The 66,860-nt window shown below is 44.8% G+C and overlaps 3 protein-coding genes across 4 annotated transcripts; 1 reads left to right on the forward strand and 2 right to left on the reverse strand.

Moving 5' to 3' along the window:
• Positions 1-1,727: 1,727 nt before the first annotated feature.
• LOC112217830 (leucine-rich repeat and fibronectin type-III domain-containing protein 5-like) lies at positions 1,728-32,281 on the reverse strand. Of its 2 annotated transcripts, none has more exons than XM_024378407.2 (6): positions 31,560-32,281; positions 8,455-9,371; positions 7,973-8,147; positions 7,468-7,807; positions 4,370-4,670; positions 1,728-4,249 (listed from the first exon to the last, which is right to left on the reverse strand). In XM_024378407.2, the coding sequence occupies exons 2-6, from the start codon at positions 9,343-9,345 to the stop codon at positions 3,635-3,637; spliced, it is 2,322 nt and encodes a 773-aa protein (XP_024234175.1). In that variant the 5' UTR covers positions 9,346-9,371; positions 31,560-32,281; the 3' UTR covers positions 1,728-3,634. The 2 variants fall into 2 exon arrangements, with proteins under 2 accessions (XP_024234175.1, XP_042156839.1); XM_042300905.1 differs by lacking the exon at positions 31,560-32,281 and adding an exon at positions 19,824-19,935.
• A 1,411-nt stretch (positions 32,282-33,692) lies between these two features.
• LOC112218110 (sterile alpha motif domain-containing protein 15) lies at positions 33,693-35,662 on the reverse strand. Its single transcript, XM_024378707.2, has 3 exons — positions 35,209-35,662; positions 34,908-35,006; positions 33,693-34,052 (listed from the first exon to the last, which is right to left on the reverse strand). Exons 1-3 carry the CDS (start codon positions 35,278-35,280, stop codon positions 33,882-33,884), a joined length of 342 nt encoding a protein of 113 aa, XP_024234475.1. The 5' UTR covers positions 35,281-35,662; the 3' UTR covers positions 33,693-33,881.
• Positions 35,663-35,946: 284 nt separating this feature from the next.
• Positions 35,947-54,144, forward strand: LOC112217831 (methylmalonate-semialdehyde dehydrogenase [acylating], mitochondrial). The gene is made up of 12 exons (XM_024378409.2): positions 35,947-36,182; positions 45,153-45,194; positions 45,355-45,429; positions 48,509-48,670; positions 48,797-48,875; positions 49,323-49,625; positions 49,990-50,111; positions 50,383-50,572; positions 50,778-50,959; positions 52,553-52,732; positions 53,057-53,155; positions 53,316-54,144. Exons 1-12 carry the CDS (start codon positions 36,144-36,146, stop codon positions 53,415-53,417), a joined length of 1,575 nt encoding a protein of 524 aa, XP_024234177.1. The 5' UTR covers positions 35,947-36,143; the 3' UTR covers positions 53,418-54,144.
• The last annotated feature ends 12,716 nt before the right edge of the window (positions 54,145-66,860 follow it).

The raw sequence follows: 66,860 nt of genomic DNA on the forward strand, positions 1-66,860 counted from the left end.
TCCTTGGGATGTTTAAAGCTTGGGAAATCTTTTTGTATCCAAATCCGGCTTTAAACTTCTTCACAACAGTATCTCGGACCTGCCTGGTGTGTTCCTTGTTCTTCATGATGCTCTCTGCGCTTTTAACGGACCTGCATTTATACGGAGACTTGATTACACACAGGTGGATTGTATTTATCATCATTAGTCATTTAGGTCAACATTGGATCATTCAGAGATCCTCACTGAACTTCTGGAGAGAGTTTGCTGCACTGAAAGTAAAGGGGCTGAATAATTTTGCACGCCCAATTTTTCAGTTTTTGATTTGTTAAAAACGTTTGAAATATCCAATAAATGTCGTTCCACTTCATGATTGTGTCCCACTTGTTGTTGATTCTTCACAAAAAAATACAGTTTTATATCTTTATGTTTGAAATGCCTTTATGCCTTTATGCCTGAAATGTGGCAAAAGGTCGCAAAGTTCAAGGGGGCCGAATACTTTCGCAAGGCACTGTACATGTATTATTAACACACACCTCTGGCACCCACTAGAGACTGAGTCGAGGTCCGGGCCTGGCTCCTCCGCTACACATTTTAATCATCCATAATGAGAGAGAAATAATAAATACAGGTGCCTTTAGCTCCAGCCTGGCCTGTTTGGCTGACATACAGTACCAGTCAAACGTTTGGACAAACCTACTCATTCCCGGGTTTTTCTTTATTTTGACTATTTTCTACATTGTAGAATAATAGTGAAGACATCAAAACTATGACATAACACATATGGAATCATGTAGTAACCAAAAAAAGTGTTCAATCAAAATATATTTTATATTTGAGATTCTTCTTAGTTGCCACCCTTTGCCTTGATGACGGCTTTGCACATTCTTGGTATTCTCTCAACCAGCTTCACAAGGTAGTCACCTGGAACGCATTTCAATTAACAGGTGTGCCTTGTTAAAAGTTAATTTGTGGAATTTCTTTCCTTCTTAATGCATTTGAGCCAAACTGTTGTGTGGTGACAAGGTAGGGGTGGTATACAGAAGATAGTCCTATTTGGTAAAAGACCAAGTCCATATGATGGCAAGGACAGCTCAAATAAACAAAGAGAAATGACAGTCCATCATTACAATAAGACATGAAGGTCTATAAGTCCAGAAAATTTCAAGAACTTTGAACACTTCTTCAAGTGCAGTCGCAAAAACCATCATGTACTGTGATGAAACTGGCTCTCATGAGGACCGCCACAGAAAGGGAAGACCCAGAGTTACCTCTGCTGCAGAGGATAAGTTCATTAGAGTTACCATCAGAAATTGCAGGCCAAATAAATGCTTCACAGAGTTCAAGTAACAGACACATCTCAACATCAACTGTTCAGAGATTGCAATATGTAGCAATATGCCATCCCATCTGCAGCAATATGCCATCCCATCTGCAGCAATATGCTATCCCATCTGCAGCAATATGCCATCCCATCTGCAGCAATACGCCATCCCATCTGCAGCAATATGCCATCCCATCTGCAGCAATATGCCATCCCATCTGCAGCAATATGCCATCCCATCTGCAGCAATACGCCATCCCATCTGCAGCAATATGCCACCCCATCTGCAGCAATACGCCATCCCATCTGGTTTGCGCTTAGTGGCACTATCATTTGTTTTTTTCGACAGGACAATGACCTAACACAACTCTAGGCCGTGTAAGGGCTTTTTGACCAAGAAGGAGAGTGATGGAGTGCTGCATCAGATGACCTGGCCTCCACAATCACCTGACCTCAACCCAATTGAGATGGTTTGGGATGAGTTGGAGAGTTAAAAATGCTTTAAGATTATACCGAACCTTAATCTCATTTGTTTTTCAGTCGTGACTCGAGATTAAAGGTTGTTTGTAATGGAAACAACCTGTTTGTTTACATTTTCATTGTCAACAAACATTGAAGTGAAACAAGCTTCTATTTTGGGGTCTAATGGGCTACAGTTAAACTAAGCTGATGGGGCATTTATAAATTATATTCTTCAAGAATCGATGGGTACATTTCATTAACACAGAAGTCCAAATATTGATGAAGTAACTGCAGAGCGTCCCTTTAAGAAAGCAACAATAGAGCTTGACAGCTTGTAGTCAGTCATTCCTATGAGCAAAATTAATGGAGAAAGAATAGGGTTTTGGAATAAATGCCGAAAATAAGATCTGAGGTTAACACAGGCTTATGAGATCTTATACGTTTTGTTCTATAAGATAATATGTCAGTTAACATGACCTTTTTGAATTATGAAGACTTTTTGTGCGTTATTTTTAATTTACCAAAATTCACAAAAAGTGATGTTAGTTGATGAAGATTATGGCATAGAACAAAACGCATAAGATCTCCTAAGCCTGTGTGTACCACAGACCTTATTTTCAGCGTTTATCCAAAAACTCTATACATTTTCCCATAGGCTTTGTTCAACGGACCATGGCAGAGTTAGTGTCTACAAATAGTCAACATTGCTCTCTATAGGTACCTGGTAAATTATGTCACAAGCATATATCATAAGATATCATAAGGTTAAAACTACATTAGATTCCTTTTTCTCATTGGTTTATTTATACTGGTAAACATCAAACAGAAACAACAGTTAAATCAAGAGCCGACTTCTCATATACTGTTTTTTGGCTTTCGTTTCCTCTTCACCGACAAGTCAATTTACAACGATTCTTAGCCTGACATGACAAACAATGTTTTAATAATTGTAAAAAAACATGAAAATGGACCACACATCCTTTATCGTTCTTGTCATCCTGTCTTTCTTTGAACTATCATATCACCTGTGACAATAATCCTATGAACATAAGTCTTTATGTGTAATTATGTGATAAAATGTATTGATTCAAACAAGAGGGCAGTATTAAGCTCAATCGATGCCGGGTAACGTGAATGCTGCATTGTGCTGCGTGTCTGGTGCAGCATGATGAAAATATCCAGCTCTGTCACCAGACTAAATGGCACCATATTCCCTATATAGTGCACTACTTTTGACCAGAGTGCACTATAGGGTGCTATGTCACACACAGCCTGGGTACATTCTGTTCTACACTTCTGTCTGGGGTGTTCTGCACATTCGCAATCCCTCCAAATGCCACCGAGTTAATGAAGACATGTCTTCAACCGTCTAGAAAACTGATGACAAGAAATATGTCCATTCATTGTCTACACAGTGATTGTAATCACTTTACGTAACAGGCAATGTTATAACAGGTATAATCATCCATCCCTTTCTCTCCCTCTCTCTCTATAATGCTAGACTTCCAACTGCATTCAATACCATGTGAACACTTACGGGTGTATCGCATAACATGTTACACAACTTAACAATTTTGTACATGAAGTTGCTTTATACATTTTTTGGTGCCTTCAGTTTTATCCAAAGTCAATATAAAGATGACTTTGAGAAGATATTTGCTTTAAGGTCGATAATCAAATGTTAAACATTTGCCCTTTAAAACCCTGTTTGGCCTCCTTGTCTTCAGAAATACAAGAGGAATCTGTGGGTCTTGCAGACTAAAGACCGCAGTAACAGTCTGAACAAGGTATAAAGTCACTGTCTGCTCCACCACAGGCCACAAATCCAATCCAAGAAAACAAAAACCCTATAAACCTGTAAAATCCTGATCATAGAGTGCTTTCGAGAAGCCACTCGGACCCATACAGCTTGTCTCTGCTTCTATGTATGTTTGCCATTGTACTTTCCAACTGGGGCAGTTCTCCACTCATGGACAGACTGCGTTTGGAGCGCAAACCCCTACCAGGCTTTGGCTGCTGCTGCTGTACCAGGCTGAAGTAGCAGCACTCCTTGTACGAGTCCATGTTCAGAGAGTGCCGCCGGTTCACCCTCACGCCCCCTGCTAGCACTGTCATGTAATGGTGGGAGGACCCTCCAGGGGGGCTTGGCCCTCTAGTGACCTTTGTCCATTTTGTGGAAACGGCGGAAACAACCATTTTAGCTTCCGCTGAGTTATTCCGGTTTGTGTTCTCTAACTCCACATTTGTCTGGCAGTCGGGAATGGATGGCTTGGTGGATTTGGTGGTGGTCAGGACTGGGGGTCGCTGCTGCTTGAACAGCTCAGGGGGAGGAAGGCCCACCCTCAGATACTCCTTATCCACCTTCTCTGGTTTCTCCAGACAGAGAATCTGCTTGGACAGAGACTTGGACATGGACTTGGGGACGCCGCAGCCCTGGAGCTGACCATCACTGCTCAGAGACCGGATTTCACCCATTTCCAAAGCCTTATGAAAGAGAGAGATTTTATTGATCCCCCAGGGAGAAATGACCTCATATCAGCTGTACAATAACAACAGTACAGAGACAGTAGTAACAAAGAAAAGAGCAATACTCAGTACTCCTACCTTATCCTCATCGCCTTGGTTACAGACTCGGTACCTCACTATGAGGAAGACGATGAAGGCTAAGACGGACGCCACGATGATCCCTCCGATGATGACCACGATGGTCCCTCCCAGGAACTGGGACTGCATGAAGTGGCAGCGGAGGTACTGGGGATCGGTGGTGAAGCGGACGCACCCCACCACCCGCGTGGCGGTCAGGGAGGTCACCAGGTCGTCGTAGATGGCCAGCACACACAGGTCGTACTGTGTACCGGCAGCCAGGTTGTTCACCAGGATACTCTTACTGCTCGGAGGGATCATTCTGAAAACAGAGAGAGACAGAGTGTGGCATGAAAGAGTTGAGAGCATACTAGGGCAATTGCAGACCAATTATAAATCAGATTGCAAGAAGTGTTCAGAGATGAGAGAATGTTATGTCTCGGATTGTAACAGAATCACAATGAAAAGTTGAATTGCTAATGTGTTGTGAAAGGGGTGGAAGATAAAAAGAATACTTCATTGTCCTAGTTGTGGAAATGGAGATTCATCTTTTATTTTTACCCAAGCCCCTGAGACACAAAAACACCCCGTGAGAAGTCGGAAGCATGAAAGATGAACAATTGTATGCACACCCATTTCTCAGAAGAGACAGTCACAATAGGTCCAATGGCTCAGTTGTTGGGCCATGGCGCTCTATGCTTGAAAGACCAGAACTGTGTGTTATTCATTCACAAATGGACCTCATAAACACAACGTATGTAAAGTATGTGTAGACCAGGCCTGTTCAATGTCCGTCCTGGAGGGCCAAAACACTTCTGTTTTTCATCATCTCCTTCTAATAAGGAACTGGTTCAGACCTAGAAAACCAGGTGAGCTCAATTAACGACCAGGTAGAAACAAAAACCAGAATGTTTCAGCCCTCCAGGACTGGAATTTACCAGCCCTGACGTAGACTGTAAGTCACTTTGGATAAAAGTGTGTGTTAAATGGTCATATTGTGTCATGAATATAAGCTTCAAATATGGAGTGAAAGGGTTGCCAGATGAAAGAGCCTTGTGTAGACTGGTTTCTCAGAAGAGGCCTGAAAGATCTTCTAAGGCTTTGTGTAACATGCTGCTGTCTCTTTCATCTCGGCTTTGCCCTACAGCTCAGTGCTGACATTTTGTTTTCAGGCTGTTGATGAGGTATTACCATTGGTGTACATGTTGTGTATACTTTATACACATTGTTACCTAGGTGGCTTTGTAAGTCACTGAATAAGAATGTCAGTAAATTAATTACTTTTCACAATTAGAGAAATAGCTAATCATTAATGAGAATGTGCACATTTGACATTCATTTTAAACAACATAATAGTCACTCAACACCAATCAGGAACTACTACAAAAGACCATTGTGCCTGGTTCTTGTTAGTTCTCATTCGGGCCTGGTTCTGAGAGTTGAAATGAGGCATCAATATCAATCATCAAGGACTCCAAAAACAGTCCCTATATACAGCAGCAGTGCGTGGGTAAAATCACTGGGGAAGCCAAGCCAGGAAAATAGCTATATTACAACCTACTATATGTGTTGTGATAATTGTGTTGTTTTCTCTATAACCTGTTAGTTCATATCCCTTGCCACCGTGATATATAGGTCTAAGGCCGAGACAATAAGAAGACACAGTGGCAGAATAAATTCAACCACATCTTTGTTTCATCACAAAACCGGAGAGCAAACAAACAGTTACATGACCTACAGCATGGTCAAGCAAGTTAATGTTTCCGACATTTTTGGACTACTAAACAACTATTGATTTAGAACCACAGAGAGTTTGCAATGAAACAGGAGCTGCCTCCACTATTCCAGCACCATTTCAACTTCAAGATTTCAACATCATCAAATCACCTATAGACCTTAGACCTATAATTTTGCAGAATCCACATTACCTAAATAGGACAATGTATGAATTTACAGTGCATTCGGAAAGTATTCAGACCCCTTGACTTTTTCCACATTTTGTTACGTTACAGCCTTCTTCTAAAAGGGATTAAATGACAAAACAATCCTCATTAATCTATACACAATACCCCATAATGACAAAGCGAAAAATGTAATTGATTTGACATGATTTGGAAAGGCGCACACCTACCTGTCTATATAAGGTCCCACAGTTGACAGTGCATGGCAAAGCAAAAACCAAGCTATGAGGTTGAAGGAATTGTCTGAAGAGCTCCGAGACAGGATTGTGTCAAGGCACAGATCTGGGGAAGGGTACCAAAAAATGTCTGCAGCATTGAAGGTCCCCAAGAACACAGTGGCCTCCATCATTCTTAAATAGAAGTAGTTAGGAACCACAAAGACTTTTCCTAGAGCTGGCCGCCTGGTAAACTGAGCAATCTGTAGAGCAGGGCCTTGGTCAGGGAGGTGACCAAGAACCCGATGGTCACTCTGACAGAGCTCCAAAGTTCCTCTGTGGAGATGGGAGAACCTTCCAGAAGGACAACCATCTCTGCAGCACTCCACAAATCAGGCCTTTATGGTGGAGTGGCCAGATGGAAGCCACTTCTCAGTAAAAGGCACATGACAGCCCGCTTGGAGTTTGCCAAAAGGCACCTGAAGGACTCTCAGACCATGAGAAACAAGATTCTCTGGTCTGATGAAACCAAGATTGAACTCCTTGGCCTGAATGCCAAGCGTCACATCTGGAGGAAACCTGGCACCATCCCTACGACACTATGAGATGCAACAATTCAAGTTTTTTCTGTTAATGTCATTTGGCTCATGATTGGTGTGAAGCCAAATCCAAACTGGCTGCGCTAGGACCATTCACAGTTGAGTTCACTTAGTTTAGCTGATTGGCTACTATTTTATTTTTAAAATTATCAAGGGAAGTCAAATGTTCGCTGGCTTCATTTGTATTCAATGCTATTGGTGGCAACAATGTCATATTCTTTTAGACCAGACAGCATCAGATAGACGGCCTACACATACTGAGACAGAGGGACGCTGTTTCGCTCGCTCCGATGGTTTCTCCTGTGAGATACATTCAGCCTCTTGCGAATTGAAGGAAAATGATGAAACACAGAGGGACAGAAGATAAATGAACTTTTTTTCTGCCTATAGAAGCCAAGGCTCACCTGTAAACCAGAGAGTCATCGTAGGTTCCATTGTATTGGATCTGGAACATTCGGATGCCCGGTATACTTCTTTGGAAGCTGAACCTGACCAGGGCCGAGGTAGACGTGGCCTCAGCGATCACCACCTTCTTCTCCTGGCTCGTCTTTGTGTTTCCCAGTGGAACCACTCCTCCGCCTTCCCCACCACCACCCGTCCTCGTTACCGTGGCGATATCAGAAGAACCTGGGTCCTGTTCCTTCTCCACAGTACTGTTGGTGATGTGTGGGAGTTTGGCGATCACCAGGTCAACAGTTTGTTGGGACTCCCCGGCCGGGTTGGAGGCAACACAGATGAAGGAGCCTGATGGAGCGATAGAGAACATTTATTTGCTTTTCTGTTTCCTTTCAAATGAAGGGGGAAGCTAAATGTAACAAGAGAACAGAGTTCAAAAATCATTTTTATTTGGATTAAATGGTCTAAAAAACTAGAAACACTCAACATAATAGACATTTCAATGACACGCACCTGAGTCCTTCACAGTGCTGATAAGAATGTCCAGGGTCCCATCACTGTGCACCGCAGCCCGGGAGGAGTTGGACATGAGCCGGCCGTCTGGGGCGATCCAGTGGATGATGGGGTCTGGGTCGCCCCTGGCCTTACAGCGCAGAGCTACACTCTGACCCTCCAATGCTCGCAGCTCCTAGATGGTGTTAGAGTAAACGATATTACTTACTGTGATAATTATTGAGTGATCGCGACAAAAGCAGTTATCATGATTTGCAATAGCACGATAATCAATGTTAGGCAATCATTGCAATAAAAGTGGTTATCTTGGAAAGGGAGGACATGATCAATATTTTATTATTGACCATGTTATAAAACAAAAGGTGTGTTCAGTGACACGCTTGATAATGCATCTTTTGTCAGTTATCATGATACTGTTATCACTGGGTTATCGCGATACTATTTACCAATGATGTGTTGTGACTGTATCATCTCAGCCTTACCTGGGAGTGTCTGGTGATAAGAGGGGGCTCACAGAGGAACTCTTCTTCAGACACGGTCCAGAAGTATCGCCCAGCCAGGTGCTGCGGAGCCGCACATGTCTCCAGATCATCCTCCCTCCTCAGCCTCCTCAGCCACAGCAGCTCACAGTTACACCTCAGTGGGTTCCCCCCAAAACTCAACGCAAATGATGTCGGACCCAAGCTCCCTGATGTGGCCAAGACGCCGGCACGTTGGAACACTGGGTCTGGCGGAAGCTTCTGGAGCTTGTTGGATGTGACGTCAAGGCGTTTGAGCTTCTGCAGGCCAGAGAAGGTTCCCTCAGGAATGTAGCTAAGCATGTTGTGGTCCAAGCCCAGGGTGTGGAGGCTGGTCATTCTCTGGATGGCCACCCAGGGGGCGCTTTCTAAGTTGTTGTAGGACAGATCTAACTCCTCTAGAGCTGTGAGATCATTGAAGGCCCCGATGTGGATGTGAATCAGCTGATTGTTGTTGAGAATGAGATGTTGGAGCTTGGACATCCCACTGAAGGTGTCGTTGGTGAGCCTCGTCAGACGGTTGCTGTCCAGATGCAAGGCTCTGAGGTTCTCCAGATCTTTAAAGGCGTGAGGCGAGATGGAGCCAATGGTGTTCCGAGACAACGTCATGTCTTGCAGTTTGGTCATGTTGGCGAAGTCCCGTCGTTTGATGCTCGTAACGAAGTTGTCGCCCAGACGCATCTCCACGGTGTGACGGTCGATGTCGGGAGGGACGAAGAGGAGGCCCTTCTTGTCGCAGAGGGTTGCTAGGTTGGGGTTAAGCATCTGGCAGACACAGCGTTTTGGGCACACCTGAACCTTGTGGGCTTTTACAGCCATGCCAAGTACCATCAGGTAAACTAACAGGGTCTTCATCAGGCTTTGCAGTTAGGCTAACACACCTGGACAGATAAGAAAGAGAAAGCATTTTAATATCCTACATGTTGAATGGAGATAACCCCAAGACACTGATCTAAGGTAATTTCCCCCCAAATAGGAGACAAGAGAGAAAGTATTTTAATAACATGCAATTGGATGAAGTTGCACCAGACTGATCCAAGGTCCTTTTTATCCCCTGACAGGATGGGAGCATACGCCGAAGTAGAGACCGGAGAGAAAATATTGTTTTTGTTTATTTGGATACAGCTACTCTTCCTCTCTTCCTGGATCCTGGGGTCCAATCAAATCAAAAAACAAAGCCATCATATACACCCACACAAAAACAATGAAGTAGAAACGAGAGAGAATTTTATATGTTTATTTGGATTTCCATTAGCTGTTACTTTTTCCAGAGCTACTCCAAAGATATTTATAACTAACCCAAGACAGACCAGAGCCTGTGTTTTCCAATGGGAGCAAATTAATCAGAGGGCAGAACAAGCAAGGAGATGGGCAGAGCCAAACATGAGCTAGTGAGATCCTATTGTCACGTTCCAGCATTTATTTGCATATTTTCATTAGGGAACGCCTACTCTGTGAAGTGCACGTGTGCAGTAACTCAATTCGCTCTTGCACTCCTGAACAACGCAATTTTTAGAAGCTTTGGCAAAGGGTAAAGTCTACAAAGCAGGGTCTGCTTTGTTCGTTATAGATTCTAGTTTTGGAAACTGTATGGAGATTGAATGTTTCATTGATGAGAAAATTAGCAGAATGTCAGCCAAAATCCATCTTGCGCCATCTTCTCACAATGCCTGCCACTGGGCTTCCTCTCATCACCATATTTGGCAGTGAGTGGAAACGCCAACCGGATGCTTCACATATATACATCTGGTAAAATATCTGGCTTATTGGTCTATCTGTGGCTACTCTTCCTGGGGTTCAGACAAAACAGAACAATCATACAACAGGTGTCACACCCTGATCTGTTTCAACTGTCTTTGTGATTGTCTCCACCACCCTCCAGGTGTCGCCCATCTTCCCCATTGTCCCGTGTGTATTTATACCGGTGTTCTGTTTGTCTGTTGCCAGTTCAACTTGTTTGTCAAGTCAACCAACGTTTTTGTATCAGCTCCTGCTTTTCCCCAGTCTCTCTTTTCTCGTCCTCCTGGTTTTGACCATTGCCTATCCTGAGCCTGCCCACCTGACCACTCTGCCTGCCCCTGACTCTGAGCCTGCCTACCATCCTGTACCTTTACCCAGTCTCTGGATTAACGACCTCTGCCTGACCTGAGCCTGCCTACCTTCCTGTACCTTTACCCAGTCTCTGGATTAACGACCTTTGCCTGACCTGAGCCTGCCTGCCATCCTGTACCTTTGCCCCTGTTGCTGTAATAAATATTGTTACTTCGACACGGTCTGCATCTGGGTCTTACCTTATCCTGATAGTACAAACTGGCCATGACTAACCCAGCAGACCTGGACCAGCTGCACGACGCCATCTCCTCCCAAGGAGCCACCGTCGGGAGGCACGAGAAACTGCTTCATGGCCTTATGGAGGGGGTCGTTTGTTGGCTCAACGCCATGACCGGGCATTGAACAGTTTGCTGGAGCAATTCCACGGGCTGTCTGGGAGGCAGCCTACCACGGTGGTAACCCCACAGCCCCTCAGTAACCCAGCTGCTAGCAACAACATCTCATCAGCCACTCCACCTTCTTGGGAATCCCGTTTACCCCCCCCGGAACGCTTCAATGGAGAGTCGAGCACCTGTCTGCGTTTCTAGCTCAGTGTGCCCATATTTTTGAGCTTCAGCCCTCCTCCTTCCCCTCGGATCATTCCAATCATCACACTGATGTCTGGGAGGGGTCTCACGTGGGCTACTGCTGTATGGGAACAGCAGCCGGCCATATGCGTTAGTCTGGAGCGTTTTGTGGGAGAGGTGAAGAAGGTTTTTTACGCCCCGTTCTCTGGGAGAGAAGCTGCCTGGGAGCTAATCCAGCTTCGGCAAGACTCTTGCAGTGTGGCTGACTATGCAGTGGATTTCCACACGTTGGCAGCGGAGACTGGTTAGAACTAGGAAGCACTGTTCGATATGTTACAGCACGGCATCTTGGAGGAGGTCAAGGACGAGCTTGCTGCTCGAGAGTTACCTACGGTTCTCGATTCCCTTATTGCTTTGATCATATGAATCGATGGGCGATTATGGGAACGACGGAGGGAGAGGAAATTCGACTTTGCTCTCATGTCCAGAGATTCCACCTTGCCTCCAAGTCATCATGGAAGTTCCCGATGATCCCGTTGCCGAGAGAACCCGAGGCCTCCCGACTTTCCCTGAGAGTCGAAGGAGATGGCTGAATCACCGCTTCCCGAGCCTATGCAACTACGTAGAGCTGGGCTATTGCCAGCGGAACGGCAATACAGGATCAACACAAAGAGTTCTGGCTGGAAGGTGCGGAATTGGCTGGAAGGGGCGAAACACCCATTCATCTTATGGACCGACAACAAAAATCTGGAGTATCTCCTCACCGTCAAACGCCTCAACTCCAGGCAAGCTAGATGGGCCCTGCTGTTCACATGGTTCAACTTCTCCCTCTCATATTGGCCGGGATCCAAGAATGTCAAGCCGGATGCACTGTCTCGCTGTTATAGCTCCACGGCTATTACCCTGGAGCCTGAGACCATCCTTCCCACCTCGTGCCTGGCAACAACACTCAGCTGGGGTATAGGGAAACAGGTCCGGGAGGCACAGCATTCCCAGCCGAACCCCGGCTTCGCGGTCCTGGAGTGGGCTCATTCCTCTAGACTGGCCTGCCACCCGGGGTCCCGCCAGACCCTGGCATTTGTGCGACAATGCTTTTGATGGCCCATCATAGTCCCTAATGTCTCCGCATTCGTCGCCGCTTGCACAGTGTGTGCTCAGAACCAGACTCCTCAGCAAGTTCCGGCTGGCATTCTGCAATCTCTGCCTGTTCCTCACCGTTCCTGGTCCCACATATCCCTGGATTTCGTCATGGGTCTCCCCCCGTTTGAGGGCAACACTGTCATCCTGACTATGGTCGGCCAGTTTTCCAAGACCACCCACTTCATTCCTCTCCCCAGACTACCCTTGGCCAAGGAGACGGCCCAGCTCATGGTGCAGCACCTCTTCCGGATCTATAGACTGGCCGTGGACATGTCACTGACCGGGGTTCTCAGTTCTTGTCCCAGTTCTGGAACACCTTCTCAGCAGCAGGGATCAAGCTTACATGCCCAGCCAAGCCCTAGGTGAGCGCTGTCAATGGTTAGCCACCAAACTAAAGTCTCTCACGAATCTCCGGTAGAAACCCCAAAAACACTGGACTTGCTTGACTGTGCTGGGCCGCGGCCAGTTGACCACCGATTCTACCTTTTGGGAGTTCATCCATACACAGTCCTGAGATGATGTACCCCAGGATGGAGATCTGAGGAATGGAAAATTCAGACTTTTAGGCCTTCACGAACAACTGGTGAGATAGGAGTCTTTGAAGAACCTGGGGAACATGTTGGATATGTTCCACCATGGACCTAGAGAAGATGAGGATGTCATTCAGGTACACAAACATGAACTGATGAAGGAAGTTGCGCAGCACGTCATTAACCAGGGCCTGGAAAATGGCTGGAGCATTTGTAAGTCCAAACAGCATGACAAGGTATTCATAATGTCCATTTGGGGTGTTGAACACTGTCTTCCGCTCGTCTCCCTGTCTGATGCGCACCAGATTGCATGCCTTCCGTAAATCCAATTTTGAGAAAACTGTAGCACCCTGGAGTCTCTCAAAGGCTGACAACATAAGAGGAAGAGGGTAACGGTTCTTCATGGTAATGTTATTTAAACCCTAGTAAACAATACATGGACGTAATCCCCCATCCCCCTTTCCAACAAAGAAAAAACCTGCTCCTGCAGGTGAAGTGGACGGCCGAATAACACCAGCCGCCAGCGCCTCCTTAAAACCTCTCTAGGGTTCGTGCCGTCCCACCTGGCCAACATCCAGTGAGATTGCAGAGCGCCAAATTCAAATACAGAAATGCTCATTATAAAAATTCAGAAAACAAAACATATTTTACATAGGTTTAAAGATTAACTTCTTGTTAAACCAACCACAGTGTCATATTTATAAAATGCTTTTCGGCAAAAGCATACCTAGCCCAGAACATACCTAGCCCAGAACATAGCCCAGTTGTCAAATTATTACAAACAGTAACCAGCCAAGCAGAAGCATTACAAAACTCAGAAATAGAGATCAAATTCATCCCTTACCTTTGATGATCTTCATATGGTGGCAATCAGAGGACATTCATTTACTCAATAAATGTTCCTTTTGTTCGATGAAGTCTCTTTATATCCAAAAACCTCCATTTTGTTAGCGTGTTTTCTTCAGTAATCCACAGGCTCAAACGCAGTCAAAACAATCAGACAAAAAAATCCAAATTGTATCCCTAAAGTTCATAGAAACATGTCAAATGATGTTTATATTCAATCCTCAGGTTGTTTTTTAGCCTAAATGATATATAACATTTCAACCGGACAATAATGTCGTCAATATATAAGGTAAACAAGAAATGCACTCACTCGGGATTGCGCATGAAAAAGCTCTGTGACACCCTCATTTATAAGAATACAAGCCTGAAATGATTGTTGACATATAGTGGAAGGCATAGGAACTGCAAATGGAGTCCTAAGTCAATGGATACTGTAATGGCATTGAATAGAAAACTACAAAACCAACAAACAAAAAAACTTCCTGAATGGATTTTTCTCAGGTTTTCGCCTGCTAAATCAGTTCTGTTATACTCACAGACACTATTTTAACAGTTTTGGAAACTGTAGAGTGTTTTCTATCCAAATCTACCAGTTATATGCAAATCATTACGAATGCTGCCCCCTACCCTAGAGAAGTTAACATAATTGTTCATGACTGCGGTCTCTGGACCTGAGAGAGAACACAGCCCTCGGAGGAGTGGTGCCGGGCAGGAGGTTGATTGCACAATCGTAGAACCTGTGAGGAGGCAGTTCACTGGCCCTTCATTTTCAGAAGACCTGACCCATATCGCAGTAATCCCGAGGTACGCGGTTGGCCGGAAGCAAGGTGCGTAATGTGTCGGGAGCTGGAGACTGTATCTGACTCGCCAGTATTCTCCTGTCTACTGACGAGTCATCCCGTTTCCCGTCAGCTCGGGACAGAAGGCACAGAAATGTCCAGACTGTCCACAGTAAAGACAACGTTGCTCGTTAATCCTGTGCCTTCTCTCCAGAGCAGAAAGTCTTGTGCGTCCCAATTGCATTGGCTCCTCTGAAGGATATGAAGGAGAACCAGAGCCGAATTGAGAACTCTAACAGGGTACAGGACAAACAAACTCAGCATAAGGCAGTGGAACAAACAAAAAATCGACTCCCTTAGCGGAACCTGAAATACTGGAAACAACTCGGAACCCCTCCTTCCTCTCATGACGACGTTCCCGAAGCCGGTTGTCAATCCGGCTGGCCAGAACGATAACCTCCCCCAGAGTGTCAGGGTTGTCCAGGGAAGCCAGTTCATCCTTGAGAACCTCACTGAGTCCGTTCAGAAAGGCTGAGTGAAGGGCCTCTGTATTCCAACCGCTCTCAGTGGCGAGTGTCCGAAAGTCAATGGCGTAATCAGCTATGCTCCTGCTGCCCTGCCAAAGCACAATGAGTCTTTGAGCAGCGTTCCTGCCACTGATGGTGTGATCAAAAACCCTCTTCATCTCCTGGGTAAAGCTTTGCCAATTAAATCAAATGTCTGATTGCTGCTCCCATATGGCTGTGGCCTGGGCCAGAGCCCGTCCTGAGAGCAAGGAGATGACGTATGCCACTCTGGAACGCTCTGTGGGAAATGTTGATGCCTGCAGCTTGAAGGCCAGCGAGCATTGGAGCAGGAACCCACGACACCTCCCAGGATGCCCCTCATATCGCTCCGGTGCCGGGAGATGAGTCTCCCAAGGGGATGCTGAGCTGGTAGGGAGTGGAGGGTTAGGAACAGCCACAGATGCAGCAGCCGTCTGCTCCCATCTGTCCTGTCTGCAGAGAGGACAAAAGAGTTCTTAAATCATCCGACAATGTCTGCAGCTGAGCCTCATGGCGACCAATCACAATTCCATGGTGGGTGAGGGCCGACCGTAAATTGTGGAGTTCTGAATGTTCCTCGGACGACTGAGAAATCTCTGCTGGGTCCATTGTAGGCTTAGGTCTACTGTAGCAATAATGCTAGTACAAACTCGAACCCAGGTGCTGAGAAACACAGCAAGCAGAGATAAGAGTAAATCCAGAACTTTTACTCATAGTCTTAACAGAAACAAGGCAACCGCACAAGAGCACACAAATAAAACATGAGACCTAAGCAAAGATACAGACCAACTGAGGAACCTCAATAACAAGGCAACCAGGTGAACAGAGAAAGTAATTAAACACAGGTGAATCCAATAAGTTATAATCAGGGTAACCTGGAAACTAGAAAACAGGGTAAGGATGCCCTCCAGGGATAACCTAAGGAAACAACAATCAAATAACAGGGAAACTGTGACACTTGGTCGTTCCAAACTTCTTCCATTTAAGAATGATGGAGGCCACTGTGTTCTTTGGGATCTTCAATGCTGCAGAAATGGTTTGGTACCCTTCCCCGGATCTGTGCCTCGACACAATCCAGTCTCGGAGCTCTATTGACAATTTCTTCGACCTCATGGCCTGGTTTGTGTTTTGACATGCACTGTCAACTGTGGGACCTTATATAGACAGGTGTGCTCCTTTCCAAATCATGTCAAATCAATTGAATTTACCACAGGTGGACTCCAATCAAGCTGTAGAAACATTTCCAGAATGATCAATGGAAACAGGATGGACCTGAGCTCAATTTCGAGTCTTGTAGCCAGTGGGGATTTTATTATATAAATCTAAAAATTAAAAATAAATATGGAATGCATGCCAGCAAAGCCACAACACAACACTAAACAATACATTAATTGCACTATGGCCTACATAAACCTATCCCAACAGCAGAGTCCCAACAGCAGTCCCAACACCTTACCACTGCTACATCTGACTATCAGCGGAGCCTTGTCGGGCAGCGAAACAGTTCATTCAGCCTCATTTACTGCCTCTTAAAAAACATAACTGATATGGCTGACTTGCTTTAACAAATGTGATGTCTGCTGACAATTGAGATGTACAAACTATAGCATAAGGGGATGACAAGCGGATAAGAGACAATCCGTAATTTTGATTAAGACATTAATGAGCGAGCTAGGACGGATGTAGTCAATGTAACTATTTGTTCAGCACTTTTGAAATGTACAGCGACAGAATTCAGAACATGAGCCGTTCTTACAGTGTTCTCCCTGTACACCAAGTCAGAACCATAGGATAAATAAAGGGGAATATAAGCAGACAATGAAACCTCTTACAATATTCAATGATTAAATTTCTCAAAAACAGGTTATAGGCTAGATGTGCACCACCAAGTCAGAACAGTAGGCGAAATTAAGAGGTGAAAATAGACCAAATTATTAGGATGAGGCACATGGGCTACTAACAACAGCTTACTACACAACATACACTTAGTATTACTTTCTTAGCTACTGTATACATATCTCCCTGGCATATTACATAATTTATGCAGCAGCAGAACAGGCCCAGACGGCATCCCCAGCCGCACCCTCAGAGCATGCACAGACCAGCTGGCTGGTGTGTTTACGGACATATTCAATCAATCCTTATCCCAGTCTGCTGTTCCCACATGCTTCAAGAGGGCCACCATTGTTCCTGTTCCCAAAAAAGCTAATTTCTTCTAATTTCAGGTAACTGAGCTAAACCGCCCCGTAGCACTCACTAGTCAAGGACCCTATCACCTCCACCCTACCTGACACCCTAGACCCACTCCAATTTGCTTACTGCCCAAATAGGTCCACAGACGATGCAATCTCAACCACACTGCACACTGCCCTAACCCATCTGGACAAGAGGAATACCTATGTGAGAATGCTGTTCATCGACTACAGCTCAGCATTTAACACCATAGTACCCTCCAAACTCGTCATCAAGCTTGAGACCCTGGGTCTCGACCCTGCCCTGTGCAACTGGGTACTGGACTTCCTGACGGGCCGCCCCCCAGGTGGTGAAGGTAGGTAACAACATCTCCACCCCGCTGATCCTCAACACTGGGGCCCCACAAGGGTGCGTTCTGAGCCCTCTCCTGTACTCCCTGTTCACCCACGACTGCATGGCCATGCATGCCTCCAACTCAATCGTCAAGTTTGCGGACGACACAACAGTGGTAGGCTTGATTACCAACAACGACGAGACGGCCTACAGGGAGGAGGTGAGGGCCCTCGGAGTGTGGTGTCAGGAAAATAACCTCACACTCAACGTCAACAAAAATAAGGAGATGATTGTGGACTTCAGGAAACAGCAGAGGGAACACCCCCCTATCCACATCGATGGGACAGTGGTGGAGAGGGTAGTAAGTTTTAAGTTCCTCGGCGTACACATCACAGACAAACTGAATTGGTCCACCCACACAGACAGCATCGTGAAGAAGGTGCAGCAGCGCCTCTTCAACCTCAGGAGGCTGAAGAAATTCGGCTTGTCACCAAAAGCACTCACAAACTTCTACAGATGCACAATCGAGAGCATCCTGTCGGGCTGTATCACCGCCTGGTACGGCAACTGCTCCACCCACAACCTTCCTTCACAGGAAGGCCATAAAGATCATCAAGGACAACAACCACCTGAGCCACTGCCTGTTCACCCCGCTATCATCCAGAAGGCGAGGTGAGTACAGGTGCATCAAAGCTGGGACCGAGAGACTGAAAAACAGCTTCTATCTCAAGGCCATCAGACTGTTAAACAGCCACCTGTTACGATCGACTAGGAGTGGTGGGTGGAATCAGGCGCAGAGAGCAGGGTTCAGTCTTTCCTTTCAAATGTATTCCCCAGCGCAACAAAACAGTCACGCCAACACAGAGGGCGTATATATGTTGCCTGTACAAACAACAGGACAAAACAGTCCCGCCAACACAGAGGGCGTATATACGTTGCCTGTCCAAACAACAGGACAAAACAGTCACGCCAACACAGAGGGCGTATATACGTTGCCTGTCCAAACAACAGGACAAAACAGTCCCGCCAACACAGAGGGCGTATATACGTTGCCTGTCCAAACAACAGGACAAAACAGTCACGCCAACACAGAGGGCGTATATACGTTGCCTGTCCAAACAACAGGACAAAACAGTCCCGCCAACATAGAGGGCGTATATACGTTGCCTGTCCAAACAACAGGACAAAACAGTCCCGCCAACACAGAGGGCGTATATACGTTGCCTGTCCAAACAACAGGACAAAACAGTCACGCCAACACAGAGGGCGTATATACGTTGCCTGTCCAAACAACAGGACAAAACAGTCACGCCAACACAGAGGGCGTATATACGTTGCCTGTCCAAACAACAGGACAAAACAGTCCCGCCAACACAGAGGGCGTATATACGTTGCCTGTCCAAACAACAGGACAAAACAGTCACGCCAACACAGAGGGCGTATATACGTTGCCTGTCCAAACAACAGGACAAAACAGTCCCGCCAACACAGAGGGCGTATATACGTTGCCTGTCCAAACAACAGGACAAAATAGTCCGGAGAATAAATACAGGAATAAATCACACCATCAAACACAGAGTAACAAAAAACAAGCCCGCACAAATACCCAGCGGGCCTAGTGCCCTTAAATACCCTACAAACAAACCCTAATACAAAACAGGTGTAACCAATTACCCAATAACCCAAAACAAACGGAAAGGGAATCGATGGCAGCTAATAGGCCGGCGACGACGACCGCCGAGCACCGCCCGAACAGGAAGAGGCACCATCTTCGGCGAGGTTCGTGACACCACCACTAACATTGAGTGGCTGCTGCCAACACACTGACTCAACTCCAGCCACTTTAGTAATGGGAATTGATGGGAATTGATGTAAAATATATCACTAGCCACTTTAAACAATGCTACTTAATATAATGTTTACATACCCTACATTATTAATCTCATATGTATACGTATATACTGTACTCTATATCATCTACTGCATCTTTATGTAATACATGTATCACTAGCCATTTTAAACTATGCCACTTTGTTTACATACCCTACATTACTCATCTCATATTTATATACAGTACTCGATACCATCTACTGCATCTTGCCAATGCCGCTCTGTACCATCACTCATTCATATATCTTTATGTACATATTCTTTATCCCTTTACACTTGTTTGTATAAGGTAGTAGTTTCGGAATTGTTAGTTAGATTACTCGTTGGTTATTACTGCATTGTCGGAACTAGAAGCACAAGCATTTCGCTACACTCGCATTAACATCTGCTAACCATGTGTATGTGACAAATAAATTTTATTTTATTTGATTTGAGCATACAATACATTTTTGGACTCACCTTGTTGTGCTGTGCTCACTTGAACAAGAAGGTGGTGTGGTGGTCCTTCGTGGGCAAATTTGGTCATCAAACACAGCAATATAATTTTAGAGAGAGCAGAGCACACACTGTCTCCCTGATCTGACATTCTAATGAACACCGCTGCTATGACTACAATACATCAAATTCCCTTAGAGAACAGGTTTATGAACCTGTTTTATAGATATTTTTACCACTACTGAGTACAACAGTTATAGAAATCTGTTGACTCCCTGTCCTGTGTTGACTGCTCTGTTGGCTGGTGCTGGTGAAAGGGGAGTAGTAGCCCTAGCAGAGAGGTCCGAAGTAAAGTCAATAACAAAAGGACTATGGTGTAATTGTTAAATGGACAAGTTATGACTCCTTAAGCATGGCAAATGATCCTGACCCATAGTGGTTGTGTGTATATAAGGGTTTGCGTGTGTGTGTGTTTGTGTATGTGATAGAGATATAGTGAGTTAGTATGCGTGTCTGAGTGTGTGTTTATGTGTGTGTGTGTGTGTGCCAGCCAGCCTTCTGCTGTGCATGGCACGGCCTCTGGATGTGCAATGAGGCGGGGCGGACCTGCTACTTTCCGACTCAAATGGCACTGGAGACATGCTATTAATTCACCCCGTAGAGATGAGGCTTTTTTCACCTGTGAAAACTCAGCCAAACATGAAGAGAATGGTTACGACAGTAATCCCTGCTAAATTCGTTTTGTAAGGAAAACGGGACAACCCCATTGCCGAGACATGGGGAGCAGCAGGAAATCCATGTCAGAGCCTGTCTACCTAATTTTGCCTTTAAAACTTCTTAGGGATAGTCCCTTTTTTTCAATTTTCGCCTAAAATGACATACTACCTGCCTAACTATTTGCCTGTAACTCAGACCCTGAAGCATGGATATGCATATTCTTGGTACCATTTGAAAGGAAACACTATACCACAAGAGATCTGGTAGAAGGAAATACAAAGAAAAAAACAACCGTTTTTTTCCTATCACCATCTTTGAAATGCAAGAGAAAGGTCCCCGTTCTAGCCATGACTCTGGTTGTAATTATGATGGTGTCCACAAGATGGCAGCAGTGTATGTGCAGCCGGATAACTTGAAGCATGAGCGAACGACATAACATTTAGTGTGAAGTCACACAGGTACATTTGGGCAAATCGTAAAGGAGACATTGGCATTCATATTACATTTTTTTTACAGTCAAATCTGTATACCTGGACTCTGATTTAGCTTTTCCAGTATTAGTAGCCCTATTATAAGTTCAACATTTGCAATATAACCAGTTTTCATAACTTCCTAACTGAATATTCTTATCATTTTTGTCCAAAAGGAAAAGGCATGCTGTTGCAAAAGGTTAGCACCACATTTTGCGACAGACACGGATATTCCCATAGAGCCCAGCTCATTGGCTATCTAGCTAGCTTTATTTGACCCCGATTAGTGCTTATTTGACAAAGATACAGTCGATAAAATGAAGACCACCCGTGATGCTAGGAAGGCGTCGCTCTCTGACCAAATATGGTGTCCTATAGGATATACTACACTCCTAATGATATAGTGAAGTCTCGTTATGTTCTAGGATCTCTGAGGAATACATACGAACGTGATTTGACTGGTTGAAACAACATTTAGGGTGAGATTTTCACAGATTCCTTTCTTTGCAAATTGAACGAGTGGAAATATAAAATCGATCGTGCATGCTATATGGACCTTTTTAGGACATGAAATAGGATTTCATCTAACAAAACGACACTTCATGTTATCTCTGGGACCCTTTGGATTATAAATCAGAGCAAGATTTCAGAATGTAAGTACACATTTCACCTTCAGATGTGAATTTATCAAACCTATTGTGGTGAAAAAAGTGTTTGTTGTTAGGAGCTCTCCTCAAACAATAGCATGGCATTTTTTCGCATTAATAGCTACTGTAAATTGGACAGTGCAGTTATATTAACAAGAATTTAAGCTTTCAGCCAATATAAGACACTTGTATGTACCGACATTTGTTGTTTCTCTAAAATCTGTGATGGTGACAAAAGTCGCTGCATGATTTACAACTGTCCCGCTGACGGGACGCCGATCCTTTACGTTGGGGTTTCTACACAGCAATTTGCATAGTAAGCCACAATCATCAACTAAATGAACATATAACTTGATAATCAATTATTGAATGAATAATCTACTCAATCGTAGAATGTTAACCCTTAGAAAACATAGAGAACACACACACACACACACACAAATGATCACTACTTGTCTTTGTGAGAGGTATGGATGTGTCGAAAGCACAGAAAACACACAGCTCAGACACCCATACATACCCCACAAGACATGCCACCAGGGGTCTCTTCACTGTCCCCAAGTCAGAGCAATGACTACATGAAACTCTCTTCCACATCAAGTAACTCAATCGAGCAGTAAAATCAGATTTAAAAAACACCTCACGGCACAACACGGACTGTGAAGAGACACACAAACACGCACGCATACGCACACACCCTCTAACACATGTTCCTAATTGAAAGCAGTTTGCTAGACAACCTCCAGCTATACAAAGACACTCAGAGGCAGCAGCAGCATACCATTGTTTTAGTAGAGGATATCTACTGTATGCTTTCCCTGGGGCAGTGATTGCCCATAAAAAAGCCTTATGCAGCATCATACCCATGCATACACACCCACACACACACACACACACACACACACTTCCTTCTGCAGCAGGCCCAGTCAGGTCACGAGGGATCTGTTTTCAGATGGTGTAACGTATGCTGGGGCTCATGTAGAGAAAGCTACTGCATCATCACACTCTGCTGCTAGGCTGGGGGAGAGAGAGGGGGAGAGAAAGAGAGAGGGGGGAGAGAGAGAGACTTATACAAGATACTAACCTCAACATTAAAATCTTCAGTCAAGATCAAAATTCCAGACCTAAAATTTTGGAAAAGGGCAACCAGTGAAGAACAAACACCATTATAAATACAACCTATATTTATGTTTATTTGTTTTCCCTTTTGTATATTTCACAAGGAGTAACAGATTAAGGCCATGGTAGCATTCCAAATATCCTTATGCTGATATAAACACTTTCCGATTTGTTGACCTGGAGGGAATTGTTCAACACATTAGATAGTTTGATTAAAAACATTCCTTAATTAAACTGTCAGGTTGGGTTTAAATGGTTTAAGTAGGTCAGACCTGAACACATCATCCTGCGCGTGTGCCTGAATGCGTGCGTGCGTGCGAGTGAGTGAGTGAGTGAGTGAGTGAGTGAGTGAGTGAGTGAGTGAGTGAGTGAGTGTGTGTGTGCCTACGGGTTTGTGAAACAGAGACTGTGTGTTTGTTGAAATAGCAATTTATATCAGTGTGTCTGCCAACCTTAATGCCAACGCGATTAAGGTTGGCAGCTCTTAGGTGACATTCTCAATACCATGGCAACACCTAAACAACACTTTGGGCTGGCATGTATTTAAAGGTTCGTTCTCAGACAACCTTATACTGCATAGAGACAGTACTATTTTATTGACCTTTTGGATTCCAATGCTACTATTGCAGAGAGGTATACTACGATTGAAGCTAGATCTACTCTGGGTTTTCTAAAGTTAGTCAGCTTCAGTTAGCTTCACATTCCAGCTCAGGCTTTAATCATACTACGACAGTGGATATTGCTTGTCCGCCTAACACTAACTATAGCAGTCTTGTAACTGCGTGTGCAGGTCGCACATAAATAGTCTAACTCAACTCTTCATTGAAATAAGCGAGTCAGTGCCACATTTTTTGTATTTGTGCCGAAATCAAAATGAGAGAAGTTGTCTTGCAAATTCAGCAACTAGGTGTGATATAGGCTTTTTGAAGTGTCGTCTTCATTTTATTACTTATCGTTAATGCCGTCTTTGGTGTGCTGATCAATGCACCAGCACCTTTTTCCCTCACTCCTATCAATACAACATTGTATTAAGGCACAAACAAGTTTTACTGTGTGTGAAGTTTCAAATGCATTCCCAATTGATAAATGTCTAATGTGATAGGTATTCCTCAAATGAAGAGGATGATAATGCAATCATTGCCAGATGGAGGGGATCTGATTTCATTGGTACTCAAACAAGGGGCCAGGACTCGGGTCTGGAAGCACGCTTTGACTGCACCCACAGTATTGTTTCGGTATTGCAGTTTATCTGAATCACGGCCGAGAAAGACAATTCCCATTGAAGGCCCCATAAAGAAGTAAAATTTGAACATTCCTAATAAGACACTTTAGTCATCACCTTTGTACACAAAACCTGCATTGAATTATTCAAATTATTGTCGCTGAGGCCAATTTTTTCCCTCATCACTCACAACTGAAGATATTAACATTTTATATTCATGCTCTGATGTCATGACCCCAGCTAGCCAGGGTATGTTCCGGTTGGCTTGTTCAGCTGTCCGCGTGCTCTGTCAGAGTCTCAGGGCATGTTCGCTAGAGTGCAGGCGGAGTAATCCCAGTAAGAAAGATGGCAGCAACCACGAAACAGCATTGTACTTGTACTTCCGGCGCCGACAGAGATGGCCGCCTCGCTTCGCGTTCCTAGGAAACTATGCAGTTTTTTGTTTTTTTACGTGTTATTTCTTACACTAGTACCCCAGGTCATCTTAGGTTTCTTTACATACAGCTGACAAGAACTACTGAATATAAGATCAGCGTCAACTCACCATCAGTACGACCAAGAATATGTTTTTCGCGACGCGGATCCTGTGTTCTGCCTTACAACCAGTGTAACCGAGTGGATCACATGCAGCGACCAAAAAAAAAAAACGACTCAGAAAAAGAGGGAAACGAAGCGGTCTTCTGGTCAGACTCCGGAGACGGGCACATCGTGCACCACTCCCTAGCATTCTTCTTGCCAATGTCCAGTCTCTTGACAACAAGGTTGATGAAATCCGAGCAAGGGTAGCATTCCAGAGGGACATCAGAGACTGTAACGTTCTCTGCTTCACGGAAACATGGCTAACTGGAGAGACGCAATCCGAAGCGGTGCAGCCAGCGGGTTTCTCCACGCATCGCGCCGACAGAAACAAACATCTTTCTGGTAAGAAGAGGGGCAGGGGCGTATGTCTTATGGCCAACGTGACATGGTGTGATGAAAGAAACATACAGGAACTCAAATCCTTCTGTTCACCTGATTTAGAATTCCTCACAATCAAATGTAGACCGCATTATCTACCAAGAGAATTCTCTTCGATTATAATCACAGCCGTATATATCCCCCCAAGCAGACACATCGATGGCTCTGAACGAACTTTATTTAACTCTCTGCAAACTGGAAACGATTTATCCGGAGGCTGCATTCATTGTAGCTGGGGATTTTAACAAGGCTAATCTGAAAACAAGACTCCCTAAATTTTATCAGCATATCGATTGCGCAACCAGGGGTGGAAAGACCCTGGATCATTGTTACTCTAACTTCCGCGACGCATATAAGGCCCTGCCCCGCCCCCTTTCGGAAAAGCTGACCACGACTCCATTTTGTTGATCCCTGCCTACAGACAGAAACTAAAACAAGAAGCTCCCACGCTGAGGTCTGTCCAACGCTGGTCCGACCAAGCTGACTCCACACTCCAAGACTGCTTCCATCACGTGGACTGGGAGATGTTTCGTATTGCGTCAGACAACAACATTGACGAATACGCTGATACGGTGTGCGAGTTCATTAGAACATGCGTTGAAGATGTCGTTCCCATAGCAACGATTAAAACATTCCCTAACCAGAAACCGTGGATTGATGGCAGCATTCGTGTGAAACTGAAGGCACGAACCACTGCTTTTAATCAGGGCAAGGTGTCTGGTAACATGGCTGAATACAAACAGTGCAGCTATTCCCTCCGCAAGGCTATCAAACAAGCTAAGCGCCAGTACAGAGACAAAGTAGAATCTCAATTCAACGGCTCAGACACAAGAGGTATGTGGCAGGGTCTACAGTCAATCACGGACTACAGGAAGAAACCCAGCCCAGTCACGGACCAGGATGTCTTGCTCCCAGGCAGACTAAATAACTTTTTGCCCGCTTTGAGGACAATACAGTGCCACTGACACGGCCTGCAACGGAAACATGCGGTCTCTCCTTCACTGCAGCCGAAGTGAGTAAGACATTTAAACGTGTTAACCCTCGCAAGGCTGCAGGCCCAGACGGCATCCCCAGCCGCGCCCTCAGAGCATGCGCAGACCAGCTGGCCGGTGTGTTTACGGACATATTCAATCAATCCCTATACCAGTCTGCTGTTCCCACATGCTTCAAGAGGGCCACCATTGTTCCTGTTCCCAAGAAAGCTAAGGTAACTGAGCTAAACGACTACCGCCCCGTAGCACTCACATCCGTCATCATGAAGTGCTTTGAGAGACTAGTCAAGGACCATATCACCTCCACCCTACCTGACACCCTTGACCCACTCCAATTTGCTTACCGCCCAAATAGGTCCACAGACGATGCAATCTCAACCACACTGCACACTGCCCTAACCCATCTGGACAAGAGGAATACCTATGTGAGAATGCTGTTCATCGACTACAGCTCGGCATTCAACACCATAGTACCCTCCAAGCTCGTCATCAAGCTCGAGACCCTGGGTCTCGACCCCGCCCTGTGCAACTGGGTACTGGACTTCCTGACGGGCCGCCCCCAGGTGGTGAGGGTAGGCAACAACATCTCCTCCCCGCTGATCCTCAACACTGGGGCCCCACAAGGGTGTGTTCTGAGCCCTCTCCTGTACTCCCTGTTCACCCACGACTGCGTGGCCATGCACGCCTCCAACTCAATCATCAAGTTTGCGGACGACACAACAGTGGTAGGCTTGATTACCAACAACGACGAGACGGCCTACAGGGAGGAGGTGAGGGCCCTCGGAGTGTGGTGTCAGGAAAATAACCTCACACTCAACGTCAACAAAACTAAGGAGATGATTGTGGACTTCAGGAAACAGCAGAGGGAACACCCCCCATCCACATCGATGGAACAGTAGTGGAGAGGGTAGCAAGTTTTAAGTTCCTCGGCATACACATCACAGACAAACTGAATTGGTCCACTCACACAGACAGCATCGTGAGGAAGGCGCAGCAGCGCCTCTTCAACCTCAGGAGGCTGAAGAAATTCGGCTTGTCACCAAAAGCACTCACAAACTTCTACAGATGCACAATCGAGAGCATCCTGGCGGGCTGTATCACCGCCTGGTATGGCAACTGCACCGCCCTCAACCGTAAGGCTCTCCAGAGGGTAGTGAGGTCTGCACAACGCATCACCCGGGGCAAACTACCTGCCCTCCAGGACACCTACACCACCCGATGCTACAGGAAGGCCACAAAGATCATCAAGGACATCAACCACCCGAGCCACTGCCTGTTCACCCCGCTGCCATCCAGAAGGCGAGGTCAGTACAGGTGCATCAAAGCTGGGACCGAGAGACTGAAAAACAGCTTCTATCTCAAGGCCATCAGACTGTTAAACAGCCACCACTAACATTGAGTGGCTACTGCCAACACACTGTCAATGACACTGACTCTACTCCAGCCACTTTAATCATGGGAATCGATGGGAAATGATGTAAATATATCACTAGCCACTTTAAACAATGCTACCTTATATAATGTTACTTACCCTACATTGTTCATCTCATATGCATACGTTGATACTGTACTCTATATCATCGACTGCATCCTTATGTAATACATGTATCACTAGCCACTTTAACTATGCCACTTGGTTTACATACTTATCTCATATGTATATACTGTACTCGATATCATCTACTGTATCTTGCCTATGCTGCTCTGTACCGTCACTCATTCATATATCCTTATGTACATATTCTTTATCCCCTTACACTGTGTATGACAGTAGTTTTTTTTGGAATTGTTAGTTAGATTACTTGCTCGTTATTACTGCATTGTCGGAACTAGAAGCACAAGCATTTCGCTACACTCGCATTAACATCTGCTAACCATGTGTATGTGACAAATAAAATTTGATTTGATTTGATTTGATTTGATATGCGAGTGTGAGTAGATTTGAGTAGATATGTGAGTAGATTACATTGACAACAAAGGTCAGGCATCTCGGAGGCAGTCTCTAGTTGTTATTATACCTCACTACCCTCAAATCGCAGCTCAGCCACTTCATTCAGGATAAATGGAGTTAGCCCTGTGTTAGCCTGCCCGGGAGCAGGTTAGTTCTGAAGGATTCATTGCCATAGAAATGTACCTGGCTAAAAGGTGAGCCACTTCCGTGGTACCGGTTATCCAGGGTTGAACTCAGAGTTGACCAAAGTTACCTCAATAACTCCGTAAACCATGTGCGTAGTATAGGGCTCTGGGCTCTGGTCCTGTTCATAGATAACTTATTTGGGACTGGGGGGCAGTATTGAGTAGCTTGGATGAATAAGGTGCCCAGAGTAAACTGCCTGCTACTCAGTCCCAGTTGCTAATATATGCATATTATTGGTAGATTTGGATGGAAAACACTCTGAAGTTTCTAAAACTGTTTGAATGATGTCTGTGAGCATAACAGAACTCATATGACAGGCAAAAACCTGAGAAAAAAATCCAACCAGGAAATGGGAAATCTGAGGTTTGTAGTTTTTTAAGTCATTGCATATCAAATATTCAGTGTCTATGGGGTCATATTGCACTTCCTAAGGCTTCCACTAGATCTCAACAGTCTTTAGAACCTTGTTTGAGACTTCTACTGTGAAGGAGGGGGGAATGAGAGCTGATTGAGTCAGGGGTCTGCCAGAGTGGCATGAGCTGATCACGCACACTCACGTGAGAGTTAGCTGCGTTCCATTGCATTTCTAAAGACAAAGGAATTCTCCGGTTGAAACATTATTGAAGATTTATGATAAAAAAACATCCTAAAGATTGATTCTATACTTTGTTTGACATGTTTCTACGAACTATAATATTACTTTTTGTCTGAACTTTCACCTGGACTTGCCCGCACCTTGTGAGTTTGGATTGTGTACTAAACGCGCGAACAAAAAGGAGGTATTTGGACATAAATGATGGACTTTATCGAACAAAACAAACATTTGTTGTGGAACTGGGATTCATGGGAGTGCATTCTGATGAAGATCATCAAAGGTAAGTGAATATTTATAATGCTATTTCTGACTTCTGTTGACTCCACAACATGGCGGGTATCTGCACGGCTTGTTTTTGTGTCTGAGCGCCGTACTCAGATTATTGCATGGTTTGCTTTTTCCGTAAAGTTTTTAAAAAATCTGACACAGCGGTTGCATTAAGGAGAAGTGGATCTAAAATTCCATGCATAGCATTTGTATCTTTTAGCAATGTTTATTATGAGTATTTCTGTAAATTGATGTGGCTCTCTGCAAAATCACCGGATGTTTTGGAACTACTGAACATAACACGCCAATGTAAACTGAAATTTTTGGATATAAATATGAACTTTATTGAACAAATCATACATGTATTGTGTAACATGAAGTCCTATGAGTGTCATCTGATGAAGATCATCAAAGGTTAGTGATTCATTTTATCTCTATTTCTGTGATCTTCTCTTTGGCTGGAAAAATGGCTGTGTTTTTCTGGGACTATGTACTGACCAAAAATAATCGTTTGGTGTGTTTTCGTCGTCAAGCCTTTTTGAAAAATCAGACACTGTGGCTGGATTTACAACAAGTTTATCTTTAAAATGGTGTAAAATACTTGTATGTTTGAGGAATTTTAATTATGGGATTTCTGTTGTTTTGAATTTGGCGCCCTGCAATTTCACTGGCTGTTGGCGAGGAGGGATGCTACCGTCCCACATATCCCAGAGAGGATAACTGCTGGTGTTTTGTTGGCCATTGTGGTCATACTTTATTGATTTCTGAATGATGGAGGAAAAAGTTAATTACATTTAGGATAGCTGAATGAATGGGGTGACTGAATCAAACTGATCTTATAGGTCTTTCTATCTCTCACACACACACACACACACACACACACACCGTCAGACACGGAGGCATAAAATAATGCTTCATACCTTCCATTTTCTTCCCACTGATATAAGATGTAACCTGGCTGAAGTTAGCTTAACCCTGGATGTAATGAGCTGCCAGCTACGTTCTCTAGTGGATGAGATCCCAAAGGGCTGTGAGGTCTGGGGTGTTGCTGGTTCAGTTTCACCATGGAGAAGGGCATCTTAGCATGCTGAGTGAACTGGCCCCGCTGTATCAATAGACCTGCTTTCAGAGCTGAAATGTTCATTGAGGTGTGAGCCATCCTTTTCCCTTTGGCCTGAAGATTCAAAAATGCATCTGTTTTTTTTTAGAGAGAGAATGGCTTATTTCTCCAGGCAAATACATCCAATCCTATGGGCCGAATAATCAATAGGCCAACCGTTTCCTTTCCTATTGAATATGTTGTGCTTTCAGCAAGCTACTGTGGCGTAGGCAATGTAAGTTTGGTCGATGTGCTCATTCTGCTTAAGCCCAAGCCACAGCTCTTTTTATGAGTTGGTGGTGGAAGGAACTATACTACTTTCTATGCACATCTCTCACTTTTTAGACTACGAATCATGTTTGTGAAAGACATAAGCATGGTCTTTAATGGGAAGGCTATGTGGTGATTAATATTGTTAATGTGTGATATTGAATATAGAAAGTGATCAATGATGAAGTTGTAGCCTTTCTGGCAGTCAGCAAAAAAATATCAGTGAAATGAGGCATTCATGGGATATGGTGTGCTAGTCACAATTGTGCTTCTCAGGCTCCCATGAATAATAAGATAGATGATAACCAACACAGACACAACAATAAGAAACATGTTTATAACTCATTAGGGTCACATTCACATATCAGAGACCTGTATCAACATAAATATGTTTGACTAACCTATACCTTGTCCAGTCCTTAATTAATTTGGCTGCTTTAGTCAATCCGGGCTAATTTATTATATGCTATATAACAACATAACAAGTGAATGACAAATGCCTCATTTGCATTTTAGTAAGGGATGTTTATGGCATTAATTAAGCGTGGGTATATTTTCTTCTCTCTTAGCACTGCAAGTTATCTTGGTTGGACTGATAAGAACTCATATCATGCCGAGCACGAGCGCAGTCATTTCATATCTTAATTCAATCTGATGTGATCCACCATGCATCTGTAAGTGGACAAGACGATAATGGGTACATTACCTAGAAAAATAAAATAAAAACCTCAACATGCAAGCAAGGGGGTTCTATAAATACACATTTAATCTGACCGCGCCTTTCTCATCATATGATGGGAATTTTTGACCTTGCAGTGTTATAGTGTTATGGGGCTACCGAGTGCCGCAGCGGTCTAAGGCTCTGCATCTCAGTGCAAGAGGCGTCCTGGTTCGAATCCAGGCTGTATCACATCCGGCCGTGATTGGGAGTCCCATAGGGCGGCGCACAATTGGCACTGCGTCGTCTGGGTAGGCCATCATTGTAAATAATAATTAGTTCTTAACTGACTTGCCTAGTTAAATAAAAAATAAAAAGCTTTTCAACTATACTATTTAGGAGATTACTCACGTTTTCACATAGCCTACTCCGGCGTGAGAGAGGCAATTAGGATGGGATCCTCATTGCACTAAAAACCGTACCGCTGCTCCCCATGCAATTTCCTCAAATGCGATTCCCCAAAAGAGTTCAACAGCAATGTGATGCAGATGCTAACGTTTATTAATGTATGGTATATAAAATGGGCTATAAAATATAGGTAAAAGTTTACCTTGAAGACGGAACATCAGTTATGTTCGATCTAGGGTGGTACCGCGTACATTCTTCAACAAATGCTGTTATGAACGCCAATGCATTTTGACAGAATTCTGTGCAATGTAAATGGGGGTTCCTTGACTCAGGACCCCAAAAATGTGCGCTGGATCCTACAATAGTCTGTGACAATGGCCTTCGAAACCGCCGATGCCCTTCAAGAAATCCATGACCAGCATACAAAGCAACATTCCAACGCTTTCCTTCCCTGGTTGATCTTCGTGGAAAATGCTCACTGGAAGTTGCCTATCTAAAAAAAAACTGCAGGTGAATAGGGTCCCGCTGTCGCTTTGAGGGTGCAGCTTTGCAGCTTTCCAGCTTCAACACAGTGGCTTGACTCTGCGCATTCCACCAGCATGCACCGTTTAGCAGAGAAAACGCCTTTGAAGAGACAGGCAGCTATCTATTCGGCGCTGTCTACTGACGGCGGGTGCTGAATTTGGATCGCGTTACAGCAGCCAAATGTTTGCATCGCTTTTTGTCAGCAGGTCCGCGGATGATATGCTGGCTCAACGCGACCTAATTCAGACGGACACCCCGCCAGACCCAATGTGTCCTCCGGTCTGGACGTCACAGATGTCGTTGACTACTGTCAACCTTTCCCCGCCACCGAGCCAGCTCCATTTCGCGGGTGGATAGAGGTGCTGTGCCTGGAATGGTAATAGAGGGTGCCCCCAGCACTAGGGATCATTTGTGCATTTATCCAGACAGATGCAGTGCTTCCCAGCACAATCTTAAAACTGTAGTTTACTGCTTCATTAATTTAGTCAGAACTCAACTGCACATCTGACAATGCAGTATCCCTATAGTATGCAAATATATATATATAAAAAAATGAATTACCATCTTATTTGTCATCACAAATAATTATGAGTTCACCACATTTATGAGCAAGCACTAAGCCAATTAAGCTCAATGATTTCATGCAGTGAGACATACACACACACAATCTAATTGGTTCATAATAAGAATAGATCTGCTGCAGCTCTGCAAACAAATAAAGCACACAAATAACAGCAACTGTAGCCTAGGCACCTGTGGTTAGGACCCTATATATAATATCCTTACAATGTGTATCATGTACTGGCAAATTGAAAAACAGCCTTGTACTATATGCTAAATTCAGCATCTTTCAACCTAACTATTTCTGCATTATACAAGGCAACATCCTTCTCATGCCAAACAAGGGTGTTTGGCAAGAAAATGACAGGTTGGCTATAACCGCCTTGGCACTCCCTGCTTTGCCTCTCGCACCTACTCCTCAGGCTAAAGCACAGGGCTAGCCACAGGCTATTGCTGATGTGTTTATGTAATGGAGGTGCTTCAGTGATTTACAACCTTGCTTGAGACCTGAAGACTTGCGTTAGCTACCTGAGCTGTGTAGGCTTTAGATCAGCGGGCTAACATGGTATTGTGGCATGAAGACGTGATGAAGATGCCTGGGAATGATACCTCTGAGGTCATCTTATCATCTTCTGCACTTCTTCACGTTGAAAATGCACTTAACACAGGTGTTCTCTGAGTGCGTTCTCTTAACAGGAAATATGACTCTTCCTCAGAACAAATACATTCCTGCCTCTTACCACAGCAATTCATAATACACAAAGTGTCGGGTTTCATCTAATACAGCACTACACTGAGGATCTCTACTGCAGATCAATACAGCCTCATTCAGACACTGTATACAGGCACGGTTCAGATCAATAAAGACAGCTTGTGCCCAAGGTGTTGGAATGAAGGGATCTGTGGTAATTTCAAGAGCCTTTTGAGTTTTCCTCTGTCTAATACATTATTTTAGGATGCAGAAAACGACATCCTGTTGTTGTACCTTGCATTACCTAGTTAATCAATAAAGGACATTGTAATGAGGAAACTGTGTGCCAACTGTTCATGGACCAATTGAGTATTCATTTCATTCAATAAACCTTCATACTCTGTCGGTCCATGCATAAGTGGAACATAGCCTTAAGGGGCCTTTGGCTTAGAATATTTATCTGTTTTCATGCACACTATGTCAGGAGGTCTAGACCCTTTGGCACAGCAGGTAGTGCACAATCACATTATTACAAATGAAATCATCTGAAAAACTAAATGCACACCCCAGAACACCAATTTAATCACAAAATGCCTTACAAAGCACTGTCTTGATATAGTGTCTCAACATCTGTAATAGCATGGAATATTGTTGTCTCATCATTCACAACTAACATCATCTTACAAACAACACACTGACAGACAGCTCATTCATTCATGTTTCTTTTATCAGACGGACAGATTCCATTCATTGTTTCCTGTCGAGGAACTGTGTGTAGGTGAAGGAATCGGCCCAGTCCCCTGTTCTGCTCTTCTTCTCCAGGAACAGGCCCATGCTGTCTCTGGGGGGGTCTGCGATGCTGCGGCTCCACAGCGGCTCTGATGTCCCCAGCAGCTCACGCACATGGGCAGAGATGGCCTACAGGGGGGTATAACACAGGGAGAAGGAGCTGAGTCAAACCATAGGCTACTAAAATATATGTGTCACGTTCAGTAGGGTACGTTGTAGAATGTTCAGATTGAAATGTATTGCATTTTAGAATAGATATGCCCCTCTGAAATGTATACACTCTTAGAAAAGAAGATGCTATCTAGAACCTAAAAGGGTTCTTCGGCTGTCCCCATAGGAGAACCCGTTGAACAACCCTTTTTGGTTCCAGGTTCCACCCTTTCCACAGAGGGTTCTACCTGGAACCCAAAAGGGTTCTCCTGTGGGGACTGCCGAAGAACCTGTTTGGAATCTAAGAGTGTAGAGTGAGGAAGAAATGGCAGCTTTACTCATAGTATTTCTATCTGCAATAATCAGTTCGTTGCCCACTCCTAATTACAGGGGTGTTCAGGGCTGATAACCCTAACTCCCACAAGCATTAATTTATAAATGAGAGCATCACCTTGCACATTAGAAATATAAACCCTGGTCCAGTTTAGCTGCTATCACCTGGTGAGTTGGCCTATGAAATAGGAATTATTATCTGTGCTGCATCTGATTTTCTGCATTTGGATGTGTATGATATAGCATGTTGTGCGGCCTATCATTAAAAATTAGCCTACAACTGAGATGGGAAGATTGTCCAATGCTTTCTTATTTGGGTTGGAACAGTCCTGCACACATTCATGTTGGCGCTCCCAGGAAGATTTAGTGCAGAGATTACTGGAGTCTAGCCTATTTCTACTTTCCATTCAGACTTTTTAATTCAAAAATAACTCTATCGAAATGAAAAGTAAGTCAAATAAAAACGTAGAATTTGAAAGCTTTGTAGGACCATCTCCTTACCTTCATATCCTCAAAGTCTGTGATTCCTAATCTTGGCAGATAGCAGCAATTTACATAAATCAGCTTTTTACCTGTGATGAGGTTCTCAGTGAAACAGGCCTGGGGGGATAAAGACAGAGCTGTTGAATAAGTGTCTCTCTATCACCAAAGTAGCCCACGCCTGGACTGCTTCTGTCTAAGCCACATTATTATAAAGTTACTCTGATGCTAGGCTAGCTAAAATAAAACTGGAAAGTTACTTGGCATTGTGAATAAATTAGTAACTAAGTCACTTAATTGTTAACTTAATATGTTTACTCACTGTATAATGTGGATATCCTAAGGATATTATCCATTTTGCCACGTCCTGGCAACTCCAGTGAAGGAACGCCATCTTGCCTGTGTGTCTGTTACCATAGAAACTGCCACCTGTCGGGAAAGGTGCTAATGTATCTGTCTCATAAATATAACATGTTAGGTAAGCACTGAAATACTTTCAAATGCATCCTGATGTAACTTATTTATAGCAGTAAAACTCAGACCAAGGTCAATATAAAAAGTGTCTGTCACATTATAAATAGTGGAATCCGAAATAAGTAATACGTCATTTCAAGTGACTAATTGAATATGCTCTATTCTATTTATATTCTACGATATGCAATACTATTCTGATGTATTCTACCATGTTTGCTCTATTCTATTTATATTCTACGATATCCAATAATATTCTAATGTATTCTACCATGTTTGAAAGAAGACACTTGTTCTCACGTCTTCGTTCGATAAGGAAAAAAATTGTGTAAATTAGAATGATGGACTCTACTTGGGATCAATGAAAGAGATGTAACAGAGTACTCATTTTCGTGTCAGCGAAGACTGGTCGCAATCATTAAAGGCCAGCCAATGCGCTTCATACATTTGGGGGAGTTTATTCGTTTTGGCCTAGTGATTGGTTCTTTCCCAAGCTATTGTCCCGCCCAGATTGGGTCCTATTCACGGGAATCATGCATGCCAATTTCACAGATTGTTAAAGCATCTGCTGCGCTCGTCAATCTGGCCCAACCTCGCTGTCTCAGTGAAAGAGCAGATCATCATTTCAGCGTTTGCTCTTTCTACGTCCTCAGCCAGTTTGACGCAATGATTGTGTGACTGCTAGTCGGCTAACCTTTTCTAGTGTCTAGAGGTGTCTGTATTTTGGGTCTGACCAGCTGGGGAGTGCGTACTTTTGGGCTAAAAGCAATCACAGTTGCTTCAACCATGGCAGGGATACTAGCAAGGTCGTTATGGAGCAAAAAGGTAAACCACATACCACGTGCAGCTTTTCTAAATGCATTGTTTGTTTGAAGCTTGAGTGGCTGACTTGCTATCTTGCTCGAATGGCACGTTAGCTAGCTCGCTAGTTAGTTGGTGCCACACTTTTCTACGTCGAAACATACACTTATTTTATTTATTTATTTTTTATTTCACCTTTATTTAGGTAGGCTAGTTGAGAACAAGTTCTCATTTGCAACTGCGACCTGGCCAAGATAAAGCATAGCAGTGTGAGCAGACAACACAGAGTTACACATGGAATAAACAATTAACAAGTCAATAACACAGTAGAAAACAAAGGGGGGAGTCTATATACAATGTGTGCAAAAGGCATGAGGAGGTAGGCGAATAATTACAATTTTGCAGATTAACACTGGAGTGATAAATGATCAGATGGTCATGTACAGGTAGAGATATTGGTGTGCAAAAGAGCAGAAAAGTAAATAAATAAAAACAGTATGGGGATGAGGTAGGTGAAAATGGGTGGGCTATTTACCAATAGACTATGTACAGCTGCAGCGATCGGTTAGCTGCTCAGATAGCTGCTGTTTGAAGTTGGTGAGGGAGATAAGTCTCCAACTTCAGTGATTTTTGCAATTCGTTCCAGTCACAGGCAGTAGAGTACTGGAACGAAAGGCGGCCAAATGAGGTGTTGGCTTTCGGGATGATCAGTGAGATACACCTGCTGGAGCGCGTGCTACGGATGGGTGTTGCCATCTTGACCAGTGAACTGAGATAAGGCGGAGCTTTACCTAGCATGGACTTGTAGATGACCTGGAGCCAGTGGGTCTGGCGACGAATATGTAACGAGGGCCAGCCGACTAGAGCATACAAGTCGCAGTGGTGGGTGGTATAAGGTGCTTTAGTGACAAAACGGATGGCACTGTGATAGACTGCATCCAGTTTGCTGAGTAGTGTTGGAAGCCATTTTGTAGATGACATCGCCGAAGTCGAGGATCGGTAGGATAGTCAGTTTTACTAGGGTAAGCTTGGCGGCGTGAGTGAAGGAGGCTTTGTTGCGGAATAGAAAGCCGACTCTTGATTTGATTTTCAATTGGAGATGTTTGATATGAGTCTGGAAGGAGAGTTTGCAGTCTAGCCAGACACCTAGGTACTTATAGATGTCCACATATTCAAGGTCGGAACCATCCAGGGTGGTGATGCTAGTCGGGCATGCGGGTGCAGGCAGCGATCGGTTGAAAAGCATGCATTTGGTTTTACTAGCGTTTAAGAGCAGTTGGAGGCCACGGAAGGAGTGTTGTATGGCATTGAAGCTTGTTTGGAGGTTAGATAGCACAGTGTCCAATGACGGGCCGAAAGTATATAGAATGGTGTCGTCTGCGTAGAGGTGGATCAGGGAATCGCCCGCAGCAAGAGCAACATCATTGATATATACAGAGAAAAGAGTCGGCCTGAGAATTGAACCCTGTGGCACCCCCATAGAGACTGCCAGAGGACCGGACAGCATGCCCTCCGATTTGACACACTGAACTCTGTCTGCAAAGTAATTGGTGAACCAGGCAAGGCAGTCATCCGAAAAACCGAGGCTACTGAGTCTGCCGATAAGAATATGGTGATTGACAGAGTCGAAAGCCTTGGCAAGGTCAATGAAGACGGCTGCACAGTACTGTCTTTTATCGATGGCGGTTATGATATCGTTTAGTACCTTGAGTGTGGCTGAGGTGCACCCGTGACCGGCTCGAAAACCAGATTGCACAGCGTAGAAGGTACGGTGGGATTCGAGATGGTCAGTGACCTGTTTGTTGACTTGGCTTTCGAAGACCTTAGATAGGCAGGGCAGGATGGATATAGGTCTGTAACAGTTTGGGTCCAGGATGTCTCCCCCTTTGAAGAGGGGGATGACTACGGCAGCTTTCCAATCCTTGGGGATCTCAGACGATATGAAAGAGAGGTTGAACAGGCTGGTAATAGGGGTTGCGACAATGGCGGCGGATAGTTTCAGAAATAGGGGGTCCAGATTGTCAAGCCCAGCTGATTTGTATGGGTCCAGGTTTTGCAGCTCTTTCAGAACATCTGCTATCTGGATTTGGGTAAAGGAGAACCTGGAGAGGCTTGGGCGAGGAGCTGCCGGGGGCGGAGCTGTTGGCCGAGGTTGGAGTAGCCAGGCGGAAGGCATGGCCAGCCGTTGAGAAATGCTTATTGAAGTTTTCGATAATCATGGATTTATCGGTGGTGACCGTGTTACCTAGCCTCAGTGCAGTGGGCAGCTGGGAGGAGGTGCTCTTGTTCTCCATGGACTTCACAGTGTCCCAGAACTTTTTGGAGTTGGAGCTACAGGATGCAAACTTCTGCCTGAAGAAGCTGGCCTTAGCTTTCCTGACTGACTGCGTGTATTGGTTCCGGACTTCCCTGAACAGTTGCATATCACGGGGATTATTCGATGCTATTGCAGTCCGCCACAGGATGTTTTTGTGCTGGTCGAGGGCAGTCAGGTCTGGGGTGAACCAAGGACTGTATCTGTTCTTAGTTCTGCATTTTTTGAACGGAGCATGCTTATCTATAATTATTTCCCCCCCCCCTTGGCATTGCAACATATAGCTACTTCCTGTAGCATGCAATTGGACGAGTTAACGTTAGCTTTCGAGTTCAACTAGCTTGCTACAATGCCACATAGTTAGCTTAGCTAGTCGTCTTGCAGAAAGTTAGGCTTTTGGATCTTAGCCAATGGAAACTGAACATTGAAAAGTGATCCTTATGTGTTCTATATCGTGGAGCTCTGCTCCTAGTGGTTTACCCATCTGCATAGGCAGAGAATAGCCTGAGAAATTATGTACACACCTGCAGCCAATAGGAGCACAGGTGACCCAATCAGCCTCCGGTTATCTTCAGCGACAGGACTGGACAGAAGACGCCTAGAGAGAAGACTCAGGACAAACCCGCTGTCAATGTCCTAGTCTCCACGTTGTCCTTCATGAGCATGCCTTTTCCACCCCAAAAGCTCTTAAGAGCTCAGTGTCGCTGCTCCACTATGGCGGCTACGGACCCACACGACTTATGTGTTGTGTGTTTGGGTTTGCAGCATGCTAGGGGCATGCCACACAGATCCCCGGTATGCCTTAGCTGCACCCTCATTTCTTTAAAGGAGAGAAAGAAAGGAGAGGAAACAGAGGTGGGCATTTTTCAAGGGAGATCTCCCTCTGCAAGATGCCATGACTGTGCTTCCCTCAGACTCTGAGGCATCATATGACGACGGTGTCTCCGGAGATGACGAGGACCTGGGAAGTGTCTGGGTTTTTCTCCGGAAAAACCCAGTCTACTGACCAAAGCTGAAATTACCCCTCCTCCCTAGGGAGAGCGAGGGGAATTTCACATCCTTGGGCGAGGAAGAGACTGGCTCTTAATTTTCCGCAGCTCAAATCAAATCAAATCAAATTTTATTTGTCACATACACATGGTTAGCAGATGTTAATGCGAGTGTAGCGAAATGCTTGTGCTTCTAGTTCCGACAATGCAGTAATAACGAACAAGTAATCTAACTAACAATTCCAAAAAAAAAAAAACTACTGTCTTATACCCAGTGTAAGGGGATAAAGAATATGTACATAAGGATATATGAATGAGTGATGGCATAGGCAAGATACGGTAGATGATATCGAGTACAGTATATACATATGAGATGAGTATGTAAACCAAGTGGCATAGTTAAAGTGGCTAGTGATACATGTATTACATAAGGATGCAGTCGATGATATAGAGTACAGTATCTACGTATGCATATGAGATGAATAATGTAGGGTAAGTAACATTATATAAGGTAGCATTGTTTAAAGTGGCTAGTGATATATTTACATCATTTCCCATCAATTCCCATTATTAAAGTGGCTGGAGTAGAGTCAGTGTCATTGACAGTGTGTTGGCAGTAGCCACTCAATGTTAGTGGTGGCTGTTTAACAGTCTGATGGCCTTGAGATAGAAGCTGTTTTTCAGTCTCTCGGTCCCAGCTTTGATGCACCTGTACTGACCTCGCCTTCTGGATGACAGCGGGGTGAACAGGCAGTGGCTCGGGTGGTTGATGTCCTTGATGATCTTTATGGCCTTCCTGTAGCATCGGGTGGTGTAGGTGTCCTGGAGGGCAGGTAGTTTGCCCCCGGTGATGCGTTGTGCAGACCTCACTACCCTCTGGAGAGCCTTACGGTTGAGGGCGGTGCAGTTGCCATACCAGGCGGTGATACAGCCCGCCAGGATGCTCTCGATTGTGCATCTGTAGAAGTTTGTGAGTGCTTTTGGTGACAAGCCGAATTTCTTCAGCCTCCTGAGGTTGAAGAGGCGCTGCTGCGCCTTCCTCACGAGCTGCCTCCTATGCAACGCCCTCTCTGCGCTCTGACTTTACAGGGCTTATTGAGCGAGCCGTCTGGAGATTACACTGCCCCCCTCAGTTCTGGATGTGAATATGATGGTGGGCGGCCCCTACTCTAGACAAAGACACTGGCCATGCCCTCTTTCACTAAATATGTGTAGGGTACATGGGAGTCGCCTTTAATGGCCAGAGCGCCGGCGAAGGCATCACCAAAGTGGACGGGAAATGGCCTCAGGAGATCCCTAGGCTCGAGGACGCCCTAGCCGCGTACCTCGCCCCAGGTTCAAGCTCCTGGCCGTCTTCCAGGAAACCGACACTACCTACGACTTAGGACCGACTCGCAGCACAGCTGGTAGAGAAGTCATTCATTCTAGGTGTACAGGCTATAGCAGCAGCTAATAATATTGCCCTCCTGGTAGCCTCTATCCTGTCTCACCACGGGTAAGACTGAGCTGTCGTGAAAGGAGATAGAGGAAGCATTGAAGATTTCCGGTGCCATCCTCCATCTCACATAGGCGTTGGCTCTATGTGCGGGGAGGTCCATGGCCATTTCGGTGGTTGTGGAGCGACACCTCTGACTGTCTTTGACGGCTATGAAGGAGACTGACAAAGCCGCCCTAATGAATGTTGGAGCAGCAGTCAAAGATGCGACGTTGCGTTTCGGGAAGCTTGAGGAGGAGAGAAAGCAGCTGTCTAGACACCTGCCATTAGCAGGAGGGTCTCGAGCAACTTCAAAGGAACCCCCTCGCTCCACCGTCTCCAGTAGACATGGGTCTACTGTCAGAGAGAGAGAGCCCGTCGAGCGGCAGCACCTGGTGTAGTCAGAAGAGACGATGACCGGACGAGTGGGAGAGGACAGGACTTCAGGTGACATCGGCCACTGTTCATCCCCCAACAGGCATGGAGGAGCCGATGTGTCCTTTGTTAATAAAGAATGTATTCCATCTGGCTTTGTTACAAGATAACCTATTTTCCATAACAAAATTGAGACTGCTCACGTTCCTTCCATCTCTCTCTCTTCCTCTCACCACTGTGTGTAGCACAGCCCACTACGAGTAAGTAGCTGAGCACACACGGGGACGTTGTGAGTGGGAATGACATGAGGGAAGCGAGACAGACGCTCTTAATAAGCCGTCATGCTATACCTCATAAAAACCCTACACACTCTTGGCTTTGCGAAGGAATTGAGACGGCTTATGAGGCGGCAGGGCGGCCACTGCCTCATGGCGTCAGAGCCCACTCCACTCGTGGAGTAGCGGAACAGAGGAACAAGGGTAGAGGATATTTGTGCAGCGGCGTCTTGATCGGCATGTCTCCTTTTATCCGATTTTATCCGATTCTACCTGTTAGACATGTCGTCTAACTCTCGCTCGTTCTATACTCAGCGTGGCTGAAGGGAGAATTTGAGTTAAGAAAAGATGCAGGACTATTGGGCAGGGTTCCCATTAGGTCCACTCTCTTAGTTGTCAGAGAGTAAGACACGTGCCACATGACCTTTGTTTGACACTGTCAGAACAGCAGAGAATGTCTAGACTGCCCACCAGTGTATCACTGTATAAGGGCGGAGTGATGAGGGAAATAGTGCTGTAACTAGTGTTACTTTACTATTAGACCGGTCACTGGAAATGATGGAACATTGAGGTGTCATGTATCTGCTGAGGCAGAGTAGTTGGCCCATATTCTATTATCTGCCCACTAGTCATTGGCTTTACCTATGGACTGAGTGTGGTGGGTTACACTGAGGAATCGGTGAGTAGGTCTTCTAAATTGGTTCAGCCTGTACTCAGCTTTGCTGATGAGAAGGCTAGAATTAAGGACAAAAAGGCAGGATCAATGGACAGGGTTTCTATCAGGTCCGCTTTCTCCTATTAGAATGACTACATGTAACGGGTTTCCTCTTCCTCTTCTGAGGAGGAGTAGCAAGGATCGGACCAATACGCAGCGTGGTAAGTGTCCATGATACTTTAATAATAACTGAACACGACTCAATACAAAAATAACAAAGTGAATGGAAACGAAAACCGAAACAACATCTGTCTCTGATTGAGAACCATACCAGGCCAAACACAACATAGAAAAATGAACATGGACAACCCACCCAACTCACGCCCTGACCATACTAAAACAAAGACATAACAAAAGAACTAAGGTCAGAACGTGACAGTACCCCCCCAAAGGTGCGGATCCTGGCCGCAAAACCTGAACCTATAGGGGAGGGTCTGGGTGGGTGTCTGTCCATGGTGGCGGCTGGCGCGGACGTGACCACTGAACGTGGCAGCTCAGGACAGATGGCTCTGGCAGCTCAGGACAGGCGGGAGGCTCCAGCTCAGGACAGACGGGAGGCTCTGGCAGCTCAGGACAGACGGGAGGCTACAGCTCAGGACAGGCGGGAGGCTCTGGCAGCTCAGGACAGGCGGGAGGCTCTGGCAGCTCAGGACAGCAACAGGTGGGAGACTGGTCTGGCAGCTCAGGACAGGCGGGAGACTCTGGCAGCTCAGGACAGGCGGGAGACTGGCAGGGACAGGCGGGAGACTCTGGCAGCTCAGGACAGGCGGAGACTGGCAGCTGGACAGGCAGGGAAGCACCGCTCTGGCAGCTCAGGACAGGCGGGAGGCTCTGGCAGCTCAGGACAGGCGGGAGGCTCTGGCAGCTCCTCAGGACAGGCGGGAGGCTCTGGACAGCGGGAGACTCTGGCAGGACAGGCGGGAGACTGGCTCTCAGGACAGGTGGGAGACTGGCAGCTCAGGACAGGCGGGAGGCCTGGCAGCTCAGGACAGGCGGGAGGCTCAGGACAGGCGGGAGGCTCTGGCAGCACCTCTGGCAGCTCAGGACAGGCGGGAGACTCTGGCAGCTCAGGACAGGCGGGAGAGCTCAGGACAGACGGGAGACTCTGGCAGGGACAGGCGGGAGACTAGACGGGAGACTGGCAGCAGACGGGAGACTGGCAGCTCAGGACAGGCGGGAGACTCTGCAGCTGCGGGGCTGCCACCAGAGGACTGGTGCGTGGAGGAGGCACCGGATAGACCAGACCGTGGAGGTGCACTGGAGGTCTCGAGCCCCGAGCCTGCACAACCCTACCTGGCTGGATACTCCCCGTCACCAGGCCAGTGCGGCAACCCGGGGACACCGTGCGTAGGGCTGGTGCCATGTACCCCGGCCCACGGAGACCAGATGCGCTGAGCTGGCTTCATGGCACCTGGCTCGATGCCCACAGCCCGGCCGATGGCTGCGATCACCGGGCTATGCCTCTGCCTGTGCCCGGTCCCTGCCCGGTCCCTCTCTCTCCACGGTAAGCACGGGGAGTTGGCTCAGGTCTCCTACCTGACTTAGCCACACTCCCCAATACATTTTTGGGGCTGCCTCTCGTCCCATCCGCGCTGCCGTGCTGCCTCCTCATACCACCGCCGCTCAGCTTTCGCTGCCTCCAGCTCTGCCTTGGGGCGGCGATATTCCCCAGCGTGTGCCCATGGTCCTTCTCCGTCCAGAATCTCCTCCCATGTCCATGAGTCCCGAGATTTCTGCTGCTGCCCGATACCACACTGCTTGGTCCTTTGGTGGTGGGTGATTCTGTAACGGCTTTCCTCTTCTGAGGAGGAGTAGCAAGGATCGGACCAATACGCAGCGTGGTAAGTGTTCATGATACTTTAATAATAACTGAACACGACTCAAAACAAAAATAACAAAGTGAATGGAAACGAAAACCGAAACAGTCCTGAATGGTGACACAAACAACAAAACAATCACCCACGAAACACAGGTGGGAAAAGGCTACCTAAGTATGATTCTCAATCAGAGACAACTAACGACACCTGTCTCTGATTGAGAACCATACCAGGCCAAACACAAAACACAACATAGACAACCCACCCAACTCACGCCCTGACCATACTAAAACAAAGACATAACAAAAGAACTAAGGTCAGAACGCGACACTACATGACATTACTCCTGGCTGGGATAGCACAGTAGAGTTTGTTTTTTTGTCCTGCCCACAAGTCTATGACTGTGTTTGGGTGGATGGAAGAGGGATATAGTTCCTGTAACTGGTGTTACAGTACTATTTGACCAATTTTTAATACCGACAAAGTTTTGAGTTCATCGAATCTGCTTGTACAGATTTCTATGGCTCATATTCTGCATTATCTGCCCACTAGTCATTAGCGGTGCCTCTGGACAGAGTACATTGTGACACAGTCTGTTGCGGGATTTAGTCGCAGCCATTACTGGACCAGACCTTTTCATTAAGTTTGGGAAGTGTTAGGCTCGGCAGGGAATATATTTTGGAGTGTTGCGCTCCACCTTAAACCACTAGGAGTCGGGCGGAGCTCCACGATATAGAAGTAGTAACTCCAGTTCTATGAGTAAAGCGGAGTCCCATAGGACTTAAGGCCCTGCCGACCCCCAGTCTCGCTGAAGATCATTTTCGGGAGGCTGATTGAGGGGAAGCGACCCCTTTTATAGGGACACCTATACTCCTATTGGCTGCAGATGTGTGCATCATTTTTTTCTCAGGCTATATTCTGCCTAGGCAGTGGGGTAAACCACTAGGCGCAGAGCTCCCCTATGGGGCTCCACTCCACTCATACTGTAAAACTGGAGTTACAACTCCGATAACTATCGTTTTCTCTCGTTTACAGGCACCCTTTCAGATGGGTCGCATGTGCTATTCATCATCCGTGGTGAGTTAACATCATGCAATCATAACTACATTTATGAGTGTTTGTAACTACAGAATACTTGTATTAGAATACATGCTCATACAATCTAGACATGTACAGATATGATGATTTGATATGGTGGATGACTGCATTATCCCCCTGTGCTTTTGCAACCTTCCAGCCCACCACCAAGTTGTTCATTGACGGCAAGTTTGTTGAGTCAAACACCTCAGAATGGCTGGACATTCACAACCCTGTAAGTATTTCTGCATTAACACACCCACATCACAACGGGAGTTCATGCAAACACTAAAAAGCAATGTGTAAACCGGTCAGGAGCTGGAGATGAAGAACTCTTTAGGGTGTAATTTAATATGTATGATTTGGAAAGTGAAGAAATGGGAGCCTATTCTATATAGCCAATTTAACCTTGACATGTTTATGCACTCACATTCACTAACTCAGGCCCGGGGGGCCTGTCTGCATCTACTTCATGTAAACGTTTCATTGTCTTGCTCCAGGAAATATTCACACCCTCTTTACTTTTTCCATTTTGTGTTACAAAGTAGAATTAAAAATGATTTCATTGTTGTCAATGATCTATGCAAAATACTCTCAAAAAGTAAGGGTAAAATTCAAACATTTGTTAAAAAACAAATACAACACAAATACATACAACACAAATTGATTAGATAAGTATTCATCCCCTGAATCAATACGTTAAAATCACATTTGGCAGCAACTATAGCTGTGTCTTTCTGGGTAAGTCTCTAAAAGCTTTCCACACCTGGATTGTGCAGATTTTGCCCAATATTCTTACAATAATTATTCAATCTCTGGCAAATTGGTGGTTTATCATTGCTAGCAGATTTAAGACAACTGTAACTCGGCCACTCAGGAACATTCACTGTCTTCTTGGTCCACAACTCCAGTGTAGAATTGGCCTCATGTTTTAGGACAGTGGTTCCCAAACTTTTTATAGTCCCATAGTCCCATCAAACATTCAAGCTCCAGCTGCGTACCCCCTCTAGCACCAGGGTCGGCACACTCTCAAATGTTGTTTGAAGGCCCTGAATTTGAAGGTAGGCCTTGAAATACATCCACAGGTATACCTCCAATTGACTCAAATTATGTCAATTAGCCTATCAGAAGCTTCTAAAGCCATGACATAATTTTCTGGAATTTTCCACGCTGTTTAAAGGCACAGTAAACTTGGTGTATGTTAACTTCTGACCCACTGGAATTGTGATACAGTGTAAGTGAAATAATCTGTCTGTAAACAATTGTTGGAAAAATTACTTCATGCACAAAGTAGATGTCCTAACTGACTTGCCAAAACTATAGTTTGTTAACAAGAAATGTGTAGAATGGTTAAAACGAGTTTTAATGACTCCAACCTAAGTGTATGTAAACTTCCCACTTCAACTGTACTTGAACTGTTAGTGGAATTCCTGCGAAAGAGTAACGGTTAATGTGATTGGATGCTAATTATTTGACTAGGCTACCTGTATTTGACATTGTGTTGTTATTTTGCTGAACACTAGATGTTACATTTTATTTTGGGCAGTGAAACGAGGGGGAAAAAACTCACCCAAATGTATAGCCCCGTTGGAAAATATAAATGGACTGTTTGAAAATGTACAAAAATAAATAAATAAAAATATTTTTGATTTTTTAATTTTTTAAGTATCACATTTGGCGTACCCCCGACGGCATTGCGCGTACCCCTGGGAGTACGCATACCCCAGTTTGGGAATACATGTTTCAGGGTATTTCCCTGCTGAAAGGTGAAATCATCTGTCTGGTGGAAAGCAGACTGAACCAGCTTTTTCTCTGGGATTTTGCCTGTGTTTAGCTCCATTCCGTTTCTCTTTTTTTTATCCTGAAAGTCCCCAGTCCTTAACGATTACGAGCATACACATAACATGAACACAGCCACCACTATGCTTGAAAATATGGAGAGTGGTACTCAGTAATGTTTGGGGCAAATCCAATACAGGACAAAAAGTTAGTTGCTGGTAGATTTTTACATCTAGCTGCCACAGTGGCTGGTGAACCAGAAACTACATTTTATGTCCTGTCTGTCACTGTTTTAAAGTCACAATTGGCCTCATGGTGAAATCCTTGAGTGGTTTCTTTCCTCTTCGGCAACTGAGTTAGGAAAGACACCTGTATCTTTGTAGTGACTGGGTTTATTGATAAGGCATCCAAAGTGCAATGAATAACTTCACCATGCTCAAAGGGATATTCAATGTTAGTTTATTTTACCAGTAGGTGCCCTTCTTCACGAGGCATTAGAAAACCTCCCTGGCATTAGATAACCTCCCTGGTCTTTGTGCTTGAAATTCACTGCTTGACTGAGGGACCTTACTATGTATGTGTGGGATACAGAGAGGAGGTAGTCATTAAAAAATTGTTGCACTATTATTGCACACAGTGAGTCCATGCAACTTGTTAAGCACATTTTTACTCCTGAACTTATTTAAGCTTGCCATAACAAAGGGGTTGAATACTTATTGACTCAAGACAATACAGCTTTTAATTTAAAGTTTGTCAAAATTTCCGACTACATTTTTGATCAAATTCACGTGGAAATGTTAGTTATAAATCTGTCATTCTCATTGACAGCAAGTCTAAGAAGCGGTAGATCTGTTCTATGTGCGCTATTTCTATGCTTCCCTTTAAGATTTGTTTTTGCGTCTTTTTACTTTCGGTTTTGTACACCAGTTTCAAACAACTGAAAACACAATATTTTTGGTTGCTGAAATATGTTTTCCATAAAAAGCCAAGGCAATAGCATGGTGGCAGAGCATGGCATTAAAGGCTAATTCTAAACATTATATAGTCATTCTGAATGATGTATACATGCATCATTACAGATTTTGGTTGATTTATAAACCTGATAACTTTCAATTGAACAGTGAGACATCTGATACTTTGGGTACAGAGTGAAAATTCAGCAGTTTAGTCAGTTCAAGATTGGATTGTCAGTTGTCCTGAGGCATATAGATTGAAAACACTTGTATACATTTTACTTCAGACTGTTTTTAAGTTGTGGAGGTAATTAAGCAGGCAAATCATATGATTATAACCAAACATTTGAGGATGTGGTGGTTGCCGATCTTGTTCGTCATCAGGCTGGCCCTGACAAATAGAACATTTTGAAATGCTATCGGACTCCCTATTCCACATTTCATGACACTTATCCCTGTACACAGTTAATTTTTCTCTCAAGTTTCTTAAACATTACACCCTTCTGGACAGGCCCCAGATGTTGTTGGTCTCTGTTCACAATGACCTGGTCATCTTTTGTCCCTCTTCTCCCCCTATTTCAGGCTACCAATGAAGTGGTGAGTCGTGTGCCCAAAGCCACCCACACGGAGATGCTGGCTGCAGTAGACTCCTGCTCCAGGGCCTATGCCTCCTGGTCCGACACTTCCATCCTCACCCGCCAGCAGATCTTCCTCCGATACCAGCAGCTCATCAAGGAAAACATTGTAAGGAAAGCCCCTGGTCTGAAATCAGGCCTGCATACATGTTTCTTAACAATAACCGGGTCCTAAAACATTAATGTTTATCAAAGCTGATTGGCTAATTTTATTTATTGTCTTCTATGTTTACAGAAAGAGCTGGCCAGGCTGATCACCCTGGAGCAAGGCAAGACTCTAGCCGACGCGGAGGGAGACGTCTTCAGAGGACTGCGTGAGTAGACAGTCCCCTTCAGTAGGCATGGGAAACGGGAGAAAATGTTTATTTGAAACGGGGAGATGGCTACTACAAGAACTTGTCCAATAAATGCTTATTTTAGTCTTCTCTAGTCTGTATGGGAGTCTCTGTATGGGAGTCTCTTTATTGGTGTCTCTGTATGGGAGTCTCTGTATGAGAGTCTCTTTATTGGTGTCTCTGTATGAGAGTCTCTCTATTGGGTGTCTCTGTATGGGAGTCTCTGTATGGGAGTCTCTGTATGGGAGTCTCTGTATAGGAGCCTCTCTATTGGAGTCTCTGTATCTCTGATGTCTTGGTCTCCTTTAGCAACACACATATTTGACCCTCTTTCAACCCTACTCTGATTTCTACCTCCACATGTACTGTTTGACCTTCAGCTCTCTGGCTTTTCTCACCGTGTCTCTGCTCCTCTCTGCCCCCTAGAGGTGGCAGAGCACGCCTGCAGCATCACCTCCCTGATGATGGGGGAGACCCTGCCCTCCATCACCAAAGACATGGATACCTACACCTACCGCCTGCCCATCGGGGTGTGTGCCGGCATCGCCCCCTTCAACTTCCCTGCCATGATTCCTCTGTGGATGTTCCCCATGGGCATGGTGTGTGGCAACACCTACCTGATGAAGCCCTCCGAGCGAGTCCCAGGGTGCACCATGCTGCTGGCCAAGCTGCTGCAGGATGCAGGGTTGCCCGACGGGACCCTGAACATCATCCATGGACAGCACGCTGGTGAGACGGGGTTGTGTGTGTGCTTAGTCTTTTATAAAACATGTGTCCTTTTTCCCAGGATGCAATGAAGCAGGCTATGCTGATCATGTGTTAGTGCTGCATCTACAAGACCATTCAGACTATTGATAGAACTCAAGCAGGCCTCCCGGGTGGCGCAGTGGTTAAGGGCGCTGTACTGCATTATGTTAAACGCTTTGCATAATGTGTGTAGGTGCTTTAGGGGAAGGAGTCCATATAAGAAAGGTTGTTTGTTTTGTTTCCAAGGTGATTACACCGTGCCATCTTGTGCCCTTACAGTGCCATGTAATGATGATGGGATGATGTTGATGAGTAAAATTAGATGACCTTTGACCTCTTTCCGTAGCCGTGAATTTCATTTGTGACCACCCAGCCATCAAGGCCATCAGCTTTGTGGGCTCCAACCAGGCAGGAGAGTACATCTACGAGAGAGGATCCAAGAACGGCAAGAGAGTGCAGTCCAACATGGTAAACATGATTAAATGTTTGAAGAATCCTTTACGCATTTAGGAAACATGTCTGCCTTAAAAGTGCAAAATGCAGAAATCGCTCCGCCATTTCCCGGTGGCCTTAACCATACTGCAAGATGAATAGTTCTATCAAGACTGAGCCAATAGATGGCTGTCGATCCTTGAGTTTTTTTTCTTGAGATAGTTATTGCTTAGGTCTACTGTATGTCTTTGCACGTTCCTAAAATGTATTGCAGTAAATGTAACAACCCATGTGTTCTGGCTTGTAGGGAGCTAAGAACCACGGTGTGGTGATGCCTGATGCCAACAAGGAGAACACTCTGAACCAGCTGGTGGGCGCGGCCTTCGGCGCAGCAGGACAGCGTTGTATGGCTCTCTCAACTGCCATTCTGGTAGGCGAAGCTCGTGATTGGCTCCCAGAACTGGTGGAGCGCTCCAAAGCCCTGCGCGTCAATGCAGGTACCTCACCCTTTAACCTAAAAGACTCACTAACCCCTGTGTGAATTTAAGACTTGCTAGTGTTTTTTCCCCATTTAAAACAGTACATCCTATAGCACCACTAGCTCCAGTCAACATACCGTATCATGCAACATTGCTCAGAATTGGAATGTCCATCCTATGAATTCTAATTCCTTGTTTTCTTCCTTTGTGTGCGTGTATCTAGGTGACCAGCCAGGTGCTGACGTGGGTCCACTGATTTCCCCTGAGGCCAGGGCCCGTGTTGAGATGTTGATCCAGAGTGGTGTGGACGAGGGAGCTACGCTGCTGCTGGATGGACGCAATGTCCACGTCAAAGGATACGAGAATGGAAACTTCGTAGGACCCACTATCATCGGCAACGTTACGGTAAGGGGGGCGCGGTCTATGAATTTTGGTCAGCTGAGTGATTGACTGTTAGTAGCTGAGCTAAAGCCAAGGTTTCCTCATCTACAAGTATTCCGGCTACATTATTACATTACATCATGTAACTTTTGGTGAACCACCGCACCTCTATACTTAAGCAATAGGGGTGTGATATATGGCCAATATAGAATGGCTAAGTGCTATTCTCAGCCATGGCACAACGCGGAGTGCCTGGATACAGTCCTTAGCCGTAGTATATTAGCTATATACCACAAACCCCCAAGGTGCCTTATTGCTATTATGAACTGGTTACCAAAGTAATTAGAACAGGAAAAATGTATGTTTTGTCTTACACTGTGTGATATGCCACAGCTTTCAGCCAATCAGCATTGGAAGGCTAAAACCACCCAGTTTATATTTGGGTTTACATCACTGGAGTATCTCACAACAATGCTGAACCTTGGTACAGTGGGAATTCCACATAAAGGAGATAAACGTGGAAACATGCCTGTGGTAGCTCTGTAACTCACTGTTACAGTAGATAAGAATATTTAACCCTTGTCCTGCAGTACAATCTAACCAAAGCCCCTCTGGTGGGCAGAGGTTGGAACCAAATTATTTATTTTGCAACTGTTCTGTTCCGAGCAGAATCCCGATTTTATTTTGTTCCGACCAGCATAATAAAGTTCTGAACCGGTTCGAACCCCAGAAAAGTAATAGTTAATTTACGTGTATATATATTTTTTTTACCTGGTGAAATCAAGATCATTTTTACATTTAGCACATGAATTTACTCCACCAATTAGCACGGATAGAGCAGCTTACTATGGAACCGGTAAGCTCGTTGTTTGGTGGACAGATGAGTGCAGGCGTGAAATGCGACTGAAATTGTACCAGTAGGGAGAGCGAGAGGGGTGGACATGGAGGGGGCATGCTTAAAGCGCTGAGCATCATGACATGAATTGGAATGTGTTTAGGCTATTACTAGCATCAGGACTTCACTGAAATATATTTATATTACACTAGACATTAGGAATATTTTTGGAACAATAAATAACATTATTAACCGGTTCTCAATATTTGAAAATAAGTGTTCTGTTCTGGAATACTAGAGATCCATTTCCTTTCCTCAATGTTTTTCTTGTTTTTGGTTCGGTTCCCTGAAACGGTTCAAACCCCTGCTTGTAGGTTAATGTCTGGCTGGAGTTAAGAGGCCTGACTTGACCAGCGACATCTGCCTGCTATATGGAGATCTTGGCTGATGAACCATTAGTCACATTGATGGTTGTGTAATCTTGTCCATATGGAGAGAAGATAAAACAGTGCCTTTGTCAACCCGACTTTCCACTCTTTCTCACGTTCACTGTCCTTCAGGTTTTCGGGTGTGAATCTTCTGTGTATCCCCTTCCACAAGTCATACCACTTCACTTATTATATTGGATCTGATTTGCCTTCAACTCATTTGGAAGGCCTGCAATAACAATAATAATAATAATACATGATAGTCCAGCCAATCTCTATTCTTGACATAATATCCTGTAGAACACTGACAGGGAGCTTAATCTCATGCTTTTCCACTCCTCCTCCCCACCCCAGCCAGCGATGAAGTGCTACACGGAGGAGATTTTTGGGCCTGTACTGGTGGTTCTGGAGGCAGACACTCTGGACGATGCCATCTCCCTGGTCAACAACAACCAGTATGGCAACGGAACTGCCATCTTCACTACCAACGGCGCTACTGCCCGCAAGTACACACACGAGGTGGATGTCGGACAGGTGAGCCATAGTTCAACGTTCAGAGAATTCCGGTAGGTGCTTAGGAAAGTAAGACTTGTGTGATTTGATGTCAAGCATTGCAAGTAGTTTCCCATTGATCATTGGATGACATCATTTCCTGATAGATTGGTGATTCATAGCTTGTGGTTACTCTGGGGGTTTCATCTGCTTTTAATGGGATTTAAGACTCTGAGGGACAACCATCTATTATTCACGTAACTATTTTGCAACAATGCACAAGGCCTTTTCATGGATCCCTCAAGCTGTAATTTCTCTGTTGACATTTATCTCCTTGATTCATAATGTGATCTGTATGTCTGTCAGATTGGAGTGAACGTGCCCATCCCCGTGCCCCTGCCCATGTTCTCCTTTACCGGCTCCAGGGGTTCCTTCAGGGGAGACACCAACTTCTATGGCAAACAGGTTAGCCCAACACCGGCAATGACCAGCACAAGCCCACAATTGTTTCTCACCCACCGATTTTATCATGCGATCATATTGATCCTACGTTTTTGTTTCAGACAACTATTTATGAGGTGGAAGATTTCTGTATTTGATTGTCTCTTTTGTGTTGTCGCTACAGGGCATTCAGTTCTACACTCAGATCAAGACGGTGACATCACAGTGGAAGGCTGAGGATGCCACGACTAAGGCTGCAGCAGTTACCATGCCAACCATGCGCTAAACTGAATGTAAATGTTGTGTTCTCTCCCTGGCACAACGTTCTACTGACTGACATTCACAAGGGGTTAGCACCCAAGGGGTATGGATAACTGATCAAATCAAATCAAAATCAAATCAAATTTATTTATATAGCCCTTCGTACATCAGCTGATATCTCAAAGTGCTGTACAGAAACCCAGCCTAAAACCCCAAACAGCAAGCAATGCAGGTGTAGAAGCACGATAGCTGATAGGACTTTACTGCAGTCCTGGAATATGTTTTATACAGAGTGTACTACGTGAGCAAAGTTTTTATATTTTGGAGTTTGACCCTGTTAATGAAAGTAATGTTTCTTATAGGGTGGTGGCAGATTAGATCTGAAATGTACTGTTACTATAGCCTCAAACCCTTCTGCTGCTCCTGGGAGTTCCATGAGAACGATGGACTTGGTGGAATGCAAAGGGTGAGAGAAGGCCTCTGTTGCCCATAGGCAAAGATCTAGGATCAGTACTCCCCTCGCATCCTAACTATAACCATTAGGAGGGGAACAGCGGTACACTGACTGTAGATAAGCATCTAGAAGTGGCTTCACCCCAGTCCCACAGCCATCATGGTCCTTAGTGTCCCCAACCTGTGGAACAGAGACACTGTCAAAGTGTTAGTATTTGTGTGAGTGCATTCTAAAAATCCAATTTGTAACATTAGTGAGCGGTGTTTCTGTTTTACATGGAATAAAGATATCCATTGAATACTGTGGCTAAGTATACTACTTCCTATGCCTCATCACTGAGCTCTATATAACTAGACATTGTATTTTTTACATTTCTCTCTCAAGCAGGAATATTGAACAAGAATATGGCAACGTTCAGGATGAATCAAACCACTATTTGAACGGAATGTACGCTTTAATTCATCAATATATTTAGTGCGCAAAGCGTCTCCAAACACTTTCATAACCCTAAAATTTGCCTAAATAATCTACAAAATCAGAGTATTTTTCAATCTACAAGTTGGTGCTTAAACTGACTAATATGGATACAGTTAGATGGCTTTCCTTTGAGGCCTACAGTGCATTCGGAAAGTATTCAGATCCCTTGACTTTTTCAACATTTTGTTACAGCCTTATTCTAAAATGGATGAAGTAGTTTTCCCCCCTATAATTATAAAGCAAAAACAGGTTTTTACATTTTTGCAAATTTTATTTAAATTATTCTTAAATGCTTGTTTTCAGACACTTTACTCAGTACTTTGTAGAAGCACCTTTGGCAGTGATTACAGCCTTGAGTCTTCTTGGGTATGACGTTACAAGCATGGCACACCTGTATTTGGGGAGTTTCTCCCATTCTCTGCAGATCCTCTCAATTTTTGTATTTACTTTTATTTCACCTTTATTTAACCAGGTAGGCCTGTTGAGAAAAAGTTCTCATTTACAACTGCGACTTGGTCAAGATAAAGCAAAGCAGTGTGACCATTAACAGAGTTACACATGGAATAAACAAACGTACAGTTAATAAGACAATAGAAAATCTGTATACGGTGTGTGCAAATTAAGTAAGGAGGTAAGGCAAAAAATAGGCCATATTGGCGAAGTAATTAAAATGTAGCAATTAACACTGGAGTGATGGATGTGCAGATGAGGATGTGCAAGTAGAAATACTGGTGTGCAAAAGAGTAGAAAAAAATATATGGGGATGAGGTAGGTAGTTGGTTGTATGTGCTATTTACAGATGGGCTGTGTACAGGTGCAGCGATCGGTAAGCTGCTCTGACAGCCAATGATTGAAGTTAGTGAGGGAGATATGTCTCCAAATTCAGTGATTTTTGCAATTCGTTCCAGTCATTGACAGCAGAGAACTGTGAGGAATGGCGGCCAAAGGAGGTGTTTGCTTTGGGGGTGTCCAGTGAAATATACCTGCTGGAGCGCGTGCTACGGTTGGATGTTGCTATGGTGACCAGTGAGCTGAGATAAAGCGGAGCTTTACCTAGCAAAGACTTATAGATGACCTGGAGCCAGTGGGTTTGGTGAGGACCAGCCACCGAGAGCATACAGGTCGCAATGGTGGGTAGTATATGGGGCTTTGGTGACGAAATGGATGGCACTGTTATGTACTGCGTCCAATTTGCTGAGTAGAGTGTTGGCGGCTATTTTGTAAATGACATCGCCGAAGTCAAGGACCGGTAGGATAGTCCGTTTTACGAGGGTATATTTTGCAGCATGAATGAAGGAGGCTTTGTTGCGAAATAGGAAGCCGATTCTAGATTTCATTTTGGATTGGAGATGCTTAATATGAGTCTGGAAGGAGAGTTTACAGTCTAGCCAGACAGCTAGGTATTTATAGTTGTCCACATATTCTAAGTCAGAACCGTCCAGAGTAATGATGCTAGGCAGGCGGGCAGGTGCAGGCAGCGATCGGTTGAACAGCATGCATTTAGTTTTACTAGCATTTAAGAGCAGTTGGAGGCCACGGAAGGAGAGTTGTATGGCATTGAAGCTTGTTTGGAGGTTTGTTAACACAGTGTCCAAAGAAGGGCCAGATGTATACAGAATGGTGTCGTCTGCGTAGAGGTGTATCAAAGAATCACCAGCAGCAAGAGCGACATCATTGATATATGCAGAGAAAGAGTCGGCCTGAGAATTTAACCCTGTGGCACCCCCATAGAGACTGCCAGAGGTCCGGACAACAGGCCCTCCGATTTGACACATTGAACTCTATCTGAGAAGTAGTTAGTGAACCAGGCGAGGCAGTCATTAGAGAAACCAAGGCTGTTGAGTCTGCCGATAAGAATACAGTGATCGACAGAGTCGAAAGCCTTGGCCAGGTTGAAGACGGCTGCACAGTACTATTTTTTATCGATGGTGGTTGTTGTCCTGTTGGAAGGTAGACCTTCGTCCTGAGCACACTGGAGAAGATTTCCATCAAGTATCTCTCTGTACTTTGCTCCATACATTTTTCCCTCAATCCTGACTAGTCTCCCAGTCCCTGCCGCTGAAAACATTTTCACACCTGCACACATCTGTCCCACAGCATGATGCTGCCACTACCATGCTTTACCGTAGGGATGGTGCCAGGTTTACTCCAGATGTGACACTTGGCATTCAGGCCAAAGAGTTCAATATTGGTTTCATCAGACCAAAGAATCTTGTTTCTCATGGTCTGAGTGTCTTTTATGTGCCTTTTGGCAAACTCCAAGCGGGCTGTCATGTGCCTTTTACTGAGGAGTGGTTTCCGTCTGGCCGCTCTACTAAAAAAAGCCTGCTTTGGTGCAGTGCTGCAGAGATGGTTGCCCTTCTGGAAGGTTCTCCCATCTCCACAGAGGAACTCTGGAGCTCTGTCAGTGACCATCAGGTTCTTGGTCACTTCCCTGACCAAGGCCCTTCTCCCCAGAATGCTCAGTTTCGCCGGGCGGCCATCTCTAGGAAGAGTCTTAGTGGTTCCAAACTTCTTTAATTTAAGAATGATGGAGGCCACTGTGTTCTTGGGAACCTTCAATGCTGCAGACATTGTTTGGTACCCTTCCCCAGATCTGTGTCTCGGAGCTCTACGGACAATTCCTTCGACCTCATGGCTTGGTTTTTGCTCTGAAATGCACTGTCAACTGTGGGACAATCTAACTAACAATTCAAAAAACTACTGTCATACACAGTGTAAGGGGATAAAGAATATGTACATAAGGATATATGAATGAGTGATGGTACAGAGCAGCATAGGCAAGATACAGTAGATGATATCGAGTACAGTATATACATATGAGATAAGTATGTAAACCAAGTGGCATAGTTAAAGTGGCTAGTGATACATGTATTACATAAGGATGCAGTCGATGATATAGAGTACAGTATCAACGTATGCATATGAGATGAACAATGTAGGGTAAGTAACATTATATAAGGTAGCATTGTTTAAAGTGGCTAGTGATATATTTACATCATTTCCCATCAATTCCCATGATTAAAGTGGCTGGAGTAGAGTCAGTGTCATTGACAGTGTGTTGGCAGTAGCCACTCAATGTTAGTGGTGGCTGTTTAACAGTCTGATGGCCTTGAGATAGAAGCTGTTTTTCAGTCTCTCGGTCCCAGCTTTGATGCACCTGTACTGACCTCGCCTTCTGGATGGCAGCGGGGTGAACAGGCAGTGGCTCGGGTGGTTGATGTCCTTGATGATCTTTATGGCCTTCCTGTAGCATCGGGTGGTGTAGGTGTCCTGGAGGGCAGGTAGTTTGCCCCCGGTGATGCGTTGTGCAGACCTCACTACCCTCTGGAGAGCCTTACGGTTGAGGGCGGTGCAGTTGCCATACCAGGCGGTGATACAGCCCGCCAGGATGCTCTCGATTGTGCATCTGTAGAAGTTTGTGAGTGCTTTTGGGTGACAAGCCGAATTTCTTCAGCCTCCTGAGGTTGAAGAGGCGCTGCTGCGCCTTCCTCACGATGCTGTCTGTGTGAGTGGACCAATTCAGTTTGTCTGTGATGTGTATGCCGAGGAACTTAAAACTTGCTACCCTCTCCACTACTGTTCCATCGATGTGGATGGGGGTGTTCCCTCTGCTGTTTCCTGAAGTCCACAATCATCTCCTTAGTTTTGTTGACGTTGAGTGTGAGGTTATTTTCCTGACACCACACTCCGAGGGCCCTCACCTCCTCCCTGTAGGCCGTCTCGTCGTTGTTGGTAATCAAGCCTACCACTGTTGTGTCGTCCGCAAACTTGATGATTGAGTTGGAGGCGTGCATGGCCACGCAGTCGTGGGTGAACAGGGAGTACAGGAGAGGGCTCAGAACGCACCCTTGTGGGGCCCCAGTGTTGAGGATCAGCGGGGAGGAGATGTTGTTGCCTACCCTCACCACCTGGGGGCGGCCCGTCAGGAAGTCCAGTACCCAGTTGCACAGGGCGGGGTCGAGACCCAGGGTCTCGAGCTTGATGACGAGCTTGGAGGGTACTATGGTGTTGAATGCCGAGCTGTAGTCGATGAACAGCATTCTCACATAGGTATTCCTCTTGTCCAGATGGGTTAGGGCAGTGTGCAGTGTGGTTGAGATTGCATCGTCTGTGGACCTATTTGGGCGGTAAGCAAATTGGAGTGGGTCAAGGGTGTCAGGTAGGGTGGAGGTGATATGGTCCTTGACTAGTCTCTCAAAGCACTTCATGATGACGGATGTGAGTGCTACGGGCGGTAGTCGTTTAGCTCAGTTACCTTAGCTTTCTTGGGAACAGGAACAATGGTGGCCCTCTTGAAGCATGTGGGAACAGCAGACTGGTATAGGGATTGATTGAATATGTCCGTAACCGGCCAGCTGGTCTGCGCATGCTCTGAGGGCGCGGCTGGGGATGCCGTCTGGGCCTGCAGCCTTGCGAGGGTTAACACGTTTAAATGTCTTACTCACTTCGGCTGCAGTGAAGGAGAGACCGCATGTTTCCGTTGCAGGCCGTGTCAGTGGCACTGTATTGTCCTCAAAGCGGGCAAAAAGTTATTTAGTCTGCCTGGGAGCAAGACATCCTGGTCCGTGACTGGGCTGGGTTTCTTCCTGTAGTCCGTGATTGACTGTAGACCCTGCCACATACCTCTTGTGTCTGAGCCGTTGAATTGAGATTCTACTTTGTCTCTGTACTGGCGCTTAGCTTGTTTGATAGCCTTGCGGAGGGAATAGCTGCACTGTTTGTATTCAGTCATGTTACCAGACACCTTGCCCTGATTAAAAGCAGTGGTTCGTGCCTTCAGTTTCACACGAATGCTGCCATCAATCCACGGTTTCTGGTTAGGGAATGTTTTAATCGTTGCTATGGGAACGACATCTTCAACGCACGTTCTAATGAACTCGCACACCGTCAGCGTATTCGTCAATGTTGTTGTCTGACGCAATACGAAACATCTCCCAGTCCACGTGATGGAAGCAGTCTTGGAGTGTGGAGTCAGCTTGGTCGGACCAGCGTTGGACAGACCTCAGCGTGGGAGCTTCTTGTTTTAGTTTCTGTCTGTAGGCAGGGATCAACAAAATGGAGTCGTGGTCAGCTTTTCCGAAAGGGGGCGGGGCAGGGCCTTATATGCGTCGCGGAAGTTAGAGTAACAATGATCCAGGGTCTTTCCACCCCTGGTTGCGCAATCGATATGCTGATAAAATTTAGGGAGTCTTGTTTTCAGATTAGCCTTGTTAAAATCCCCAGCTACAATGAATGCAGCCTCCGGATAAATCGTTTCCAGTTTGCAGAGAGTTAAATAAAGTTCGTTCAGAGCCATCGATGTGTCTGCTTGGGGGGGATATATACGGCTGTGATTATAATCAACATCTGATTGTGAGGAATTCTAAATCAGGTGAACAGAAGGATTTGAGTTCCTGTATGTTTCTTTCATCACACCATGTCACGTTAGTCATAAGGCATACGCCCCCGCCCCTCTTGTTAACCTGCTATGTACGCCCCCGCCCCTCTTCTTACCAGAAAGATGTTTGAATAAGGCTGAATAAGGCTGTAGGGTAACAAAATTTGGAGAATGGGTCTGAATACTCTCCGAATGCACTGTATATTCTAAAACCGTTTTCTCCATGTATTCTACTGAGTCTGTCAACACATTCTCATTAATAAAGGTACACCACATTTAAAGGGATGGCTTTTTGAAATGTGATTTATAGATCAAGTCTAAGAAGCTGTAGATCTGTTCTATGTGAGCGACGTCAATTGTTTTTGCATCTTTTACTTTCGGTTTTGTACAGCAACTTTAAACAGCAGACACAATGTTTTTGGTTATGGAAAATATTTCACAGAGGTTTAGACAGTATAGTGTTGAGAATCTTTGTACCATCTTAAAACTATTAGAGTTTTAGCAACCAGGAAATGGCAGCACAATTTCTGCATAGTCCAACTTTAAGATGAAATTGAAACCCCAATGAGAATCTGTTGGCCGGCAAGTGGGAGGATATTTAGCGGTTGATTCAAGCAATAAGGCCCGAGGGGGTGTGGTATATGGCCAATATACCACAGCTATACCACCCGACTCAACGTGGAGTGCCTGAAAACAGCCCTTAGCCGTGGTATATTGGCCATATACCACACACCCCTGGGGTGCCTTATTGCTATTATAAGCTGGTTACCAATGTAATTAGAAGAGTAAAAACAAATGTTTTGTCATTCTGTACCCGTGGTATACCACAGCTTTCAGCCAATCAGCATTCAGGGCTCGAACCACCCAGTTTATAATAAAATATTTGTCACAGATTACTCTAGTGGCTACTCTAACAATTAAAATAAATGTCTTGAAAAATGGAAGGCAGTCTGGAGAAGGCAAGATCAGGTGGAACCATTCTAGCCAATGAGAGTGCAGATATGTGATTGAACACCCATCACAATGGTTTCCACTAGTAATCACAGCCACCATGTCAAAATTGGCTATATTGTAAACATTTATGGGGAAAAAAAGTGCTTTTTGGTTTGAATTTAACTTGAGGCATAATGTTACCAGTGTGGTTAGGGTTCATTTTTAAATCATATTTTAAGAAAAAAATTGAACTTGGCGGGATTTATGACTCTGTGGTTGTGGTGGCCAGACACAACTCCGATATAGAAGTTTTTTTTCTCAAAGTTGTCCGGATGTCACGTGTCCTAGTTGTATCAGTACACTTGTAACAACCTAATCACTACAAAACTTCTAATTGACCAAATAAGCCACATGTAGCAAATAAGCCTTTACATTTTGCTAAACAAATTCGACACGCATTGTCCTCTATACAAAACTCCTTGCTTGGTGAGCAAAAAAATTAATTAAAGACTCCACAAGCTGGTGAAGCCAGATTTTGGGCCCAGTTATCCCTCACACTTCACCTCTTCCTCTGAATTTATTCAGTGCCCGCAAGGTAGCCACACATGTAGAGCACATTACATGCCTGCGTAAGGTAAGTCTGATTGGGTGTCTTCGAACGGATCATTTTTGTCATGTCGATGACCATCGTTGGTCACCGCCTTTCAAAGTGTGGTGCATGATGGAAATAAAATTGTCCGACTTGCCCCTGCATGGAGTTGATGTTCTTTCTCACTAATTGATTGTACATTGTACAGACAGAGCCCCACCTGTTTTGAGCCCCACATTTTTAGCAAAAATAACTACAAATAATTATAACATTTTTGGTGGGGGCTTGGGCTTGCCTGTTATTTTGGCATTAACACGTGTCACATATCTGTTTGCAAACAATGTAAAAAATAATATATATCATTGAGTTAATAAAGCCGCATACAAACATGGTCTCTTTTTTGTTTTCTTGAGGAAGGCAGCTCCAAAATGCAGGTGTTTCAGCCTAGCTCAGTGCTTTCTGTGATGGTGGGGCAAGCCAGCAGAAAATATGGAGCGTTGCGCAGTGATTGGCTCAGTGTTCTGTCACTCATGGGGACTTAACGTCACTGCCAAGTGTAAGAGCAGACCTTGAAAATTCTTGCCCTTTGGCTGCTGCCATAGAAGTGCCCATCCAAGAAGGCTCAAGGTCATTGGCCACAGATACAATTACGTCAAATCACGTTATATGTACAGTAGCTTTGATTGGACTGAGCATGTCAACGTCATACTTTCAAAATCTTAGCTAGCAGTCATCATGAATCAAGTCGACAATCTACTGGCAAATCCTTTTTAAACCTTGTCATATGAAGAGAAATTATAGATAAGTGTATCAGTGCTCATTGGCCATTGGACATTAACATTACATACATTTGGAAGGAATCGGTGACTAGCTGTGTGGTCCCAGATCTGGGATTAAGGAGCTCTTTTCCAGGTTTAAAATGATAAACATTCAACATTGACCATGCTGTCAATGTTAACTCAGAGGACCGCCCCGCCACCTTCCTGTTCAAGTGAGCCAAGCTCCAAAAATGTATTATGTGCTGCTTCATAAATGATGTAATATGCCAGGGAGATATGTATACTGTAGCTAAGAAAGTAATACCAAGTGTATGTTGTGTAGTAAGATGTTAGTAGCCCATGTGCCTCACCCTAATAATTTGGTCTATTTACCCCTCTTAATTTAGCCCACTGTTCTGACTTCTACTGTAGCCTATAACGTGTTTTAGAGAAATGTAATCATTGAATATTGTAAGCGCTTTCATTGTCTGCTTATATGCCCCCTTTATACGGTTCTGACTTGGTGTACAGGGAGAGCACTGTAAGAATGACCCATGTTCTGAATTCTGCTGCTGTACATTTCAAAAGTGCTGAACAAATAGTTACATTGACTAACTAACCTCTTATCGGCTTGTCATCCCCTTACCACCATAGTTTGTCCATCTCAATTGTCATTAGAAACCACATTTGTTTAAACAAGTCAGCCATATAAGCTATGTTTTTTTAAAGGTAGTAAATGAGGCAGAATGAACTGTTTCACTGCCAGATAAGGCTCACCTGATAGCCAGGTGTAGCAGTGGTAAAATGTTGGGACTGCTGTTGGGAGAGCTTTATGTGTAGGCCCTAACAGTTTGTGGGCACTGTTTATCACCATTATAGTGCAATTAATATATTGTTTAGTGTTGTGTAGTGGCATTTCTGGCATGCATTCCACTTACAATTGAAGTTGAATGTTTACATACACTACTTAGGTTGGAGTAATTTAATTCGTTTTTCAACCACTCCACAAATTTCTCGTTAACAAACAATATTTTTGGCAAGTCGGTTAGGACATCTACTTTGTGCATGACAAAAGTAATTTTTACAACAATTGTTTACAGACAGATTATTTCACTTATAATTCACTGTATCACAATTCCAGTGGGTCAGAAGTTTACATACACTAAGTTGACTGTGCCTTTAAACAGCTTGGAAAATTCCAGAAAATGATGTCATGGCTTTAGAAGCTTCTGATAGGCTAATTGACATCATTTGAGTCAATTGGAGGTGTACCTGTGGATGTATTTCAAGGCCTACCTTCAAACTCAGTGCCTCTTTGCTTGACATCATGGGAAAATCAAAAGAAATCAGCCAAGACCTCAGACAAAAAATTGTAGACCTCTGGTCTGGTTCATCCTTGGGAGCAATTTCCATATGCCTGAAGGTACCACGTTCATCTGTACAAACAATAGTACGCAAGTATAAACACCATGGGACCACGCAGCCGTCATACCGCTCAGGAAGGACACACGTTCTGTCTCCTAGAGGTGAATGTACTTTGGTGTGAAAAGTGCATATAAATCCCAGAACAACAGCAAAGGACCTTGTGAAGATGCTTGAGGAAACAGGTACAAAAGTATCTATATCCACAGTAAAACGAGTCCTATATCGACATAACCTGAAAGGCCGCTCAGCAAGGAAGAAGCCACTGCTCCAAAACCTCCATTAAAAAAAAGCCAAGACTACGGTTTGCTACTGCACATGGGGACAAAGATTGTACTTTTTGGAGAAATGTCCTCTGGTCTGATGAAACAAAAATAGAACTGTTTGGCCATAATGATCATCGTTATGTTTGGAGGAAAAAGGGGGAGGCTTGCAAGCCGAAGAACAACATCCCAACCTTGAAGCATAGGGGTGGCAGCATCATGTTGTGGGGGTGCTTTGCTGCAAGAGGGACTGGTGCACTTCACAAAATAGATGGCATCATAAGAGGGGAACATTTTGTGGATATATTGAAGCAACATCTCAAGACATCAGTCAGGAAGTTAAAGCTTGGTTCCAAATGGACATTCACCCTGAGCATACTTCCAAAGTTGTGGCAAAATGGCTTAAGGACAACAAAGTCAAGGAATTGGAGTGGCCATCGCAAATCCCTGACCTCAATCCTATAGAAAATTTGTGGGCAGAACTGAAAATGCGTGTGCGAGGCCTCCCGGGTGGCGCAGTGGTTAAGGGCGCTGTACTGCGGCCATCAGAGACTCTGGGTTCGCGCCCAGGCTCTGTCGTAACCGGCCGCGACCCGGAGGTCTGTGGGGCGACGCACAATTGGCCTAGCGTCGCCCGGGTTAGGGAGGGGTTGGCCGATAGGGATGTCCTTGTCTCATCGCGCACCAGCGACTCCTGTGGCGAGCCAAGGTTGCCAGGTGCACGGTGTTTCCTCCGACACATTGGTGTGGCTGGCTTCCGGGTTGGATGCGCGCTGTGTTAAGAAGCAGTGCGGCTTGGTTGGGTTGTGTATCGGAGGACGCATGACTTTCAACCTTCATCTCTCCCGAGCCCGTATGGGAGTTGTAGCGATGAGACAAGATAGTAGCTACTAAAAACAATTGGATACCACGAAATTGGGGAGAAAAACGGGGCAAAATAAAAAATATAAAAAATGCCTGTGCGAGCAAGGAGGCCTACAAACCTGACTCAGTTACACCAGCTCTGTCAGGAGGAATGGGCCAAATATCACCCAACTTATTGTGGGAAGCTTGTGGAAGGCTACACGAAACGTTTGACCCAAGTTAAACAATTTAAAGGCAATGCTACCAAATACTAATTGAGTGTACGTAAACTTCTGACCCACTGGGAATGTGATGAAAGAAATAAAAGCTGAAATCATTCTCTCTACTATTACTCTGACATTTCACATTCTTAAAATAAAGTGATGATCCTAACTGACCTAAAACAGGGAGTTTTTACTAGGATTAAATGTGAGGAATTGTGAAAAACTGAGTTTAAATGTATTTGGCTAAGGTGCATGTAAACTTACTACTTCAACTATAAATGTGTTTTTTTGCCCCACCAAGATTTGCATGTTAAAATCACCACTGACTGCAGGATTGATCTGAGCCTTGGTGTTGGAAAACCACATTAGAGGCCGACTTTCAGCTGTCGCAGTTGCACCTCCCCGGACCTCACCTCTCAACTTTCGTCTACTGTTGCTTTAGCCTTTCCACTCATGTGCCCAATACCAACTACTGGGATGTGTGTAGGAAAGGCATGCATAGGATGTTTCCTAAGTCTGAATTGGCCCCTATGTGAACAGTAAAATGGCAGAGTTTCAAACTTTAAGATTATCTGTCCATAGACTAATCCTCACCCACAAGCAATAGCTACATAAGGGAATGCCTTAAAGCCTGGTATTTTGCTGCCTAAGAAATCCCTCTGTTTTGACAGACAGACCATTATACTTGTTGCAAAATCAAAACAATAGAAATATGCTTCTGCTGTGCTGGCACAAAAATAATTACAGTGGGTTTCTCCTGACTGCATCAGACATGCTGAATATGTGTGGGCTGATTACAGTGGGTTTCTCCTGACTGCATCAGACATGCTGAATATGTGTGGGCTGATTACAGTGGGTTTCTCCTGACTGCATCGGACATGCTGAATATGTGTGGGCTGATTACATGCTGAATATGTGTGGGCTGATTACAGTGGGGTTCTCCTGACTGCATCAGACATGCTGAATATGTGTGGGCTGATTACAGTGGGGTTCTCCTGACTGCATCAGACATGCTGAATATGTGTGGGCTGATTACAGTGGGGTTCTCCTGACTGCATCAGACATGCTGAATATGTGTGGGCTGATTACAGTGGGGTTCTCCTGACTGCATCAGACATGCTGAATATGTGTGGGCTGATTACAGTGGGGTTCTCCTGACTGCATCAGACATGCTGAATATGTGTGGGCTGATTACAGTGGGGTTCTCCTGACTGCATCAGACATGCTGAATATGTGTGGGCTGATTACAGTGGGGTTCTCCTGACTGCAATCAGACTGCATGCTGAATATGTGTGGGCTGATTACAGTGGGGTTCTCCTGACTGCATCAGGCATGCTGAATATGTGTGGGCTGATTACAGTGAGTTTCTCCTGACTGCATCAGACATGCTGAATATGTGTGGGCTGATTGTTTTGTTTTCTCAGCATGTTCATTCTCTAGATTCACCTTTTATTGTCTTTATTTACATTGTCAGCAGGATTACCCTAACCCTAACCCTAAAGTATGGAAAACAACAATCTACGTTAGAATTATAAATGTTTATTTGGTCAGTAGTTCGACAGAGCCATAAGGTCACTTGTGTGATCATAACATTGATGAAGTATGACATCCAGCTGTGAGTAGCTGTCTAGATTGATAACAGCTGGATGTCAAAATGAATAATGACATCCTAAGTGAGCGAGCTAGATTGATATGTGTGTTTATGGATGGGACTACATGTGTTGCCCTAGAAGAAATGTCTACATTTTTTAAATGATTTTGTGGTTTCTTAGGAAGAAGTCACCGATTAGCTTGCTAGCAAGTTTGTCAATTGCAAGTCATGCAACGGCCTGGGTCAACTTCAGAAATGAGTTAAATAGCTATCAACTTTTGTACCCATTTGAATTCACCGAAGTAAAGACAGATTCAAGTTGGATATTCAACAGATATTCGCCTGTAGTTTTCCCTACATCCACCAACAGCAGTTAGGGACCGTCAACATAGTGACAAATAAAACATTTCAAATTTCCATAGCTCTTTAACCATTATTCCTAAAACTTTCAAAACTGCTTCTAGCTAACCCTGAAGGACAAGACACACATTGCACACACTTATTTTTAGTCGATTTACATCTCGCACTATTTAA

Source organism: Oncorhynchus tshawytscha, linkage group LG18, assembly GCF_018296145.1.
Source record: "Oncorhynchus tshawytscha isolate Ot180627B linkage group LG18, Otsh_v2.0, whole genome shotgun sequence".
Lineage (NCBI taxonomy): Eukaryota > Metazoa > Chordata > Actinopteri > Salmoniformes > Salmonidae > Oncorhynchus > Oncorhynchus tshawytscha.

What these genes read in the sequence shown, in the direction of transcription:
- LOC112217830 (XM_024378407.2), bottom strand. Translation starts at nt 9,345, where the DNA reads ATGAAGACCCTGTTAGTTTACCTGATGGTACTTGGCATGGCTGTAAAA. An exon ending in GATGACTCTCTGGTTTACAG is followed by an intron (nt 4,671 to 7,467) that starts GTGAGCCTTGGC and finishes CTCTGTTTTCAG; the next exon opens with AATGATCCCTCCGAGCAGTA. An exon ending in ACCAAGGCGATGAGGATAAG is followed by an intron (nt 4,250 to 4,369) that starts GTAGGAGTACTG and finishes CTCTTTCATAAG; the next exon opens with GCTTTGGAAATGGGTGAAAT.
- LOC112218110 (XM_024378707.2), bottom strand. Translation starts at nt 35,280, where the DNA reads ATGGCGTTCCTTCACTGGAGTTGCCAGGACGTGGCAAAATGGATAATA. An exon ending in TAGGATATCCACATTATACA is followed by an intron (nt 35,007 to 35,208) that starts GTGAGTAAACAT and finishes TTATCCCCCCAG; the next exon opens with GCCTGTTTCACTGAGAACCT. An exon ending in CAGACTTTGAGGATATGAAG is followed by an intron (nt 34,053 to 34,907) that starts GTAAGGAGATGG and finishes ACCCCCCTGTAG; the next exon opens with GCCATCTCTGCCCATGTGCG.
- LOC112217831 (XM_024378409.2), top strand. Translation starts at nt 36,144, where the DNA reads ATGGCAGGGATACTAGCAAGGTCGTTATGGAGCAAAAAG. An exon ending in CATCCATGGACAGCACGCTG is followed by an intron (nt 49,626 to 49,989) that starts GTGAGACGGGGT and finishes CTCTTTCCGTAG; the next exon opens with CCGTGAATTTCATTTGTGAC. An exon ending in AGAGAGTGCAGTCCAACATG is followed by an intron (nt 50,112 to 50,382) that starts GTAAACATGATT and finishes TCTGGCTTGTAG; the next exon opens with GGAGCTAAGAACCACGGTGT.